This window comes from Scyliorhinus canicula, chromosome 1 (genome assembly GCF_902713615.1).
Source record: "Scyliorhinus canicula chromosome 1, sScyCan1.1, whole genome shotgun sequence".
Lineage (NCBI taxonomy): Eukaryota > Metazoa > Chordata > Chondrichthyes > Carcharhiniformes > Scyliorhinidae > Scyliorhinus > Scyliorhinus canicula.
In genome coordinates, this window is record NC_052146.1 from 138047556 (window position 1) to 138119644 (window position 72089).

Consider the following 72089-nt stretch of genomic DNA (forward strand, 5'->3'; position numbering starts at 1 on the left):
CTGACTTTGGGTTATAAGGGGAATGGGGTATGGGGAAAGGCAGAGCTTGGCAAAGGGTGCATGAGAGGAAATGGGTGAGGGCATGATGTGGCATGAATGAGCCATGGAGAGTATTTGGAGGGTGTGGGGGTTGGAGAGACTTTGCGTTGTTACTTTAACAGGGACAATGTCCCATGGCACCAAGGAGGGCCTTTTAAAAAGGCCGTCTCCACAACTGGCACCCCTGTAGCTAAGTCCACACTTCATCTAGCTTGCTCCCGGGCCCCAACAATGAAGATCCCATCATGGCTGACACTTTCTCCTGAGGCAGGTAGGGAGAGCCAGCAATATTCCCCACTCCCGCTCCCCACCTCAAGGTTAAAAATCCAGGCCGCATTGCCCAGTCTGGAACTGGGCCATACAAATTCGAAAAGGTCTAAGGGCAGAGGCCTAGATTCAGAGACTGTCAGGTGGTAAATTTATGCAATTTTTATCTGACAATATATGTTATTAATCACAACCACCAATATTGTAACGTCTTCTTTCTGTCTGATGCTGAACTAATGTGTTGAATTTAACTATTTAGAAGTCATAGGACATGGACCATGGTGGGTCATAGAGTCACAGAGTAATTCCAGGACACAATGAAGCCATTTGGCCCAGGAGCAGCATGGTTTGATTTGATTTGATTTGATTTTTTTTATTTATTATTGTCACATGTATTAGTATACAGTGAAAAGTATTGTTTCTTGCCCGCTGTACAGACAATGCACACCGTACATAGGGAAGGAGAGACTGCAGAATATAATGTTACAGTTATAGCAAGGTGCAGAGAAAAGATCAACTTAATACGAGGTAGGTCCATTCAAAAGTCTGACGGCAGCAGGGAAGAAGTTGTTCTTGAGTCGGTTGGTAAGTGACCTCAAACTTTTCTATCTTTTTCCTCACGGAAGAAGGTGAGAGTATGTCTGGGGTGTGTGGGGTCCTTAATTATGCTGGCTGTCTTTCTGAGGCAGCGGGAATTGGAGACAGAGTCAATGGATGGGAGGTTGGTTTGCATGATGGATTGGGCTACATTCATGACCTTTTGTAGTTTCCTGCAGTCTTCGGCAGAGCAGGCTCCATACCAAGCTGTGATACAACCAGAAAGAATGCTTTGTAGTGCTTCTGTGAAGGTTGGTGAGAGTCGTAGCTGATACGCCAAATTTCCTTAGTCTTCTGAGAAAATAGAGTCGTTGGTGTGCTTTCTTAACTATAGTGTCGGCATGGGGGGGGGGGGGGGGGGGGGAGAGACAGGTTGTTGGTGATCTGGACACCTGAAAACGTGAAGCTCTTGACCCTTTCCACTTTGTTCCCATTGATGTAGACAGGGGCATGCTCTCCACTATGCATCCTGAAGTCGATGACAACCCCCTTAATTTTGCTGACATAGTGTGGTGGTATGATTTGTATAGCTGTCTGCCATTGGTGCAGAACACCGGCTTACCATTGGTCCTGGTCGGTCATGTGCCTCTCGACCGATTGGTTGAGACCAGTCATGTGACGGCTCTCCGATTGGTCGAGAGGCTGAGTTAACCACATCTCCATACCGAGGTATAAATAGTCAGAACGCCCGGCGGTCATCCATTTATTGTAGTTGACCGCAGGGCTAGGTTCTAGCTTATTAAAGCCTAACTTTTGTACAGCAACTCGTCTCACGTGCAATTGATGGCTCATCAATTTAATAAGCTAGATTTTTGAAGATGGAGAACCGGATCAAGCCCGAATGCCTCCGCATCAGCCCGCAAACTCAGAACGCTGCAGAAATGTTTCAACATTGGCTGGCATGTCTCGAAGGATACCTGGCGTCTGCAAACAGCCCCCCCACCATGGCACAGAAGCTTCACATCCTCCACCTCCAGCGTGGGAACGGCAGCCTACACGATGATCAAGGAAGAGAAAGATTACGATGCCGAGTATTCGCCCGACATTTGCTGGCCACCAGACAACAGCTCCCCGGTGAGTCATTAGACCAATTTTACCAGGCCCTCGCTATCCTGGGGAGGAATTGCTCTTGCCTCCCAGTTTCAGCTACGGAGCACATGGAACTGCTGATCAGAGATGCTTACGTGGCTGGGATGCAGTCCCCCGCTATCCGCCAGTGAATGCTGGAGAAAGACAACCTCAGCTTAACTGAGGCACGGACTCTCTCCATCTCCCTGGAGGTTGCCGATTTAAACGCCCGCGCCTATGTCCCCAGCCGCGCTGCACCACCCTGGGCCTCCTGGCACGCTTTCCCACCGCCATCCACCACTCCCGACCTCCCTCAGGCCTGCGCCGCGGGACGCCCCGACAAGTCCACGGGGCCCCGCTGCTATTTTTGTGGGTTCACGAAACACCCTCGCCCGCGCTGCCCAGCCCGCTCCTCCCTCTGTAAGAGCTGCAGGAAGAAGTGCCACTTCTCCTCCGTCTGCCAGGCCAAAACGGTCGCTGCTGTTCCGCGCAGCGACCAGGGATCCCCCCCTCCGGGCCCTTGCTGGCCCCTCCAGTACGCCACGCCGATCTCTCCCCCCGCCCCCGGGGCCCTGCGCCCGGCCTGTGTGCCTCTCTCTCTCCTCTGGGCCCTTCCGGGCTCCTCCAGTAAGCCGCGCTGATCTCTCCCCCCCACCCCCACCCCACCCCCGGGCCCCTGCGTCCGGCCTGCGCACCTCCCTCTCTCCTCCGGGCCCTCCTGGGCCCCTCAAGTACGCCGTGCAACTCTCTCCCCCCTGCCCCCGGGCCCCTGCGCCCGGCCTGGCGCCTTTCTCTCTCCTCCGGGCCCTCCCGGGCCCCTCCAGGACGCCGCGCCGATCTCTTCCCCCCCCCCCCCCCCCCGCCCCCGAGCCCCTGCGCCTGACCTGCGCGCTTCTCTCTCTCCTCCGGGCCCTTCCGAGCCCCTCCAGCGCAACTCTCCACTCGCCACACCCGGGCCCCTGTGCCTGGCCTGCGCGCCTCTCTGCCCCCACTCCCAGCTGCTCCAGTCAGCTCGCAGGCACCGCGAACTCCGACCCCCTCAACCACGAGGGCCCCAAGGGCGCCGCCATCTTGGGGCGCCGAATCCACGTGCGGGTCCTGGGAGCCGCCATCTTGGGGCGCCGACCCCATGTGCGGATCCTGGGCGCCGCCATCTTGGGGCCCCGACTCCACGTGCGGGTCCTGGGCGCCGCCATCTTGGGATCCCGACTCCACGTGCGGATCCTGGGCACCACCTTCCAGGACTGGCACGCAAGGTTCTTCCAGCATCTACTCGGACGACGATGACGAATATGGATTTTCACTACGGCTCGCGGCCATTCAGCTCGACCAGTCACGTCCACGCACGCTCGCCAAAACGACAATGCTGATCTACTTCAACGGCCACGAGACGGGCTGCCTGCTGGACTCCGGGAGCACGGAAAGCTTTGTTCACCCTGCCACGGTAAGACGCTGCGCGCTCCCTGACCATCCTGTAAAACACAAAATCGGCTGATCAACCGGTTTATGCAACTGGACGCGTATCCTCTCCCCCGTATTTCCGCCATGGTAAACGATATCGCGAAATACAAAGTCTTCTCCACTGTGGACCTTAAGTCCCCTTACCACCAGCTCCCCCTCCGCATGAGTGACCGCAAATCCACCGTGTTTGAGGCAGTTAGGCGCCTCTACCACTTCCTTAGGGTTCCATTTGGTGTCACAAATGGGGTCTCGGTCTTCCAACGGGAGATGGACCGAATGGTCGACAAGTGCGGATTACGGGCTACCTTCCCGTATCTTGATAATGTCACCATCTGCGGCCACGATCAGCAGGACCATGACGCCAACCTCCAGAAATTCCTCCAAACCGCAAAACTCCTTAACCTAACTTACAATAAGGATTAATGCGTGTTTAGCACCGACCGTCTAGCCATCCTCGGCTACGTAGTGCATAAAGGAGTGATAGGCCCCGACCCCGAACGCATGTGCCCCCTGATGAAACTCCCTCTCCCCAATACCCTCAAGCGCTGCCTGGGTTTCTTCGCTTACTACGCCCAATGGGTTCCCAACTACGCTGACAAGGCCCATACCTTCATTCAAACCACGACCTTCCCGCCGTTGACAGAGGCCAGCCAGGCCTTTAGCCGCATCAAAGCGGACATCGCAAAGGCCATGATGCGCGCCATCAACGAGTCCCTCCCCTTCCAGGTCGAGAGCGACGCATCAGAAGTAGCTCTGGCGGCCACCCTGAACCAAGCGGGCAGACCCGTGGCCTTCTTCTCCAGAACCCTCCAGGCTTCTGAACTCCGCCACCCCTCTGTGGAAAAGGAAGCCCAGGCCATAGTCGAAGCGGTGCGACATTGGAGGCGCTATTTGACCGGCAGGAGATTTACCCTCCTCACAGACCAACGGTCAGTAGCCTTCATGTTTGATAATGCACAAAAGGGCAAGATTAAGAATGACAAGATCTTACGGTGGCGGATCGAGTTGTCCACGTACAACTATGAGATCTTGTATCGTCCTGGGAAGCTCAATGAGCCTCCTGATGCCCTGTCCCGCGGTACCTGCACCAGCGCGCAGATAGACCGCCTCCACTCCCCCCACGCGGACTTCTACCATCCAAGGGTGGACCGTCTCTACCATTTCATTAAGGCCTGCAACCTGCCTTTCTCCATCGCGGGAGTCAGGACAGTAACCCATGACTGCCACATCTGCGCAGAGTGCAAGCCGCACTTCTACCGCCCCGAGCGCGCACACCTGATCAAAGCATCCCGCCCCTTCGAACATCTCAGCATTGACTTCAAGGGGCCCCTTCCCTCTAACAACCGCAACGTTTACTTCCTGGCGGTAAACGACGAATTCTCCCGCTTCCCCTTCGCCATTCCCTGCCCCGACATGACCACATCGACCGTCATTAAGGCCTCCTCTCCATCTTCTCCCTGTTTGGCTACCCCGCGTACATACATAGCGATCGGGGGTCCTCCTTTATGAGCGACGAGCTGCGTCAATTCCTGCTCAACAGGGGCATTGCCTCTAGCAGGACGACCAGCTATAACCCCCGGGGTAACGGACAGGTCGAGCGGGAGAATGGTACCATCTGGAAGACCATACTACTGGCCCTCCGGTCCAGAGATCTCCCTATTTCCCGATGGCCAGAGGTTATCCCCGATGCCCTACATTCTATCCGCTCACTCCTCTGTACCGCAACAAATCAGACACCTCATGAACGTCTTCTTGTCTTCCCCAGGAAGTCGTCCTCCGGATCCCCTCTCCCGACGTGCCTGGCCGCCCCCGAACCCATCTTGCTGCGGAAGCATGTGCGGGTGCAGAAGTCTGACCCGTTGGTGGAACAAGTCCAGTTACTCCACGCTAACCCGCAGTATGCGTATGTGGAGTACCCCGACGGTCGGCAGGACACGGTCTCCCTCCGGGACTTGGCACCCGCCGGCGTGCGGCCTTCCCCCCCTTCACCACAGACCCCCCACTGTTTTTTCCTCCCCACCCAGGCCACCCCTTCCCCATCCATGGCGTCTCCACAGCCAGCTCGGGTGACGGAGACTGTTCAAGGACCATCGCTCCCGGACTCCAGGACGTCGGCGGAACCACCACCATCGGCTGAACCGACGTCACCTACTCCACTGCGGCGGTCTGCCAGAACGTCACGGGCCACAAAAAGACTGATCGAATCAATTTAAATTACAACAGCTCCATGGACTTTGTTGGGACTTTGTGTACTATTGCTAATTGTCTGGGCCAGTGGGAAGCCAAAAATGTAATAAAAGAAAAGAAGAGAAAATGTTTGTTCTCCCGGCTGCTACTCATACCACCAGTTCTCCCCCCCCCCCCCCCGGCTCTCGTTGATAGCCCCCCCCCCCCGCTTCTTTCTCCGCAAGGGGTGAATGTGGTGGTATGATTTGCATAGCTGTCTGTCATTGGTGCAGAACACCGACTTACCTTTGGCCCTGGTCGGTCATGTGCCTCTCGACTGATTGGTTGAGACCAGTCATGTGACGGCTCTCCGATTGGTCAAGAGGCTGAGTTAACCACGCCTCCATACCAAGGTATAAATAGTCAGAACGTCCGGCGGTCATCCATTTATTGTAGTCGACCGCAGGGCTAAGTTCTAGCTTATTAAAGCCTAACTTTTGTACAGCAACTCATCTCACGTGCAATTGATGGCTCATCACATAGAAGGAGAGATTATTGTCGTCGCACCAGTTCACCAGATTCTCTATCTCATTCCTGGACTCTGTCTCATCATTGTTTGAAATCCGACCCACTAGGGTGGTGTCATCAGCAAATTTAAAAATTGAGTTGGAGGGGAATTTGGCCACACAGTCATAGGTGTACAAGGAGTATAGTAGGGAGCTAAGGACACAGCCTTGTGGGGCATCAGTGTTGAGCATGATCGTGGAGGAGGTGTTGTTGCCTATGTTTACTGATTGTGGTCTGTGGGTTAGGACGTTCAGGACCCAGTCACAGAAGGATGAGCCGTGGCCCAGGCCATGGAGTTTTGGAGATGAGTTTCGTAGGAATGATGGTGTTGAAGGCTGAGCTGTAGTTGATAAATAGGAGTCTGACATAGGTGTCTTTGTTATCTAGGTGTTCCAGGGTAGAGTGCAGGGCCAGGGAGATGGCATCTGTTGTGGACCTGTTGCAGCGGTAGACGAACTGTAGTGGATCAAGGCAATCCGGGAGGCTGGAGTTGATTTGTGCCATGACTAACCTTTCGAAACACTTCATAATGATAGATGTGAGAGCCACTGGACGATAGTCAGTAAGGCCACTGCTTGGCTTTTCTTGGGTACAGGGATGATGGTCGTCTTCTTGAAGCAGATAGGGACCTCAGATTGCTGTAAAGAGAGGTTGAAGATGTCTGCGAATTCCCCCGCCAGCTGATCCACGCAAGACCTGAGTGCTCGTCCAGGTACCCCATCCGGGCCAGTGGCTTTCAGTGGGTTGACTTTCGAGAAGGCTGCTCTGACGTCTGCAATGGTGGTTTCAGATACAATTTAATCCGCGGCTTCTGGGGTGGAGGGTGCGCTCCCGCTGACCTCTTGCTCAAAGCGGGCATAGAGTGCGTTGAGCTCATCAGGGAGAGGTGTGTGGAGCCGGCGATTTTACATGCCTTCATCTTGTAGCCTGTTATGTCTTGCAATAGTTAGGCGAGGATACAGGGCTATGGGGATAGGGAATGGAAGTAGGTGTAGATAGGGTGCTCTTTCAGAGAGTCGGTGCAAACTCAATGGGCTGAATGATCTCCTTCTATAGGGTTATATGATTCTATGATTGAGTCCATGCTGGCTGTCTGTTGAACAATCCAGTTTGTGATCACTTCGGCTGCTTGCCTCTCATCAGCTGCTTTGTCTGTGCTCAAGTGATTCTACAGATGCAGCACGTGGTGCATCAGAGGGCGCAGTAGAGATTGGATTGTACAGTTGACACCGAAAATAGTAGTTACTTAATTTGACAACTTTCTTTTATTTTATGGTTTTGTTTTCTATTAGCTGTGTCCTTTTAAAAAGGGGTTGCTTCTATTTAATGGCACTGGGGTAACCCAGTGTCTTCTTATCATTTTAATTGAAAGAGGCATACCTACATTCGGCTGCTGTTACAATTAGATGCTAATTGAGTATACATAAGAAGCAAGATTGTTCAACACCAAGTGGTAGTTGGCAAGAGTTGGCAATAAAAAGTGATGTTTGCTAAGAAGTGAATGGAGCTCTATTGAAACAGTGGGGATACAAGTAAATAGAAAGTGCCAATTAAAAAGATCTAAGTAAGTGAGGTGCACTGTACTGGAGTCCTAGGTCATAAACAATTCAACACTCCAGTGGAAACTTCTTGAGTATATAATGGAGCTACAGCTTCCCAGACATGCTCAACTCTCAATTCCTTTCTGGTCATAAAAATAAATCTTCCAAGCCTGAATTGGTTGAAAGCTAATTCACATATTAACGGAAACCTCTCCTCACCTTTACTATCATTACTGAAGCTTTCATCTTTGTTGCTCTATCTCCGAGGAATATGACCAAGACCAGCTTACTCTCAGCATTTCATCCCACTTCATGTATCAAAAAAAGCTATTATCCATCTGATTTTGCAATTGCTCCCAATTGTGAACTAAAAGCTCTATTTTCACTCTATATTGAAAATTCTAGTTAATGAAGCTAGACTATTTAGTGACAAACACATTAATCATTGACCTGTTGCAGTTAAATCCTATGACAAAGGCTTAAATAGTAATGATAACACCAATGTTGCTTCTCTGAAGGTAACTCCACCTTGTTCCCCTAGTTTTCTAATGGCTCACCCAGTCCATTTCATAGTACTTTTCCAAAACCCACCACTACTTCTGCACGTTTGCTCAGAGCTCTGCTCAGTGCCTCTGTGTCGAACTAAATGATGGCCGCTAATAGTTAGATGGTAAGGCCAATTCTGCTTTGTTAGCTCCATTTTTTGACATGTTTCAAAACCTCATACCTCCAGCATCTATTGTTTTAGATCCATTTACCACAGGTCCTGATGACGAACTGAAAAACACTCTGTTCATACTGCAAGGCAGCTATTAGTAGGAGACAGAAAGCTCATTTGGAAACAAGCACATTAATCAGATACCTGCAGCAGTTTCATCCTACAGCACTGTGTCATTGTCAGACAGAAAGCTCATTTGGGAGCAGACACATTAATCTGACACCTGGAGCTGTTTCATCGTACTGCGTTGTTCTGGCGTGGTCATGATGAACAATCAGTTGGAATCATGATGAAAATGAGCAACTTGAACAAAAGTGCCAGTGCTGCATGTAGTTGTAGTAGTTGGTGTACAAGTGGTGTGAAACCAGAGGTCCAGGGAGTTAATTCTGACAGTCTTGAAGGACATAGAAGGAACAGAATCTCATTATCCTTGTACTCTGCTTCTCAATGCCCTCTGTTTCTATCAGTGGAACACCTTTGAGGATGTCACATTTGACTCTAAAGAATGCTCGACTCCATAACCCAATTCTTTATTAATCATCCTGTTGCTGTCAAGATTATACAGTTGATTAGGGAAATTATACCTCTTGATTTTTGTCCTTACTCAATGGTAGTGAATACAGATTTCCCAGATTGATTAAAGGATAAGCTAACGTAGTTGGATGTCAATCATCTCAGGCCCAGGGCATTGCTGCAGGTGTTCCTCAGGAAGTATCCTAGACCTAGCCCTCTTCAGCATCTTTTCGCCAACCTAAGATCAGATGTAGCAATGTTTGTTGATGATTGGACAATGCACAGTACCATGCAATAAGATCTGGACAACAACATTCAGGTGTGAGCTAATAAATGGGAAGTAATATTTGTGCCACACAAGTGCCAGGCTATGACTATCGCCAAGAAGAAAGCCTAACGATCTCCAGGTGACATTCAATGGCATTAACTCTGCAGTTCTCCCACCAACAATACCCTGGAGATGCCATTGATCAGAAACTGAACTGGACCAGTTACACAAATACAGTGAAACCTGCTAAAAGAGCAGGCCAGAGGCTGGGAATTCTGTGTCGAGTAACTCACTTATTGACTCCCAAATCCTGTCCGCCATCAAAAAGGCACATGTTAGCAGTGTGATAAAATACTCTCCACTTGTCTGGATGAGTCCAGCTCCAACAACACTCCAGTTGCTCAGCACCAACCAGGATAAAACAGCCTGCTAGATTTGCATCCCATTCACCTGCTTAAATGTTTACTCGCTCCATCACCAATGCACCATTGCTATAATGTGCACTGCAATGACTCAACAATTTCTGTTAACAGCTCCGCTGCTGTCAAATGCAAGGGTATCCAAAACCCAGAAGGGTAACTTGGACACCAGTTCCCAATGGTGTATATTTTCAATTTGGTATATTGTGAGCAAACCAAGGAGGAATAGTCCACTTGTTTTGTGATCAAATAAAGAATATTTATTAACTTAAAAGAAAAACACATGACAAGTACTACCATAATAAACTTAACTGCACTAATGGCTATACACACACAATGATGTTATTCCCTTGTTTCCAACTACCTATGTGTCCTGAAATCTGAGATATCCCTTTTCCCAAACAATATCCAATATTATAGAACTCTCCAAGCTAGATAGTTACCATGCACTGTTATAACCTTCACGAGGACCACGGGGATCACTGATTGATCTCTTCCATGGGCTTTGTAGAATACAATTTCTCATGGTAAGCAGGCGGAGGCCCACCCAGCTGGGGCTCATTAGGGGGACCTTTAAATGCAGCTCCCAACACGGACCAGCAGTTTCTGGGGCATCTGTAACAGAATTACTGGCTAGATTAAGCAAGCTAGCTGAATGTTGTGAGTTTGGTCAATCTCTGACCGAGATGCTACTCGACCGGTTAGTGTGTGGGATCATTAATGTCCCAGTACAAAACAATTGTTGGAAAAATCCATCCTAGACCTCAAAAGTGCGATAGAATTACCAGCGTCCTTGCAAAACGGTAAGAAAAGTGCCAAAGATCTCAAAGGGATGATGGACAGTAGCGTTCTCAGGCTGGGGGTGGGTAGACCCTCATACAAAAAAGCCAGCATTCCCAGCAAAGGCTCCCACGTGCCTCACCCACCACCAGCTCAACATTCAACCAGGATATTCTGGCAACTCAAAAGACAGCTGGATAACTCCAAAATATCAGGGAAGCCTCCACGGAGGACTACAAACATCAGTCGCAAGGCTGCTGTAAATATGGTCAAAGGACATGGCCCAGGCAAGGCTGCCAGAATCAGCAGCACACATGCCACCCCAGTCAGAAGCCTAAGCCACCTCAGTCTTGACAATCTATCAGCCCATAGAGGACAAAACAAGACAGCTAAACTGTCATCACCCCCAACGTTGCGCTGATAAAGATAACAATCTTGGTCAATGGCCATTCCCTAGAAATGGAGGTGGATACAGGAACTTCCATCTCCGTCATCGGGGAACAAACCTTCCAGGATCTCTGGATGGGCATCTTACCCCTAAACCTGCAAGACACTAGCACCAGGTTGGTCACATATAACTTTGAAGATTATGGGGACCAGTATGACCATGGTTACCTGTGGGTAGCAGACGACAGGACTCCCACTCATAGTTGTATGAGAACCAGGACCCAGTCTCTTTGACAGAGACTGGTTCCAGAGGATCTGTCTGGATTGGCTACACATTTTTAAACTAGGAACCTGTGGATTGTATGAGGTCATTGGCACATACCACGAGGTATTCCAAGAAGACCTTGGTAGAAAAAAGGGAGCAAAGGCAAAGACAACCTACCCAAATATTTCAGGACACGGCCAGTCCCATATGTTTTACTTACAAAATAGAAACCAAACTCGAGAGGTTAGAGAGCCTTGGGATAACATAATCAATGCAGTTTGCAGAGTTGGCTGCACACTTAGTGTCTGGCCTCAAGCCCAACAAGGCGGTTCACCTTCATGGGGGACTATAAACTAATGGTTAATAAAGCCTCATGTTTAGATCAGTACACCATGCCATGCACAGAAGATCTATATGCCAAACTTGCGAGGGGTCAAACATTCACAAAAGTAGATATGAGCTATACCTACCTCCAGTTAGAATTAGACGAGCCATCCAGGAAGTATGTGATGATTAACATCTATAAGGATTTATACGAATATACAAGTCTGCCCCCTGGAGTCTCGTTGGCGTATACCATTTTTCAGTGGGTGATGGAGAACATTTTCCAAGGGCCACCTAAGTTGGCAGTATACCGAGACAAAGTACTAATCACAGGAGCCATGGAAAAAAAGCATCTGGCCAACCTGGAGCACGTTTTGAGTTGATTTTCCAATGCAGGTGTCCATCTCACATGATAAAAATGTGTTCCAGGCAGGCATTTTAATCCATAAAAAAAGGCCTACACCTCATGAAGGATAAAGTTAAAGCAATCAAAAAGGCACTGACCCCACAAAATAAAACAGAATTAAAATCTTTCTTAGACATCGTAAACTACTGTGGGAAATGTATCCTAAACTTGGCCATTGTATTGTCATCCCTGCACACACCCATGTTTGGGAAAACCATCTTCAGTTTAAACGAAGGCTCTTATCAATTCCCCTTTTTATTTTATTTTATCCCAATATTGTTTTTTTAATCTTAATTTTCCCCAATAATGTTAAAAACCTGGGTTTTACTTGCTTGTGCAGAATCTTTGGAGAAAGAACATTTCGGGACCAAACTGAAACACCTCTATTCAGATAAGAGTTGCAAGACCTACGACACAGTAATCACCACTTTTGCAGTCATATTGTCTGTATGCATGTTAACTCCGGTTTTAATAACATTGCTATATAAAATATAAAATATGACAATTTCTTACATTCACCATGCCTCTGCCTCCAAAAATATGAAAAGGTGGCTTCATTTTCCAACACTTTTTCAACTTTAAAAACTACTCGCTACGAGACACTACTGTTACATTATATGTTACATGTATCATCATATTCATGTATGCAAACTTGAACATTATAGTCCATTTCAGTCTTTCCCAAATTTAACCCTTCAATTCTTCTCACATCTTAAAGTCGAGATAAAGCATCTCCAAATATGTTTTCATTTCCTGCTGCATGTATAATTTTCAAGTTAAACGGTTGTAGAAATAAACTCTATCTAAACAGTCTTGCATTACAATTGTTAAAATTCCTCAAAAATGTCATTGATTTAGGGACTGTATAAACAATTGTCACCAATCAATTGTGAGCAACATAAATGTCAAAATGCTGCAACGCCAATACCAAACTCAACGTGTCCTTTTCGATGGTTGAATACTTCTTTTGATGAGCATTTAGTTTTCTGGAAAAATAACAACAGGTCTCTCTATACCTTTGTGATTTTCTAATAATACAGCACCAACAACGACATCATTTGGATCAATGACCACCTCAGTTGCTTGTCATAATTCAGTGTCGCCAAAATTGGTGCTGCGGTCAACACAATTTTCAGATTATCAAATGCCTCCGATCATTCTGACGTCCACTAAAATTTCCTGTTCTTTTTTAAAAGTTCAGTCAGGAGAGCAACCACACTGCTAGAATTTGGCACGAGTTTTCTGTAGAAACCACTTAAGCCTTGAAATCTCACAACATCTCTTCTCGTTAATGGTATTGGAAACTCACCAATAGCTTTCGTTTTCACATTCCGTGGGGCCATCTGACTATGTCCAACAATATTGGCTAAGAATGTGACTTGGGCTTTCGCAAACTCACCTTTAATCAATGTTACCACCAAATCAGCCTCTTGTAGTTTATTGAACATTTCCTTCAAATGTTCCAAATGCTCCATCCACTTTTGACTGAACATCACCAGATCCTCTGTGTACACTGAACAATTCTTTAGTCCAGAAATTATTTTATTGCTTAGTCTTTGGAATGTTGCTGGTGCATCCTTCATTCAAAGTGGCATAACTTTAAACTGGTACAGACCATTTGGTGTTACAAAGGCCTAAACTTCTTTTGCCCTTTCCGATAAAGGCACTTGCCAGCATCCTTTTCAATTTTGTCAATTTTGGAAATGAAATTTGCTTGTCCCACCTTTTCAATACAGTCTTCCAAATGAGGAATAGGATATTAATCTGACTTTGTTACTGCATTGACTTTCAAATAGTCTACACAATCGTATTCCATCTGGTTTTGTTACCATCACAGTAAGTGAGCTCCAATCACTGCAACTTACTTAAATGACATCATTCTAAAGCATGCTTTCAATATCCTTTTGAACCTGTGCCAATTTTAGTGGTTTCAGTCAATATGGATGCTGCTTAATTCGAACAGAACTTCCTACATCTACATCATGTATACTCACCTTTGTATTTCCTAATTTGTTCCCACATATAGCTCTATGTGATTGTAATAACTCTTTCAGGCCAATGTGGTCTACCTCATATGCCGCAGGAAAGGATGACCTGAAGCGTGGTACATTGGCGAGACCATGCAGACGCTGCGACAATGGATGAACGGACATCGCGCAACAATCGCCAGGCAGGAATGGTCCCTTCCAGTCGGGGAACACTTTAGCAGTCAAGGGCATTCAGCCTCTGATCTTCGGGTACGCATTCTCCAAAGCGGTCTTCAAGACACGTGACAACACAGAATCGCCGAGCAGAAACACATGAGTACGGCCTCAACCGGGACCTTGGATTCATGTCTTTTCTTATATTTCTAAGCTTATGTCTATAGACTTTTGGCACTAGTTCATGTGCACTTAAATTTGCTTTCCTTCCCTCCTCATAATCCCGAGATACCTCCTCTGACAATGATGCAATCACTAGTTCAACCTCCTAATTTTGATTGAACCAACAATACCTCTGTGATTTTTGGCCAAGTTAATTGTTTTGCAACTTTCTCAAATGAGATTAAAACATGTTTCCACGTCTTTCTCCTCCAACCTTGACAATGCTTGAACATATTTAAACAAGCCCCTACTAGGATTTGGACTAAGAAAGTTTATTCCTCCCTCTGGACCTTCCTCAACTTCTGCCTTTAAGCTAACTTTTTAAATTGATATGATCTATGCTTTTCCAGCTTCCTCTCCTTCAGGGTCCATTTTCTGAAGTTCAAATTATCTCTCTTTACTATTTTCTTTTACTATTTTTACTATTTACTATAAGAAAAGATCCAGGTTAGGTGTATATAGAATTTGAAAGAATCTAACAAAATCATTTTTATTAGTGGATACGAGCATTTAAATTATTAAACTCTTCGAGAAATTATTTTTTTTGACAAATTTAAATATTAATTTCCTGCAGTAGTGAGAACTCATGCAAAAGAGCAAAGGTTTAAACTGCTAGATAGGCAGAAGGAATGGCAGATGATTTTGAATTAGTTCATAAATCAAGGTTTTGCCATTGCCTCTCTCCGTCTCTTTTTCTTCATCTCCTTCGCTCTCTGCCCTCTCTTTTTCCTTTGCTTCTGCCACTGCATTTCACTTCTTGTCTTTTGCTTATAATTTCAGCTGTTCCATTTGTTTAACATGGTAATTGTTTAATTTTCAACTGGATCTTAGCTAACACCTCTATTCATATTATAGTTCCAGGACCTACTGACTCTTCAGACGGAGCTGGATTCTACCATTAACTACAAGATCTGTACCCAAAGCATAAATTGTCTTTTTACTTGGCTCCCTTGACTTGTTTAGGCACGATACCCTCTTAAATGATCAATATCCCAAGGGTCCTTCAAACCTAAACAATGATACATTAGCTAGATATCTGTTAACAAGTAAATCATTCCCAAGGTGTATTCGTAGAAAACTTCACCTGCAAATTAATGATGACCTAACGTTTATGACACCTTAATCACCGCACTAACAGTCATACCATCTGTATGCACCTTAACCCAGATTTTAATAACATTACTGCAAAAAATATAAAATATGACAATTTCTTACATTCATCAGAGAGGTTAGAGACGAGGAAGGGATTTTAAAATTGAGGCATTGTGGACTGGGAGCCAATGTAGCTCGGTAAGTACATTGGGTGTTGGATGAATGAGCAATAGTGCAATTTAAGGCAAGAGCAGTACAATTTTGGGCAAGCAGAAGTTTCTGTTGGTTGGAAGGTGGGATCCTGACCAGGTGACAATTGGAATAGTCAAGTCTTATGGTAACAAACATGGATGATGTTTTGGCAGCAGATGAACTGAGGTAGGGGTGTATTTGGGCTTAGTTACAGGGGCGGAAATGGACAGTCTTGGTGATAGAACAGGGTCAACGAAATTGAAAGTTATGACCAGAAACAAAACCTTGACGTTGTGGATGATCTGCTCAGCTTCAGACAGTTGCAAGGGATTGAAGTGGTGGTCAGGAAAAAGAGATTGTAGTGAAGGCTAAATAAAAGACAAGCACTTAACTCTTTCTAATCTTTAAAAAGGGAATATATTTACTCACCAAATATTGAATACTGAACAGCAATGTGACAAATTAGAGCGAGTGGGTGTGTTCAGTGAGATAGTGGAGAGATAAAGCTAAGTGTCATCAGTGTACACGTGGAGCCTGATGTTGTGTTCTTGGTTGGTATCATCAAGTAGCATTATATTGGTGAGAAATAGTAGATACTTTAAAAAAATTAATTTGCATGATGTGACCATTGCTGGCTATGCCTGCATTTATTGCTCGTTGCACTTGAGAAGGTGGTTTTGAACTGCCTTCTTGATCTGCTGCAGACCCTGAGGTGTATGTACTGTTATGGGCCAGGGTTCAGAGAACCCGAAAGTGTATTATGGAGTTCCCCTGACCCACAACATTTAATAGATTGTGGTTATGGGGAACACACGGGCCTACCTTACATGTGTTGTGAACAGAGAGTTAAAGTACTTTTAAATTAAAACAATGTTTATTTATGAAACCAGTCAACACTTTATAAACCACATTAAACATCTTAACAACTATTAACACCAATCCTCCCCACAGATACAATATTCTATAAGTAAACCTTAATCTTTCCTTATTAACATCCATAAGACAAAAGACCCTTTTTCACATAGAGATCAGGTTTAAATTCACTACTGAGAGCAGTCAGCACTTTGAAATCACCCAATTGATTTGGAGACAGTCTAATTTGCAGAGAACGATCCCTATGCAGCTCATTGCTTTGCCTGCAGCTATCCAGCTCTCAAAACAAAACTAACCACACCCTGTAGCAAACAGCCTAAAATGAAAGTCAAGCAGATAGACAGCCCAGCTCCACCCACTGTCTGACATCACTGCAGCTCCTTAATAAACACTCATTTCTTAAAGGTACATCCAGTGCAGCTATTTTATAAACCCCCATTTCTTAAGAGGTACTCTCACATGACAGTAGGCATACCCACAGCGTAGTTAGGGAGGAAGTTCAAGAATTTTGGTCCACTAACCATGAAGGAATGGCGATATATTTCCCAAGTTAGGATAGTGAGTGACTTTAAGGGGATGCTTGAGGTGGTGGTGTTCCCAGGTATCTGCTGCCCTTGTCCTAGATATCGTGGTCGTGGTTTGGAAGGTGCTGCCTCAGGACACTTGGTGAGACTTTCTGCAGTGCATCTTGTAGATGGTTCCCACTTGCTGCTATTGTGTGTTAGTGGTGGAAGGTTTGAATATTTGTGGAAGGGGATCAATCAAGTGAGCAGCTCTGTCCTGGATGGTGTCACACTTCTTGAGTGTTGTTGGAGCTGCACTCATCCAGGTGATTGGAAAGTATTCCATTCCACTCCTGGCTTGTGCTCTGTAGATGGTGAACAGGCTTTGGGGAGTCGGGAGATGAGTTGTCAGAGATAGATCCTGGGGGCTATTCCAGAAGAACAATGTGGAAGTGTAAAGTAAATCTGTTTCAACTGATTCTTCAGCTGCCATTCAACAGAAAGGAAATAGATAAAGGCAGCTTCACCCAGATGGCTGAGAACAGTGGCATTGGAGGAGGATTGGATGGTCATCGGTGTTGAAGGCAGCTGGGAGGATGCAAAAATTTATCATTGTTACAGTCACATAAAGTGTCATTGTGATTTTTTTTAAAGACAAATGTACCTGTACCTATCATCACCATTGCTCCCTACCACTTGTCACCCAAAGTCTGAATGTTTACCAAATCTTGCAGTTTAAAATGTGTATTTAATTATCAAATGAGTTATGAATGGCGGTGATTACTGTTGAGTTGTCCATATAAAAGTCCCCCTCCTGACATTATTGTGGAGGGAGGACCATTGATGGAGGAACTGAAGATGGTTGGTTGAGGATACCACCCTATGTAACTCCAAATATGACAATTTGGATTATGATTGGGCTCTAGCAACAAAAAACAATGTTCTTTGTGTCTGCTTTAGCCACTGACCCCTTTTACAACTGGTCCCAGGTGAAGTACCCCAAATTTGTTAGCCTTCAGGTGAAGAAGGATGAACTGGCTTCACTTCTTTGTTCAACCCCATCGGTTGGTAGCAACAAGATTAATGTAAAAAAAATCCCTCCCTTTAGAACATAGAACATAGAACAGTACAGCACAGAACAGGCCCTTTGGCCCTCGATGTTGTGCCAAGCAATGATCACCCTACTCAAACCCATGCATCCACCCTATACCCGTAACCCAACAACGCCCCCCCCCCCCCTAACCTTACTTTTTAGGATACTACGGGCAATTTAGCATGGCCAATCCACCTAACCCGCACAGCTTTGGACTGTGGGAGGAAACCGGAGCACCTGGAGGAAACCCACGCACACACGGGGAGGACGTGCAGACTCCGCACAGAAAGTGACCCAGCCGGGAACCGAACCTGGGACCCTGGAGCTGTAAAGCATTGATGCTAACCACCATGCTACCGTGCTGCGGATACTATTTCTCAGTCACAATATTTAACCAGGATTTCTAGAATTAAATGAAGTGTGAGTTTATTAACTACTAACTGCAAGAAAATGATTAAATCTCTGTATATACATTCTTACAGATTAGAAATGAGAACGGAGTCCAAAGTATGTAAAGAATTATAAGAAACGATCCTTGACTTATCCATGAGGTGTAGAAGATGAAACATTGCAGCTTTTGTGATTCATAATTCAAGTAGTACTGACTTCAGCAGGTGAACAGTCGGTTATGAGAATCCAATGTTCTGCAGTTTGGCTGAGAAGCTGCCCTGTTTCTCTTTTCAGCTGTGGCTTGGCGTATTTGGCTTGCTTCGACCATCAGGGAGAGAAAGTACCTGTAAACCTTTGCAGGGGTCTGTCTTTTCTCCTGTGTCACACTGACACACCCAACACAGTGAACCCTGACCAAGCTTTTACAGCTAACTTTTAACATCATCTTTGTGTATTCCGGGAATTTGTTGTGATCCTTCTCACAGGATATCATTCCTGTTAAGAGGTTACTCTTTTCTTATTATTTCCTATTGTCTCCATAGGAGATTCCAATTCATGTCATGCTTTTGAAGTCTCTTTGTCTGAAAACATGTCAGTATTCCATTGTCTACTCTTAGTATCACTCACCAGCAATTCAGCCAGTGATAAATTTGCATCCTCAGCCATCTTTGGCTGGAATGTCCATTAAAAAAAATCCACAGGTCTTAATTAAAGTTCAATATTTCCGAACATAATTTAATGTTATTCCGCCGTCATGCCACCCCATTGATCTATGATTTACTAAGAGTTTTTGGTGACATGGTAAGTGAAATGTTACCTTACTGCACCGTCCTTGACTTTTACATGGACTCATTGTTGAGGATTGGAATGTTCCTCCTCTGCCTGTTTGTCACCCTACCCAGAATCAGTCCTGACTAACTTTGGTATGACTACAGAACTGTGTTCTGCTTTGAGGGTTCACTTGGTTCTATCTGTAGCCTGCTCATTTGTGGTGTTTAACATGGAGTTTGCTATTTAACATGATTAACAATCAGTTGGTACCTCATTCTATGGTGTGCTGGAATCAACAGGGGATCAAGTTTGTACTTTTCAAATGTCACTTTTCATATTTCTCCCAGCCTCTCTTGAAGATATTTAACTGTTTAACAGGTACCACCAACTTCCCCCTCCCCCACCCCCAGTTCTTTGATAAAATGGACAAACCACATTAAGGCCATTAGAAATAGCTATCAGCAAGGCAGCACGGTGGTGTATTGGTTAACACTGCTGCCTCACGGCGCCGAGGACCTGGGTTCAATTCCAGCCCCGGGTCACTGACCGTGTGGAGTTTGCATTAAGGTTTTTTTTCAATTCCTTTAAACACTTCTGTTTATCAGCTCGAATGATCTGGGGAAAAAAGAGGCTGTTTAACTAAGAGACACGAATCATCAAATTAGGACATGAGAGTCCTAATTTCCAATTGGTGTGGGAAGGCAGTGCCATTGTCATGATTGGACATGTTTGGTGATCAGTAATGGAGGCTGGAGATTAAACCTCCAGGAATCCATCTAACCGGAGTTAGCAACTCCAGCAATCATCGAGGTTGCGGATTGAACCTAAGATCTTCGTCTATAGCTCAGTATGGCCCAAGATTAGGTTGTATCGTGAATCCATCTACTGCCACTAACCTAGAAAATATGATTGTTCGTTTTTGTATGTTTAATAATATGGGCCAGGATTCTCCCCTACCCGGCGGGGCGGGGGTCCCGGCGTAGCGGAGTGCGCCAACCACTCCAGCGTCGGGCCTCCCCAAAGGTGCGGAATTCTCTGCACCTTTAGGGGCTAGGCCCGCGCCGGAGTGGTTGGCGCCACGCTGACTGGCGCCAAAACCGGTGCCAACGGCCTAAGATGCCCGCTGCCCAGCGTCGGGGCTGGCCAAAAGGCCTTCGCCGGTTCGCGCATGCGCCGGTGCGTCAACGGCCGCTGACGTCACCACCGGCGCATGCGTGGTAGGGGGGTTCTCTTCTGCCTCCGCCATGGTGGAGGCCATGGCGGTGGTGGAAGAAAAAGAGTGCCCCCACGGCACTGGCCCGCCCGCCGATCGGTGGGCCCTGATCGCGGGCCAGGCCACCGTGCGGGCAACCCGCGGGGTCCAATTACCCGCACCCCCCCCAGGACCCCAGGGGCCCACTCGCACCGCCAATCCAGCCACCACCAGAGGTGGTTGAAACCACGTCGGCAGGATTGGCCTCTCAGCGGCGGGTCTTCGGCCCATCGCGGGCTGGAGAATTGCTGCAGTGGGCACGGCAATCGGCGGGGGTGGCCCGCCGACCAGCGCGGTGCGATTCCCGCCCCCACCAATTCCCGGGTGGCGGAGAATTCCGACCACGGCGGGGGCGGGATTTACGCCGGCCCCGGGCAATTTTCCGACCCTGCGGGGGGTCGGACAATTTCGCCCATGGTTTCTATGACTGACTGACTCGGAAGTAAATGGCCCCACAAATTTAAAACTTGCCAGTTTGGAGTCCTGGAGCAACTCTGGAGAGAAGTGAGGGCCATTTCACATGGTGCAATAACGGATATTAAATTGGATAATATCAATAAAATATTTACCACGTTGATGCTATCACCAAGAAAGCACAACAGCGCCTATACTTCCTGAGGAAACGAAGGAATTTTGGCATGTCCACATTAACTCTTACCAACTTCTACAGAGGCTCCATAGAAAGCATCCTATCTGGCTCCATCACAGCCTGGTATGGCAACTGCTTGGCCCAAGACCCCAAGGCAGCAGGGTAGCATGGTGGTTAGCATAAATGCTTCACAGCTCCAGGGTCCCAGGTTCGATTCCCGGCTGGGTCACTGTCTGTGTGGAGTCTGCACGTCCTCCCCCTGTGTGCGTGGGTTTCCTCCGGGTGCTCCGGTTTCCTCCCACAGTCCAAAGATGTGCGGGTTAGGTGGATTGGCCATGCTAAATTGCCCGTAGTGTCCTAATAAATGTAAGGTTAAGGGGGGGGTTGTTGGGTTAGGGGTATAGGGTGGATATGTGGGTTTGAGTAGGGTGATCATGGCTCGGCACAACATGAAGGGCCTGTTCTGTGCTGTACTGTTCTATGTTCTATGTTCTAAACCCCAAGAGAGTCATGAATACAGCCCAGTCCATCACACAAACCTGCCTCCCATCCATTGACTCCATCTACACCTCCCGCTGCCTGGGGAAAGCGGGCAGCATAATCAAAGACCGCTCCCACCCGGCTTGCTCACTCCTCCAACTTCTTCCATCGGGCAGGAGATACAAAAGTCTGAGAACACGCACGGACAGTCTCAAAAACAGCTTCATTTCCACTGTTGCCAGACTCCTAAGCGACCCTCTTATAGACTGACCTCATTAACACTACACCTTTGTATGCTTCACCCGATGCCGGTGTTATGTAGACATTGTTTACCTTGTGTTGCCCTATTATGTATTTTCTTTTATTTCCTTTTCTTTTCATGTACTTAATGATTTGTTGAGCTGCTCGCAGAAAAATGCTTTTCACTGTACCTCGGTACATGTGACAATAAACTATCGTACCTCGGTACACGTGACAATAAAATCCAATCCTATAAAACTAGGTTTTAAAATCAATAAAGCTCATTACTGGGTGTATTTTGTCAGCCTTTGCTCAGGTGGTAGCATTCTTGTGTCTGAACCAAAAGGTTGTGGGTTCAAGCCCTACCCCAGAAACTTGAACATATAATCCTGGCTGACACTGATGCGTGTTGCACTGTTGGAGGTCCGATCTTTTGGATGTGACATTGGACGTAGGCCACATCTGTCATCTCAGGTGGATACAAAATACCAATGGCATTTTATCCCTCAATGAACACCAGCAAAAAGATAATATCTGATTCCTATTTTCAGAACCTTGCTGTACAAATTACCTCCTGTGCTTCCGTACATTACAAATGTGACTACACTTCAAAAGAACTTAATTGTGTGCAAAGTATTTTGGGGTGTCCTGCAGAGTTTGTTAATTGAGAGTTTTAAGTCCTCAAGCGTAAGGTATAGAATGGAGAACAATGAGAGGTTTAGTTAAAGTGCTTAGGGGGTGAAGATATTCACAATCAATGTCTGGAATAACATACTGATGTGAATATTAGACTAAAAGACATCGCAAGTATGACTGGCTACTATAATCGGAGAGTTTCGGGACTAGAGGAGTGTTGTCTCACATAAATTGCTGACTACAGGCACAGGCGTAGCTATAGCAACTAGCTTTCAGCCACATATACAAATTTTAGTGGAACAAGCCTTGCACGTACTTACACTATACAGACAAATGTACTTCACATGTATATACCAGGGGCTGGTTTAGCTCACCAGGCTAAATCGCTGGCTTTTAAAACAGACCAAGCAGGCCAGCAGCACGGTTTGATTCCCGTACCAGCATCCCCAGACAGGCGCCGGAATGTGGCAACTAGGGGCTTTTCACAGTAACTTCATTGAAGCCTACTCGTGACAATAAGTGATTTTCATTTTCATATTTACTTAACAATCATCTATTGACATTCAATATCCAAAGCATAGCACTCACCGCAATGACAAAAACACCTGCAAACTCCACCTTTCAATTTCACATTTCATCAAGTAACAATAAAGCTTGTATTTATATGACACCTTTGATGGGATATATAAACCCAAGGCCCTTCACGAGTGCTAACACGAAAATATTGACACTACGTCACATTTGGCGATATTAGGGCGGATGACTTAAAAACTTGGTTGAAGCGGTATGTTTGAAGAAGTATCTTAAAGGATGGAAAGACAGGGAGACAGGGCCAAAGCAGGTGAAGGTACTGATGGCACAGGTGGAGCAATTACATCTGAGGATGTGCAAAAGCCCAGAATTGGAGGATCACAGATATCTCAGAGTGTTACTGAGCTGGAGGAAGCAACAGGGATAGGAAGGGGTTAGCCATGGAGGTATTTGAGAACCAGGATAAGAATTTTAATATCAACATTGCTCAATCTCCACTTGGAAGTGCAAGCTTTAATCAGGGACAATCAGCATGGCTTTGTCAGAGGGAGGTCATGGCTAATAAATTTGATTGAATTATTTGAGGAGGTGACCAGGTGTGTAGATGAGGATAGTGCAATTGATGTAGTTCATATGGATTTCGCAAAGCCTTTGACAAGGTTCCACATGGGAGACTGATAAAGAAGGTAAAAGCATATTGGATCCACGGTAATGTGACAAGTTGGATCCAAAATTGGCTTAGTGATAGGAGACAGAGGGTAGTGGTAGAAGGCTGTTTGTGTTTGTGCGACTGGAAGCTGGTGTCCAGTGGCATGCCACAGGGAGCAATGCTGGATCCTTTATTGCTTGTGATACATACAAATAATATAGATGAATGTGTGTGTGTGTGTGTGGAGCGGGGGGTGGGGGGGGGGGGGGGGGGGGGGCTGCTGATAAGTAAGTTTGCAGATGACACATAAATTTGTTGATAGTGAAAAAGGATATAGATGGATTGGTTAGATGGGCACATCAGTGGCAAATGGAATTTAACCCTGAAAAGTGTGAGGTAATGCACTTTGGAAGGACTAACATGTAAAGGGATTTCTCATTGACTGGCAGGACACTGGAAAGCTCAGAGGAACAGAGAGATCTTGGCGTGCTTGTCCACAGGTCCCTGAAGCCAACAGTACAGGTTAATAGGGTAGTTAAGAAGGCATACGGGACACTTAATTAGACTTGGCATAGATTATAAGAGCAGAGAGGTTATGTTGAAGCAGTACAGGATTTTGGTTAAGCTACAGCTGGAGTACTGTGTTCAGTTCTGGTCACAGCACTAGAAGAAGGATGTGATTGCACTAGAGAGGGTGTTGTTGCTAATTGTGCTTTTACTTAATTGCTCTGTTTTATAACCTTTGCTCTAGAGTCGCCAGGTATCTTTCTGATACCACCACGAGGTTCAAAGCCAAGTGCTGGTCAATAACTCAATACACCAGTTAGTAAGTTTCAAACCAAAACACATTTATTATACATACAGTCAATCACTACTCATGCATAAAACTCTACTTACTAGACTATCACTACAACTAAAGGCCTGTACTTAGCTTTCAAATGGCCCACCAGGTCAGAGGAACAATGGCCTTTGTCCGGTTCTGAGTCTGCAGGTTTAAAGCTGGTATGGACTAGTAGCTACGTGCGCCTATCTCATAGCGTGCGTTGACTGGAGACTTACGTGGTTGGTGCAGCTGCTAGGCAGGTCTCTCCTTGTTGAGAGTCACGGTCAAGAGTTCTTTCGAGCTGCTAAGAGACCCTGCCAAGAAGATCGAACTGAACTTGGGGACTCTATTTTATAGTCCCCAGGGGTTTCGCGCCCTTTTGGGCGGTCCCCAGACCTGGTCCCAATCAATTGGACCAAGTCCCAATCGTTTGGATCGATTTCTCCAATACTGGAGCTGTTCCCTGATCGCTGGGCGGTTCCTATGTGTCCGTTGACCTTCCTTTGTCTTGGCTCCTGCTGGCGCCGAGGAGTCTGGTTTGGTCTTGATTATTCTTAATGTTTCCAATTGTTTCTGGGGATCGCTCATTAATATGCAGATAGTTGCTGGTTTCGGTTCTGTCTGGGTCTTTGCAAGTCTTAATACAGAGGAAACCTTGTACCTGCTTGTTTCCCTGATTCTGACCATTTCTCCCTGCATTCTTAGCGGGCTTCTATTTTGGAATCGGGAAGTGGCCAACCCAGGTGGCTGCAGTGTAGAGGAGATTCACTGAGATGTTGCCTGGGATGGAGCATTTTAACTATTCAGAGAGGCTGGATAAGCCCGGGCTGTTTTCTTTGGAGCAGAGAGAGCTGAGAGAGGACCTGATTGATCAATGTAAGATTATGATTGCATGGACAGAATGGATAGAAAACAGCTGTTCCCCTTAATTGAAGGGTCAATAACAAGGGGGCATAATTTTAAGGTGAAAAGCAGGAGGTTTGGAGGTGACTTGAGGAAAATATTTTTCATTCAGAAGGTGGTGGGAATCTGGATTGCACTGCCGGGGAGAGTGGCTGAGGCAGGAAACTTCACAATCTTTAAAAAGTACTTGGATGAGCATTTGAAATGTCATAAAATTCAAGGCTATGGGACAAGTGCTGAGAAGTGAGATTCGTGTAGATTAGAGTTGTTTTTTTGTTGATGTAGGCTTGATGGGCTGAATGGCCTCTTCTGTACTGTATGCCTGTATAAACCAGGAACCAATGTAGGGCAGTGAGCATGGAGATTAGGGGCGGAATTCTCTAATCGGTTCATGCCGCTGCAGCTGCCGATCCCGGCGCGAACTGGGATCCACGCGTGCGCAGTGGCGATGGTGCCAATGTGCGCAGGCACAGTGGCCTCCTTCAACGCGCCGGCCCCAATGCAACATGGTGCAGGGTTACAGGGGCCAGCACATAGGAAAGGAGGCCCCCAGCCAGAGAGGTCGGCCCACCAAGTGGTGGGCCACGATCGCGAGCCAGGCCTCATCGGAGACACCCCCCCCCCCCCCCCCCCCCCCCGGTGTCAGAACCCCCCTCCCTCCCCAACCCTTCAACGCCTAGTTCCCGCCGGCTGAGAGCAGGTGTGGACGACGCCGGCGGGACTCGCCGTTTTTACGACGGCCACTCGGCTAATCCCGGGCCGAGTATCGGTGGGCCGGCCGCGTAGAGCAGCCGCGACCGGCGCCGCACCAACCACGCCGGCGTCAATGATGCCGATTCTCTGCTCTGCGCTCTATGACGCTCTGTCTGCGTTTGAGCAGCATGGCGCGATTCGCGCCATTTGGCCTGGCCCCGGGCTGAGAGAATCCTGCCTGAGGAGTGAACAGAAGTTGTTGCAAGATGGGGTGTAGTTAGCAGAATTTGGGATGAGCTCAAGAATATGGAAACTGGACAGGAGTGCATTGGAATATCCCCTTTCAAAGTAACAAAGGCATTAATGAAAACTTCACAGGTGAACTGAGACAGGGCGGTTTTGGGTAATGTTATGTAGGTGGAAACCAAAAAAATGCTCAACGAACACATGCATCTGCTGATTGAATATGGGGCAGCAGGGTAGCATGGTGGTTAGCATAAATGCTTCACAGCTCCAGGGTCCTAGGTTCGATTCCCGGCTGGGTCACTGTCTGTGTGGAGTCTGCACGTCCTCCCTCTGTGTGCGTGGGTTTCCTCTGGGTGCTCCGGTTTCCTCCCACAGCCCAAAGATGTGCGGGTTAGGTGGGTTGGCCATGCTAAATTGCCCGTAGTGTCCTAATAAAAGTAAGGTTAAGGGGGGGGTTGTTGGGTTACGGGTATAGGGTGGATACGTGGGTTTGAGTAGGGTGATCATGGCTCGGCACAACATTGAGGGCCGAAGGGCCTGTTCTGTACTGTACTGTTCTATGTTCTATGTTCTATGACTATTGAAATCACATGCCCAAAAACAATGTTGATTACTGATTTTTTTTTTTAAATTTAGAATACCCAATTGTTATTTTTCCAATTAAGGGCCAATTTAGCATGTCCAATCCACCTACCTTGCATATCTTTGGGTTGTGGGGGTGAAACCCACACAGACACGGGGAGAATGTGCAAACCACACGGACAGTGACCCAGGGCCAGGAATCAAGCCCGGATCCTCAGTACCGCAGTCCCAGTGCTAACCACTGCGCCACCATGCTGCCCTTTGATTACTGATTTTATACTTACTAATAAGAAATACCATTAACCACATCTGGCTTCCCAATTTGACATACATGGATAAAAATCTGAAATTTAAAGGTGAATGATGACCATGAAACCATTGTCGATTGTCATAAAAACCCATTTGGTTCATTAATGTTCTTTACGGAAGGAAGCCTGCCACCCTTACCCAGTCTTGAATACATGTGACCCCCAGACCCGCAGCAATGTAGTTGAGTTTTAATTGCCCTCTGAATTGGTTTCGGAAACCACTCAGCTCAAGTGCAATTAGGGATGGGCAATAAATGCTGGCCCAGACAGCGATGCCCACATTTCATGAATGAATTTTTAAAATGAATTAGACAATATTGCACGAGCAAGATTGTCTTTAATTTATCTCTACTGCTTTCTCAACCAACCTCCCATCCTCCACTGACCTTCATCCAGGCTTCTGCTGTCTTACTATTATCCTCTCACCAAGTCCCAATCAGCCATGAATATGTCCTCACTGACCTTCATTACTTCCCAATCCAAAGACCTTAAAGTTAAAATATTCAACCAGGATTAAATCCTTTCATGGCATTATCCCACTCTACTTACATAATGTCCTCTCGCTCTACAATCAATCCCACCAGACTCTGCATTTTGTTGCCTTTGGCCTCCTACGTATACCTTTCACATACCCTTTCAGCTTCACCTGGCCCATGCTCTCATAGAATTTGTCTCTAAACTCCAGAGCACCTTCTCTTCCTCTAAGATGTTCTGTAAAACCCAAAAAACCACCTATTTGACCAAACATTTGGTCAATCCTCCAAACTTCTTTGACCCTGTGTTTGTTTTGTTATTGTTTATTCATTCAGGCGTGTGAGCATCACTGGCAAGGTTGTTGCCTCTCCCTAAATGCCCTTGGTGGTGAGCTACAACCATTGCAGTCCATCTGGTGTAGGTATGACCCACATTGCTGTAGGAAGGGAATTCCAGCAAATAGTTCCAAGTTGTGGGTGTCGCTGGCTGGGCCAGCATTTGTTGCTCTTCCCTAATGGCCCTTGAACTGAGTTCCTTGCTAAGCTATCTCATCTGGAGGACATTTAAGAGTCAACCACTTTATTGTGATCTGGAGTCATATAGCAAGGACGGCAGATTTTCTTTCCTAAAGGGGCATTTGTGAACTAGGTGGGTTTTTACAGCAATCATCAATCATTTTACTGTCATTCCAGAATTTCATTGAATTCAAATTTGACCATCTAAGTGGTGGGATTTGAACCTGGGTCCCCAGAGGATTACCCTGGGACTCTGGATTACTAGTCCAGTAACAATAACACTGCACCATCACTTCCCCATATGGGAGCGCCTTCAATTTCACGTCCCAGCCAGGATGGTGTGTGACTTGGAGGGGAAGGTGTTCCCACGTGCCTTGTATCTCCAGTTAGTAGAGACTCACTGGTTTGATAGATACTTTTAAAATATATACCATAAACCCTTTTTGGGACATCTGTGCACCATTAAAGATGTTTTATTAATAGTAGTTGTTGCTGCTGAATGTTGTTGTGCTAAAGTAATTTAGAATGACTTCTATATTTGTGAGCAGTGGGGGTTTCCTAGCTGCGCCCCACTCTATATCATTGTGACAGGACAAAAAACCTATGCATCATAATCTGAAATCTGCGAAAATAATTGCTTAGTTCGCTTCTTGTTTTCATTGGCGAGTAAATATTTTTTAAGGAATTCTAAATTGCACACCGATTAATCTTGTTTTCAGATCAATGTCTTTAGCAATTAATTATTGGCTAATTATCAGAATAATCATTAGAACTTTAATTGCTATGTGTCAGGAAATTCTAAGGCACCATGGGAGGAAGTAGTGGCTGAGCGGTGATCAATTGAGCTCGCAGCCCTTGTTATTGATCACCTTTAACCTGTGCCTAAACTAATGGCAAAACCACCATTTAAACAATCTAATCTGTCCCTCGGCACAGAGCACATCAATCGCAGGAGAATCACATAAATCATTGCGGGTAACATTACATTTCCCAGTAGGCCAATAGCTGATTGGACTGCTGTCCAGAGTTCCCCTGCCACCACTGTCTGCAAAGGTCACACAGGAGAGCAAAATCTTAACTCATAGCTGACATGCACCCTGTGGCGTGTCACACACTGAGGGGTCAGAGACAATGTCCTCATTCATGAGATCCGTGTCTGCAGGAACTTCACTTTAACAGCAAAATTTCTTTTTTGCTTCCCAATGAAAATAATCTTTCCAAATTACAATTTAAACTGATAGCAAGTCACACGACAAGAACAGAGGATCTAAGTGGCAAATGTTTATACACGTTTATACACATGCCATTGTAAATCATTACTCCGACACTGGGGAAATATTGCCAGAATGACTTTTTGATTGTTTAATGTTTTTAAAGATTTGATACAATTTGAGAAACCCACAGACAAATCCAATGTGTCACTTACTCCTGCTTTAGTTATGTGTGAATAAAGCTCGTGCTTCTTAAGTAATTTAATGGAGATGAGCTCGTCAGCAGTTTGTTTTTGCCACCTTTAGTAACTCATCAGGAACGTGATCAAGAGCTGAAAAGCAAAACCTCGTTCGTTACCACCTTGTTTTCCAGAACTACTGAGACAATTAAACCAGGACGCCACAGTGTGATATCACGCTGCCTTTTCATTTCATGTGATCTGGCATTGAATCCTGCCCAGTCTGATGGAATTAAAGTTTCCTCTGTCTGCAGCTGGAAGGTTCCTGCATGGAAACAAGATTGGACAGTCTCTATCCCAATTCCTGGGCAAAACACAACACCGAACTGTCCCCAATTTCACCCTAATTTGCAGTTTCCTTTGAGGTTTGGTGGCGGAGGTGGCACAAGACTGGTTGGGCAGGCGTAGAATTACCACAACTGCGAGGTAACGGGTGCTTTCCTCAAACTTAGATTACATGCTATTCTTCACGCAGGGGCAAAGAGAGATTCACACAGTAACGTTGCAAAGCCAGTGAGGCAGCAGTTAACCAGATGGCCAGCAGAGAAAGGGCTAACATCCAGCGAGATTCCAAACAGCCCGCAAAGTCACTCCTTTACTCTACATCTGATCATTACCCAGCACGAAGACTGTCAGTGTGACAAACACAACACTCATTGGGAAGTAAAACAAAACCTTAAAAATTATGTTAATCTAGTGCCAGCCCGCATAATGGTGCTTTGGCAAACCTTAGACGGGATGGGTTATACAATCTGCTCACAGGCCAGAAAATAATGTTTTACCACCTGTATTTCAACCCCATCCATTGTAAACTGGCCCCCAAGCCGTCCCCTTGTTATTTTGTCCCATTCTGCAACTCAGCGGGCATAATTATTTCAACCCACAAGGCTCAAGGCGGAATGGTGTATATAGAGACCAGGAAGAGGTCCACTGTTCTGAGAGTTCCTCTTCCATAACTGGGGGAGAGGGCGGGAAGGTGGGGGAAGAGGGTAGGTAATTCATAAAATGAGGCTTCCAGCACACGGATGCACAGAATCAAACAGCACAAAGGAAGGCCTTTCAGCCCATTGTGTCTGGAAAATTAAGTCAATGTACTTAAATTCTTACTTTTTAGACACTTTGAAATGATGTAATTGAACCATAAACTATTGTGATGCTTTATTATTGATGCGGGCAATCAAGTCTTCGACAGCTATGTACAGCAAACAGATAAGTCAATTTGCTATTTGTGCTGTTTGAACCTGAGCAAATCTCCTGCGATGTGCCAGCTTATTCCACATAAAATATCAGGAAAAACACAAAGACAGCATATGGGCTTGTCACCGCCTACAAGTCAAGACTCAAGTCCCCATCTCCATAATGAGGACACTAACATATTCAGCCAGCCAGCCAGTGCTTGTATTTGCATAGATAAAATGATTTGTCCTGCCATTCTTTTCTCCAGTGGCTCTGGCATCTCACTTTGCACAAAGAGCACTCAGTCTGCTGAAGGCCCTCTGTGGTTGATTGCTTTATAGAGATGTCCTTTAGCCATTCTGTGAATTGTTGCTCTATACTGGGCTTTTCTTGAAACACATTTCAGCTGAAGGCCCTACGTGTTGGGCTGTATGAATCAGTGACATTCAAACGATCAGGAGACAGTGTGATTAGAAAACAATGCTCTCCCTGTCAAAAGCTTGGCATCATTTCAGCTGACATTTACTGAAATGCACCAAAGTCAGTCTTTATATGTGCACTTGGTAATTTCAGGTTAGCACCATTTAGTGAAAAGATTTACACCCCCCCCCCCCTCCCACCCCTCACACTACCTGCCATGTGCACCCACCATTACTAACTACTCCAGTTGTGGAGACCTCCATTAGCCAACTAGTTTTCACATCCAGCCTATCTTTTAAAAGCTATCACTTTTCTTTACATTGGCAGCATAACAGTGACTACACTTGAAAAGTTACCCTCGATTGTAAAATGCTGTGGAACTTCCTCAGAACATGATGAGGCTAGAGGTGTGATTCAGTAGTAGCTCTTTCACCTCTGAGCCAAAAGGTTGTAGTTAAGTTCCATTCTAGCGATTTGAACATCAAATCTAGGCAGATGTTCCAGTGCCAGCTTTTGGTGAGGCAACTTTCAACTCAATATGAAAGATCCTACAGAACCATTCACAGAAGATTAAAAGAATTCTCTCCAGATCCTGGGCAATATTTTTTCCTCAACCACCATCAGAAATTCAGTTATCTGGTCATTACCATGTTGCTTTTTCTGGGAGCTTGCTATTCACAATGTTTTAGAAAGAGGTGGCTTGTTTATAAGAAAACAATTTCCTGACCTTTATTGTGATGCCCTACAATTAGCCTCAGTGCCATTGCATTGGGAAATATACAAATAAAATCCGGGGTTTCTGGATTTCCATGCTGCATTTTCTGTTGGTAGGTGTGTACATGAGTGTCGGAGGAAGAACAGGACGGAGCTCAAGTTCATGGCCGTTACATGTTGAATTGTATGCTGACATTCTCACATGGTGAATGGACGCGTGGCCAATGGCTGACTGTGCATTTCCAGGAAGACTCAATGTTTCCTGGAGAGGGGGTGCTGAAAATTTGAGAGAAAAACAATTTCTTATCAATATAGGAAATGAACAGTGGATTGGCCATGCTAAATTGCCCGTAGTGTCCTAAAAAGTAAGGTTAAGGGGGAGGTTGTTGGGTTACGGGTATAGGGTGGATACGGGGGTTTGAATAGGGTGATCATGGCTCGGCACAACATCGAGGGCCGAAGGGCCTGTTCTGTGCTGTACTGTTCTATGTTCTATGAACACTCTTGGAGGACCCTGGATGCCAGGCCATGTAACTTTCTCATTGCAGTGAGTGAGACATATTTTTTATTGCTCGCATATTTTCGCGAGCGAAACAATATGACGGTGGATTTTCTGTATCTTTACGTACAGCAACGCGTTAGGCAAATTATAATTTCGCACTGGAAAATTACAAGCAGTGGGCCCGCAGTTTTCTGAAGCTGTCGCCTCACAGCATGAGTGGAGAGTGAGGATGCTTGCCCTACGGTATCTCTGTACATCTTATCTGGGATTCTCAAGCTGACATTATACCAGCAGTATGTGCTGACTCTCCTTTGCTGGACAGCACCGCAATGCAGCTTCCCGGCGTGGAGTGACATCTGCCAGTTCTCAGAGGTGCCCTTGCAGAAGCCAGCTCTGAGCGAGACAGAACAGATCACCTGTCCATCTCAAACAACAACACAGCTCCTGCCATTTCAACTATTGAGCTGTATTGACAGCTAGGTCAAGGAATAGTTCATTGTTGCACATATTGTATTGTCCTGATCAGATAACCGAGAGACAGTGGCTAGTAACAAAGAATAAAAAAGGCAGGGTGGAAAGACAAAGCAGGAACATCAGTTTAAATTTAATTACTGTGGTTTAGCAGAAAGAATTACACTAGTGGCAGTGCATAACCAGTGTTCATTTAACAATAAAATATTTAAAATGTGTAAATTGCTGTCATGGACGTGATTAAAATAATTAGCTTATGAGTGAAAGAAAAACTGCGACAGCTAATATAGTATTCCTGATATGACAAGAGGATAGGGATAATAATTACAAGACACATTTATATTATTTTCACTCTAAAAATAAGTTATTCTAATTAAACTACAAAAAAATAAGTATGATTATGGGTCTTGAGGACATTACAAAGAAAATAAGCCCAAATGCAAAATCTCCACAATAAAGCAAGGGACATAATTCCAGAACAATGAAATATGCCCATGGAGGAGTCTGCAAACATCTTAGATTGGCAGCTCATTTGAGTATCATGGTTAAATATTTCCTGATCACCTCTCTCACCAACCTGACACCCTTTACCCACCCATAGCCATATAATCTCCTGGGAGAGAACGAAAAGCAGAGGAAAAACAACTGTTCCATGTCCCCAGAAGGAAATGTTTTGAGTACAGCTGTACCTCAGAATGGTGTGGACATGGAACTGGGAAATAATAGCATCTGGAAGCTGTCCTCATAAAGCAAACAGGGAGCAGGTGCAGCCGCAATATTGGTTGCGGTGGGGGGGGGGGGGGGGGGGGGAGAGTGGTAACAGTTAACATGCTTGGTTCAATGGGAGATGTCCTTCATCAGAAACAAAGAAGTCCAGAAATCAAAGTAGAAAAAGCATTACAACTAGATGTGGTGTTAAAAGTCATTTTACTGTTTTTGACCATAGTGTGCTCATATTTGCAATTTTTCATCAAATATCCAAGACTGACTGATGCACCAAATGTCTTGGTTAAAATGCTTTTCCCCACTTTGTTCTTGGGTATTTATCGGCCATTCCCAGCTGAGCTTAAAACGTTGATGCCGAATCTCCTTGAACTCCTGCAGTTTGTGAGGTTATGATGTGCCTTCCCATCATGTGCAGCCATGATGGAGGATACATGTCCAAGTCTACACATTTTGCGACTTGAAGAGGAACCTAGATGCTCTCTGTCCTTACCCCTGGTAGAGGTTATGTCCATCTTGCATTTGGGGTCTAGATCGGTGTCTTGTTATGCTCCTGGCGCAGCATAAGCGGCTTCCTTGATGTGCACTCTGACAAAAGAAGGTTCAGACGTGGAGACAACTTCAACACGTTTATTGAACTATTTACAATTCTCCTACTCGGGTTCGCCACTACTGTTAATCCTTCTATAGCTACTCAGACTGACAAGCCAGTCTGCTACAATCCACGTGGTGGGTGTGATATTGAATCAACCCTGTGTCTGTACTCACTGAGTGTCTCCACTGGAAAGAGGAAGATCATGTGTGCTATGTCCTTTATATATGGGTTGGTGTGATGCCCCCCTGTGGTAGGGTCACCTCTGTGTGTATCGTGAATGCCCATTGGTCGTGTCCTATCTTACTGACCTATTGGTTGAGTGTCTGTGTGTCATGTCTCTGGTGCTCCCTCTAGTGTATAGCTAGTCTACGTGTACTTACATTAACCCCTTGTGTATCTACAGTGATGCATATCACCACAATCGGGTTTCTTTAGGGTTAATCTGTTACGCTACGAAAGCTACCATAGATGGCTATTCGTAAAAACATTCTTGTTTATTTACAGATCAAGGTACATCTCAGTATTCTACACAAGGTTGTACTTTTTCTTCCCACCAGATCTCAGTTACTTTATCGGATACATTGCAATATAATTACATCAGCAGTATCAGGAAATCCTGATGTTAACCATTTACTCCACAGAGGTCATGTTAATTACCATTTTTATGTATCAACTTTCATAGCAGACTTTAGTAAGAGACTTGACTGAAAACCCTCAAAACAGAGCCCAATCTTGTCTTCACCCAACACTCATGCAAAAGCTTTCCAGCAGGGGAACTGGATAGCACAGGAAACTCAATGATGAAGATTGAGATTACTTGTAGTTAACAACGTTCCACTTGCAGACTTGTGAATAGTTGTAATATTTGCCCTCATCTGAGAGTGGAGCTGAAGCAAATCAATGGATTTAAGGTATAGATCAACATGATTTAATTGAATGATGGCAGAGGCTCACAGAATAGAATGGCCTATCCTGGTTTCTATGCTCCTAAATTAATCGTGGCTTCTTCTGCCATGATTGGGAGGTCAGGTGGTGCAGTTGGTAATGTCGCAGGCTATAAACTTCTGGTTTGAATCCCACTCCAATATTGGTGGCCATGGAAGGTGTGTTCATAACGTGACCAAACAGGTTAGCAGCCTGTAAATCATTCCAACTTACCCATGGCAGGCGATAAAAGCAGGAGAAGTTCCTGGTCAGCCAAGTTTGATGTGGAGTACTGCCCCTTCAGGCTATAGCTTCAGACTAGCAACTTGTTCTTGGCTAAGAAAGCTACTGAAAACAGATGTAATCATGTGCTTTGTCTGCCTCATACAACTCCAGAAACTGGAAATCTTCTAAGTCCAATGATTGCAGCATTCCTGACAGAGAATGATTGTATTAGGGGCCAATTTAGTTGGCTGGGCAGCTGGTTTGTGATGCAGAGCAAGAACAATAGCGTAGGATCAATTCCCGGCTGAGGTTATTCAACCACCTCTCAAACTTGCCCCTCGCCTCTGGTGTGGTAACCCTCAGGATAAACCACCACCAGTCAGCTCCCCCTATCAAAAGGGAAAGCAGCCTATGGGCATCTGGTACTATGGTGACTTTACTTTAATTGTAGTACCTCTAACATCATTGAGATCAGCCAACACAGCAAGACAAAAAATAGGGCCTGTTAACTTGATAGTTCATAATGCCTTGATTAGTGTACACCATTCACTGTATTTACTCATCGAGCCACTGTGAGAGCATAAGTAAATCAAGATTAAAATAATTTATTCCATAGTATTCATCCTTATTTCATACTTATCTCTCCCCAACCCTGATCAAAAGTATTGGTTGAACCGTATCTTATAAATTTTCCTTTGGTATCCTGTTCAAAAATTAAATAGTCAGCAATATCTGTGATGGCAAAAATCCATAATTGAGAATGTCCTTTGCCTCCTGCACAAGTGCATTTTACAACACATTACTTATTGTACTAAGATTCACAATAATTTATTAGAATAATTATTCTTTAAAATATATTAAGTCAGGCTATCTAAATTATGCACAGCTAAATATGTGCCGGTTATCACATCAATATATTTCAATAATCACAGTCATTACTGTTGTTTAAATAATTCAATCATACTGTAATACATTTGCCAATGATGATAATGCTTACTTTACATGAATGTGCTGGAGAAATTAAATTAGCTCTAACCCAAATAAGGGGCACAGCAGTGTTTATATTCTATTAAAACCGATCTACTTGTGCCCTCCGAACAGTTAAGTGATTATCTAACGCTGTTGTATTTGTTACAAACACTGTAGATTTAAATCAATTTAAAAAAAATAAATTTAGAGTACCTAATTCATTTTTTCCAATGAATGGGCAATTTAGCATGTCCAATCCACCTACCCTGCACATCTTTTGGTTGTGGGGGTGAAACCCACCCAAACACGGGGAGAATGTGAAAACTCCACACGGACAGTGACCCAGAGTCGGATCGAACCTGGGACCCCAGTGCCGTGAGACAGCAGGGCTAACCCACCGTGCTGCCCTGATTTAAATCAATTTAATATAAGAATTATGTAACACTCTGGCGGAATTGTCCTGATCAATGGTGCAGTGTCATTTTCAGCAAGAAAATCGGTGGAGTCCCCGTTGGTCCTGGTGATGCAAACCGCACCACAGAATTTCATGCACTTTGAAAAATGACTTTTCTCCACATGAAAAATGCCGCACCTGAGCTGGGAAGTGTCTGATTCACCCGCCTGGGAGTAATCTGAGAAATTAAAGGAAGGGGGCATTTAAACAGCTCCACAGTACTCGACCTCATTCAAGCTAGAGGATGGCAGAGCAAACCTACACTTTGATTCTCGGAGGGAGCCCTCAGCTGGATGCTGTGGAGGGGAGGCAGACTACAATATACCCTTGGCCCTCCAACAAGGTGACAAATGCGACCTGGGAGACAGTCGCTGCACTGGTCAGTGCCAGCAGCCAGATCAAGAGTATGGGTGTGCAATGTTGGAAAAAAATGAATGACCTACTCTGATCAGCCAGGGTAAGTTCTCTCTATCTCCTCTCTGCACTCCACCCTTCCATCACCTCCTGGAATGCCACCGTGATCCCACATGACTTCACCTTGCAGGACCCCAGCACCAGACCTCCCACCAGCATCCTCAAACATGCCCAGCACTCCTCATCGGAACCCCTCCCTGCTTAAACACAGTGCCCACACATGCCAGGTGTCATCAACACCTGACCCACCAGGCGTCCAGCTCACATTATCCCCATTTGTGTTCCTGCAGGAGATGTTTACTCACAACCAACATGAGTGAGAGAAGATGGGTGGTGGGATGCCCAAACTGAAAATTTTGACTCTCTACAAGGAGAGAGGCATGGAGTTCGCATGGGAGGAGCAGGAATGGGTCTGTGCTGAGAGACAGGTGTATCTGTGCGAGAAAAGTGAGGAGCCACTGAACATTTCTCCAGATGAGCAATCTTAAGTGAGTTGTGTATAATCCAAACACTTGACCAAGATCCTGGCCTGTCTACCAGTAATGTCCCACCCTTCACCCTCAACACAACCTCGGAGGAGATCTCGGAGGAGGTCACAGCAGAGGTGTCACAGGTATCTCCCACACCATCCACCATGGCAGAGACACACACCTTTGTCGACAAACTTAGACAAGCTTCTGGGTCACTGTCTGGTGAACACCATACTGCTTCTTATGTACATCAGATGGAGAGATGAACGTCCCTAGGATCGGGCAATCAGATCTGCTGGATCCCAGAACTCAGCTGGGCCACAGCCAGGCACTATGTAAATTCATCCCTCAGCTGCTGGAGATGCAAAAGCAGAGCTGGGAATACCAGGAGGGGTTGTCAACAGCATTCTTGTGACTACAAGGCCAAATGGAGAAGTCCCAAAGTCTTCTGTTGCAAGAGATGTTGTCGGCAATGCGTGGCACCCAGGGCAACACTGCAAGGGTGGGGTCCGCAGTGGAAAGCCTGGGGCAAGATGTCATATCCATGATTGGAGAACTGCAAAGCATGGCTCAGCCCCTGAGGACCATGGCTGAGGAGCTCAACTCTATGATGCAGACAATGGCAGGCCTCCAGGACTACCAACTCCAGATGATGTTGAGGCTTCTGGAGTTCAGTCCAGCTTCTCCCTCATCCCATAGAGTAACCCAGGGGCCACAAGCACCTGGAGGAAGGAGAATCTGCTGGAGCACCACTGGGGCCTTCCATCCAGGAGACTCTGGGAGAGCCCAGCAAGTCTGAATTCCCCTTCCTCAGACCGGCGTAACTCAGGCACACCAGGCAGGATAGAGTGGCACGACAACACTAGTGCCACCCGAATGTTGTCCGGGGTCCTCCAGAGGATGTCCATCAAGTGTATCTCAGGCAATAGGGTGTGGAAGACAGCATGCCGCCTCCACCTCTGATGTGCATCCTGGGAATATACCAAGATGTAGTGGGAGGGCACGCAAGGCTAAGGAGTTGTAGGGACATATAATGGGGACAGGTGAATTTAGGCACACATAGTTGGTGGTCAGTATCACTTTTGCACTTACTTCCACCTGCTGAGGATCATCACACACCAATCTGTGTTTGGTTTCTCCGATATATAGGAGACCACATTGGGAGCAGTGAATGGAATAGACCAAATTGGAAGAGATGCAAGTGAAACGCTGCTTAACCTGGAATGAGTGTTTTGGGCCGAGGATGTTAAGCATGGAAGAGGTAAAGGGGCAGCTTTTACACCTTCTGCAATTGCATGGGAAGGTGTCATGGGTGATGGGAGAGATACTGGGTATGGTGGAGGAGTGGACTAGATTGTCTCGGAGGGAACGGTCACTGCAGAATGCTGACAGAGGGAGTGAAGAAAAGATGTGTTTGGTGGTGGCATCACGCTGGAGTTGGCGAAAATGGCGGAGGATTATGCTTTGCATACGGAGGCTGGTGGGATGAAATGTGAGAACGAGGGGGACTCTATCCTTGTTCTGGGAGGGAGTGGAGGAGGCGAGGGTAGTGGCGCGGGAGATGGACCGCACACTGTTGCGGGCCCTGTACACAACTGTAGGTGGGAAATCACGGTCGAGGAAGAAGGAACGCATTTTCGAAGCACCATTTTGGAAAGTGGCATCGTCGGAACAAATGCGATGGAGGCGAATGAGTTGAGAGAAAGGGATGGCGTTTCATTTGCATCTCTTCCAATTTGGTCTACTGCATTCGCTGCTCTCAATGTGGTCTCCTCTATATCGGAGAGACCAAACGCAGAATGGGTGATCGCTTTGCTGAGCATCTTCGGTCTGTGCGCATTCAGGATCCTGACCTTCCTGTTGCTTGCTATTTTAACAAAAGACTGTGCTCCCATACCCACATGTCTGTTCTTGGCCTGCTGCAATGTTCCAGTGAAGCGCAACGCAAACTGGAGGAACAACATTTTATCTTCCGGTTAGGCACGCTACAGCCTTCCGGCCTGAACATCGAATTCAACAACTTCAGATGATCAGCCCCACCTCGAACCATTTGTTTTCATTTCATTTAACTGTCTTTTACCATTTCTTTCTTTCTTAAAATACATTTAATTTCCCCCCCCCCCCGTCACCAATCTTATTCACCTTTCCTGCGCCTTTCTCCTCTTTGCTCCCCGTCTTCCCCTCCCCCCACACCTACAGTTCATCCTCTGATGTTAGTTTCCCTGCTGTTTGACCTTTCACATCTTTTGTCCTCTATGGAGACTGCCATTAGCACTCTTTCCCCTTGGTTTCTGTGGCCACGAGCACCCAGTTCCCCTGGGTTTCTGTGGCTATGATTCATCTTTCATTCTCACGCCACAGTATAAATATTTCCCACTTTCTCTGTCTTTTAGCTTTGACAAAGGGTCGTCTGGACTCGACACGTTAGCTCTTGGGCGGGATTCTCCGCTCCCCATGCCGGGTAGGAGAATCGCGGGAGGGCCCCCCGACAAACTTCACACCCCCCTGGCGCCCCCCGCGATTCTCACCCCCACCCCCCCCCCCCCCCCCCCCCCCCCCCCACCCCCGCTCGGAAGAATCGGCGCTCGCCGTTTTTCACGGCGAACGGCGATTCTCCGACCCGGATGGGCCGAGCGGCCTGCCGTTCGCAGCCATTTCACGACGGCGGCAAACACACCTGGTCGCTGCCGTCGTGAAACGGCAGTGAGAAGCCCGTTTGGGGCTTCTGGGTGGCCTACAGGGGCAAGAGCACCACGACTGTGCTCGGGAGGGGACAGGCCCGCGATCGGTGCCCACCGATCGTCGGGCCGACGTCCAAATCGGACACACTATTTCCCCTCCGCCGCCCCGGAAGATCAAGCCGCCATGTCTTGCGGGGCGGCGGAGGGGAAAGACAGCCACCGCGCATGCGCGGGTTCGTGCCGTCAGCGTCATGACGTCAGCCGCGCATGCGCGGGTTGGAGCCGGCCAACCTGCACATGCGCGGCTGACATCATTAGGCGCGCCGGCCGCGTTATTCTTGGCGCGACGCCCCCGCAGCCGAGATTTACGGAGCGCCGCTCCTAGCCCCACTGGGAGGGGAGAATAGGGGGCGAGGAGCGGCCTCCGAGGCCGTCGTGAAACTCGGCCGAGTTCACGACGGCATTCCCGATTTATCCCGGGAGCGGAGAATTCCGCCCCTTTTCTCTCTCTACAGATGCTGCCAGACCTGCTGGGATTTTCCAATGTTTTCCCTTTTGTTTCAGATTCCAGCATCCGCAGTAATTTGCTTTTATTAAGGTAAATGAGCTGGTTGCGCACATTGAAATTGGCCGGTACGATGCTGTGGACAGCACAGAGACGTGGCTACAAGGGGATCAGGGCTGGGTTCTAAATATACAAGGATATATGTCCAATCAAAAGGACAGGAAGATGGGCATGGTGGTGGGGTTGCGTTGTTAGTCAGGAATGAAGTTAAATAGATAGCAAGGAACGATATAGAATCAGAAGGCACAGAATCTCTGTGGGTAGAGTTGAGGAGCCTAGCAGGGAAGACATTGGAACAGCAATGGCAGGGGTTTTGGAGGGTTATTCGGGAGGCACAGCAGAAATTCATCCCAAGGAGGAAGAAACATGCTAAGGGGAGGACAAGGCATCCATGGTTGATGTGGAAAGTCAAGGACAGCATAAAAGCAAAAGAAAAAGCATACAAAGTGGCAAGGATTAGTGGGAAGCCAGAGGATTGGGGATCCTTTAAAAGCGAGCAGAACACAACTAAAAAGCAATAAGGGGCGAGAAGATGAAGTATGAGTGCAAGCTAGCTAGTAATATTAAAGAAGATAGGAAGAGTTTCTTTCAATATATAAATGGTAAGAGAGAGGCAAAAATAGACATTGGACCACTGGAAAACATGGCTGGAGAAGTAATAATAGGAAACAAAGAAATGGCAGACGAACTGAATAGTTACTTTGCATCAGTCTTCACGGTGAAAGGCACCAGTGGGATGCCAGAGCTCCAGGAAAATCAGGGGGTAGAGGTGATCGCGGTGACCATTACTAAGGAGAAGGTTCTGAGAAATTGAAAGGTCCGAAGGTGGATAAGTCACCTGGACCGGATGGACTATACCTCAGGGTTCCAAAAGAGATAGCTCTGAGGAGATTGTGGAGACATTGGTGGTGATCTTTCAGGAATCACTGGAGGCAGGGAGGGTCTCAGAGGACTGGAAAGTGGCTAATGTAACACAACTGTTCAAGAAGGGAGGGAGGCAGAAGACAGGAAATTATAGGCCGGTTAGCCTGACTTTGGTCATTGGTAAGATAATAGAGTCCGTTATTAAAGATGAGATCGCGGAGTACTTGGAAGTGCATGATAAAATAGGACTGAGTCAGAACAGCTTTGTCAAATGGAGGTCATATCTGACAAATCTGTTTGAGTTCTTTGAGGAGGTAATAAGGAAGTTAGACAAAGGAGAACCAGTCAACGTGATTTATTTAGATTTCCAGAAGATTTCCAAGGTGCTGCATAGGAGATTGTTAAATAAGTTAAGCGCCCGTGGTGCTAAGGGTAAGATCCTGGCATGGATAGAGGATTGGCAGACTGGCAGAAGGCAGAGAGTGGGGATAAAGGGATCTTTTTCAGGATGGCAGCCGGTGACTAGTGGTATGCCTCAGGGGTCTGTGCTGGGACCACAACTTTTCACAATATATATTAATGATCTGGAAGAAGGAACTGAAGGCACTGTTGCTAAGTTTGTAGATGATACAAAGATCTGTAGAGGGACAGGTAATATTGAGGAAGCAAGGGAGTTGCAGAAGGATTTGGACAGGCTAGGAGAGTGGGCAAAGAAGTTGCAAATGAAATACAATGTGGAAAAGTGTGAGGTTATGCACTTTGGAAGGAGGAATTTAGGTATAGACTATTTTCTAAATGGGGAAATGCTTCGGAAATCAGAAGCACAAAGGGACTTGGGTGTCCTTGTTCATGATTCTCTTAAGGTTAACGTGCAGGTTCAGTCATAAGTTAAGAAGACAAATGTAATGTTAGCATTCATGTCAAGAGGGCTAGAATACAAGACTAGGGATGTACTTCTGAGGCTGTATAAGGCTCTGGTCAGACCCCATTTGGAGTATTGTGAGAAATTTTGGGCCCTGTATCTAAGGAAGGATGTGCTGGCCTTAAAAAGGATCCAGAGGAGGTTCACAAGAATGATCCCTGGAATGAACAGCTTGTCGTATGAGGAACTGTTGAGGACTTGTTGGAGTTTAGAAGGATGAAGGGGGATCTTATTGAAACTTACAAGAGGTGAGGCCTGAATAGAGTGGATGTGGAGAGGATGTTTCCCCTTGCAAGAAAAACTAGAATCAGAGGACACCATCTCAGACTAAAGGGATGATCCTTTAAAACAGAGATGAGGAGGAATTTCTTCAGAATCTGTGGTACTCTTTGCCGCAGAAGGCTGTTGAGGCCAAATCACTGACTGTCTTTAAGACAGAGATAGATAGGTTCTTGATTAATAAGGAGATCAGAGGTTATGGGGAGAAGGCAGGAGAATGGGGATGAGAAAAATATCAGTGGAGCAGACTCAATGGGCTGAGTGGCCTAATTCTGCTCCTATGTCCATGGTCTTATGAACTCTGGACTCCTGTTTCGTTCTCTCCTCCCTTATTCTCTCGGAGTTCTGCAGAAGGTACATAGGCTCGCACAACCCTAATGAGCAGGGTCAATTGAATGGTGAAGTCCGCCTTGGGGGCTAATGGATCCTCACTGGTTGGCTTTGGGGCCCAGCACATTAGCAAGCACAGTGCCTCTAGATCCCAAGAACCTAAGCATTGAGCCTTGAACCCTGAGTGTTCATCCCATTCCTTGAGTTTGAATCTGTGGGCAGCTGGCATTATTAAGGGTTAATTCTTAATGGCCAATTAGTTTGACGAATGTGAATCTCTGGAATATTAGAGAGCACAATTGCTTTCTACTTCAGGGACAGGCAAAGCTAGTTGGCACCCATCTTACTCAGGCTGCATGATTCAGAGATCTTGGGCTGGATTCTCCCCGTTCCCCAGCCGCGTGTTTCTCGGCAGTGCACTGTTCGATGGCGGCGTGATTCTGTCTTCCAGCCACTTGTCAATGAGATTTCCCATTGAAGCCATCCCACGATTAGGAAAACCACGGGGGGAGGTGCTTTGCCGGCAGGAACATGACAGTCCTTATGGCTGTCACGCCTCAACACTCCTGGTCAGCCATTGCAGAGCTTTTGCCAGTGTTCACTGCACTGTTTTGCCTCCTCTTTCTGATTCTCATCCACCTAGCCCATTAGACCCACTTCCTTGATTCTCATCAAACCCCACCCACCCCTTGTGGCCCACAGCTGCAGCCACCCAATAACCCCATGCCACATTCAACAGACTACCACAGTTTAAGAACTTTCAAACAGCAGAGGCAGTGGACCTCAGGACCACCCACACTAGCTGTGACCCCCATCCCTGGAACCACTGACCCATCCCCTGACACTCCAGGGCACCAGCAGCCTCACCCCCCCCCCCCCCCCCCCCATTGCACTGAACAGTAGTGCCTGGCCCCTTGGAATTCTTGGTGCTAGTTGGAAACAGTGATGCTCATCTCCTTCCTCCCTCTAGGAGGTCATGGAGCCTGGTTCCCATTTTTAAAAAGCATTAGTAATTTGCACCAACATTGTCTCATGCCTGCCGGGATTCAATGAGAGCTGAAGAGGCAATGTAAACCACACAAAGTGTAATGAACTCCAATTGGCTTTATTGGTTGGCCAATTGGAGTATGAGCTCCCTCAATGATAGCTCATTGAGGGGGCCCATATAATCACCTGTGTAGGCTTTGCGAGCCAGTCTTAAGTTGACTGGACTGCTAGCAGCACTGTTTGTAGCTGCTCCTGTAATATCGTTATTGTAAATAAATATTGGTGTGGTGACGGAACTCCTGCCTGCCGTGGATTACTACAGTGGCGACGAGGTAAACTAAGACTTTTGCGGAGACCAGCTGCCGCACTCGGAGGGTAAGCCTTGCCATTTTAAAAATGCCGTTTTTTGGAAGGTTAGAGGCATTCGACCCGGCTATTGAGGACTGGTCCCAGTATGTGGAGGGAATGTGTTACTTCTTCCGGGCAAATGATATACTGACGGACGAAAGGAGACGGCTTATCCTGCTCTCGGCGTGCGGACCCTCCGCTTTTGCCATTATACGTAGTCTGACCTATCCCGATGCGCCGGACAGGAAAACTTTACAAGAAGTAACGGAATTGGTGAAAGAGCACTACGACCCAAAACCACCCCTCATTTTGCGTAGGTACAGATTCTACACAGCGAAACGGGAAGACAGGGAGTCAGTCACAAATTTCTTGACCCGCCTGAGAAGGCTGGCGGAAAAATGTGAGTTCGGCCTGAAGCTAAATGAAATGCTTTGGGACCGGTTAGTGTGTGGTATGAACGACCTCACAATACAGAAACGCCTGTTGGCGGAAACGGAGCTAGACTGCAGGCAGGCGTTACAGCTCGCACTGTCCCTAGAAAAGGCAGCAAGTGGGGCGCAGGAACTACAGGGCACGCCAATGGAGGTACCAGATAGCTGCACTCAGGAAAAACCTGAGGAATAGAGGGAAAAAGGAAAACCCCAGAACTGCCCCCAAGTCTGCCAGGACTAAGTGGAGACAGAGGGAAGTACCGGCTGAGGCTCCCCCAACAGAGAAGGACCATTTCTGGCACCAGACAGAGTGGGGTAACAACGACAGAAACCCTAGAAGGAGGTGGCAAAAGAGGAATAGCAGGTGGGGACGCAGGGAAGTACACAACCTAGACGCCCCATCCTCCTCCGAAGGGGAAAAATTATATAATATTGCAACGAAGAAAGGATTACCCCACGGGTGAACGGGCGGCCGACAATAATGGAAATAGACACGGGTGCGGCCGTATCAGTAATGGGAGTGGCAGCATTTAGGAAAATCAAAGATGGACTCCAGCCACTAACCCCAACAAAAACATTGACAAAACTTAAAACCTACACGGGGGAACCCCTGGAAGTTCTAGGCACGACTCATGTACCCGTGGAATATGAGAAACAATTGCTCAGATTACCGTTGACTATAGTAGAGGGCTCCGGACCGAGCTTAATTGTATGGAACTGGCTGAAAGACCTAAAATTAGATTGGATGAAAATTTTCCAGAGTGGAAGCGGGCAGTTGAGTGGAGTACTCCAAAAATACCCGGAAGTCTTCCAGGAAGGTTTGGGGGAAATCATAGGCGCCAAAGCAACTTTGCACATGGACCCAGAAGCCCTTCCGAACTTTTGTAAGGCCAGGCCGGTACCTTTTGCATTAAGGAAGAAAGGAAGAAAGTAGATGACGAAATAGAAAGGTTACGGCGCAACGGCATTATCAGGCCAGTGCAGTTCTCGGAATGGGCAGCGCCGGTGGTACCAATTTTGAAGCCAGACGGCTCGATACGTCTCTGTGGAGATTTCAAACAGACAGTAAACAAATACGCACTGCTGGACAAATACCCAATCCCGAAAATAGACGACCTATATGCCAAATTGGCAGGTGGGCTTTTGTTCACGAAACTGGACATGAGCCACGCCTACCTGCAGTTAAAACTGGACAAGGGCTCCCAGAAGTTTGCTACGTTCAACACCCTGAAGGGCCTTTTTCGTTATACTAGGCTACCTTTTGGAGTGTCATCAACCTGCGCTATATTCCAGCGTACGATGGAAAATATTCTGCAGGGACTACCGCAGGTGCCGATTTATTTGGACGTGTCTTAATCACAGGTAGGACAAACAGGGAACACTTATGGAACCTGGAGGAAGTGCTCAGGCGTTTCGTAAAGGCAGGCGTACGGTTAAAAAGGGAAAAATGTGTTTTTCTGGCCCCACAAGTGATGTACCTGGGCTATAAAGTAGACTAGTCCGGCTTACACCCATTAGAAGACCGAGTAAGGGCAAGGAGTTACGATCATTTCTAGGGTTGGTAACCTATTATGGAAAATTTATTGAAAATAGGGCGTCCATCCTAGAACCCCTCCACCAACTACTAAAAAAGGGGCAAGAATGGAAATGGTCCACCCGCCAAAACCGAGCATTTAGGGACATTAAGGAACAGCTGTCATCCGAAAATGTCCTAGAGCATTATGACCCAAGGAAGGAGTTGGTGGTCACTTGTGATGCATCCCCCTATGGGGTAGGAGCCGTCTTAGCCCATAGAGGAAGGAATGGGGAAGACCGGCCAATAGCCTATGCTTCGAGCACCTTGGTGATGGCTGAGAGGAAGTACGCCCAAATCGAGAAGGAAGGACTAGCGGTGATATTCGCAGTAAAAGAATTTCACCAGTACCTGTACGGACGGAAATTCACCACAGTGACGGACCATAAGCCGTTATTAGGGTTATTAAAAGAAGACAAGTCAATACCCCCGATTGCATTAGTTATAATCCAACGCTGGGCGTTGCTACTGGTGGCATATAGATACGTTCTGGAGCACAGACCGGGAACGCGTGTAGCACATGCAGATGCTTTGAGCAGACTTCCCCTCCCGGACACTCCGCCGCAAATACCAAAAGTAGAGGAGACAGTAATGACTCTAAATTTTTTGGACACCCCACCAGTAGACGCACAACATATTCGGTTGTGGACGCAAAAAGACCCAGTTTTAGCCAAGATGAAGCATTTACTGCTAACAGGGGAACTGGAAAGACCAGTGGAGCCCCAGATGCACCCATACTGGAGCAGAAGGGACCAAATAACCATAGAAGACGGTATCCTATTGTGGGGAGCCCGGGTAATCGTCCCAGCTCAGGGCCGTCAGGCAATCTTAACCGAGTTACATCACGGACACCCAGGGGTGTCTAAAATGAAGATGCTAGCTCGAAGCTACGTTTGGTGGCCAGATTTGGACACAGACATAGCAGACTTGGTACGTCTGTGCCAGGAGTGCCAACAGGGGCAAAGAGTGCCACCAACGGCACCATTGCACCCGTGGGAATGGCCAGGCAGACCTTGGACTCGCCTGCATATTGACCACGCCGGCCCTTTCATGGGCTCAATGTTTTTGGTGATAGTGGATGCCCACTCCAAATGGTTGGATGTCCACCGGGTAAACACGGTAAGCACAGCATCGACAATTGAAAAGCTCAGGGCCTCATTTGCAACACATGGCCTTCCGGAGGTATTGGTGTGGGACAACGGAACGGCATTCACAAGTGGGGAATTTGGAAAATTCCTGAAGGAAAAAGGAGTCCATCACATCAAAACGGCCCCTTACCACCCAGCGACCAACGGCCTGGCAGAGAGAGCGCTCCAGACACTTAAAGCTGGACTCAAGAAGCATCCGGCAGCGTCAATGGACACAAAGCTCTCCTGCTGGCTGTTTGATTACAGGATAACACCGCATTCCACAACGGGCATACCGCCAGCTGAACTCTTAATGGGAAGGTGGCTGCGAACGAGGCTGAGTTTCCTTTTTCCAAATGTAATGGGGAAAGTGGAGAAACAACAGAAGGCCCAACGCAGGGGGCATGAGAATAGTCGGCAGCAGAGACATTTCCAGGTGGGGGCACCGGTTTGGGTCAAGAATTATGGGAATGGACCAACGTGGGTCAAAGGCACGGAGAGTCCCAAACAGGGCCCATATCCTATGAGGTTTCAATAGGAGGTAAGGTGCTGAAGAAACACCTAGACCAAATAATGGCAGCGGAACCACACCTGGAGGCAGGCGAAGCAGGACCGCCTCAAGCTGGGATAGCCCAGACGGAAAGGATACCCACACCCCAGCCCTGAGTAATTTCTCCAGACCCCGTCATCCAGTCGTCAGAGTCAGAGATGGACACGCTCGACGAGGCAGCCGCGACACCTCTCCCCAAGGAGGAGGAAGAACAACTTCCAAGGAGGTCGTCAAGGAAAAGACGGGCACCTATAAGGTATACCCCGCCCATTTCGGAGAACGACCCGGCGGACGACACAGAGGTGATAGACCCAGACATGAGGAGCAGGAAGAAGCTCAGAGGAATGCCAGCTGGCAGGAATTCCTCGGACCTTGGGGGGGAGGGGTGTAATGAACTCCAATTGGCTTTATTGGTTGGCCAATTGGAGTATGAGCTCCCTCAATGATAGCTCATTGAGGGGGCGCATATAATCACCTTTGTAGGCTTTGTGAGCCAGTCTTAAGTTGACTGGACTGCTAGCAGCACTGTTTGTAGCTGCTCCTGTAATATTGTAAATAAATATTGGTGTGGCGATGGAACTCCTGCCTCCCGTGGATTACTACACAAAGTATATTATAAGACATTCAAATTTTTGCAAATCAGGTTTGCCTTCCTGGGCAGCTACCAGATCCATTAAATCCTGGTGGTACAATACTTAAACTAGCAATAATAATCAAACATCTTTGTAACTAACTTCACTGATTGCAATTCCCATTCCAATGAGAAATAAAAAAAATCTTCTGGTGAATTAATAATGAACAGTCAGTTTAAACTGTGAGATAATCAGCTGCTCTATTTCTGTTGATCAAATTAGAAATCTATGCTACCATTTCCCACTTTGTAATAATGTTATGAAAGCAAGGTCAATAGCAGATATAGTCAATGTTCAAACCAAACAGTCTAATTGGACCCAAACTGCTGATTACGGCCAGCTGTGTAAAAATGATTTTTTTTACAGGTGGACTCTCAAAAATCATTTTCATAGCAAAACATTCGAATAAAGCATTTATGTGGAAATGTCACAACAGCGTGATTTCACAGCACCAGCAATTGCTGGTCCTGGACAGGCTTTGAAGATGTCCATTTGAATTGGGCCCCCAAACAAGACGCAAATTAAGTACCAGTTGGGTATAAGTGCACCTCTTAATAATCCAATCTATCATACCGAACTATAATTTAATCACCTCACAGTTCGAAGAATTTAAGCAAGTTATTGCATTTACCCGAAAGGCAATTAATTACTCTTTGAGTGCACTTTTGTGTTCTTACTGGTTTGTGTTTTTAGCCTGTTTCTTTGAAGGGGCCAAACATTTGCCTTGTTGATTTCATGCTATTGCTTCTTAAAAATTAAAGATTAAAGGAAACCCATGCAGACATGGGGAGAATGTGCAGACTCCGCAAAGACAGTGACCCGGCTGGGTCACCGTCTGTGTGGGGTCTGCACATTCTCACCGTAACTGCGTGGGTTTCCTCCGGGTGCTCCAGTTTCCTCCCACAAGTCCCGAAAGCCGTGCGTGTTAGATGAATTGACCATTCTGAATTCTTCCTCTGTGTACCCGAACAGGCGCCGGAATGTGGCGACTACGGGATTTTCACAGTAATTTCATTACAGTGTGAATACAAGCCTATTTGTGACACTAATAAAGATTATATTATATTAAATCATTAAAATTAAAAAGAGCTATTCAGGTCATTTATCTTATTCAGTTACTTCAGTTCATTGGCATTACTCACTCATACCATCTTCTTCCTTTTCTGACACCAAGATTGTGTCCTATTCTGGCACTCCCTCTTTAGAACTGAGGCGCTCATTCAAACCGGAGAAGTATGACTTCATGTGCTACCAGACACATGAGCCCAGCTGAACAGCAGTTACTTCTCCAGTTTGAATGAGCGCCTCAGTCATAAATGCGCCTCAGCTCATTCATAAAAGCTGGCCCATGGTTGTCCCAATGGGGACTGTGATTGTAGATAGTTACTGTAGTGGACAGATTATTGTTCAAAGTAAAATAAATCTTTTACTCCCTACTATTGGCTTCCTTGGTCATTAAACTGGCGACAAGGACAAAGGAGAATCCGGACTCGCTTGTGAAAACGCCCAGCCACTCTGCACGACCGTCGAGCAGGAAGGTGAGGATACAAAGGTTGAAAATGCCACTACCGAAAAGCTAGAGGCCTTTAAACTGGGCCTGGAAGATTGGAGCCAATACGGAAAACGTATGAGGTACTTCTTTCAGGCCAAGGTATCTTGGGGATAGACTGCCAAAAAGTGATCCTCCAGACTGCCTGCAGGGCACTGAGTTATGATTTATGAAGAGTCTTACTTACGCACCTGCACCAGACCCTAATTCGTTTGATGTGTTGTGTAGCCATATGGGATTGTCATTTACAACAAGAAACATGGACGTTCGCAAAGCCTAAAGGGAAATATGGACAATGTAAGATTCAGGCAGGCACAGAGCCTGCACGTATGAGCAGAGAATCCAGACAGCATCGAAACCCCCAGCCGATTAGCATTTTAATGCCCCATCTCCGTAAGACAAAGGACTTTCCGAATGGTAATCGATACAATCCCAGACATTTTGGCGCCACTCTCTTTACTCAGGAAGCATAAACAGCAAAGTCAATGACCATTTACGACACGCCCAGCCATCAAGGCAACCACCCCTTTATTGGCTCGGGTAGAAGGCAGTGATCGAGAACTGCCCAATTAATTGGGTCCAAACCTAAGGACCGCCCAAAAGAGCGCGAAACCTCCCCAGGATAAAGAGAGACACTGCCATGTGTTCGATCTCTTTTGGACCTGGTGCTCCGGCAACGTCCATCTCCAACTGCAGCACCATGGCCAGAAGCAAGTCCAAGTTCAACGCTCGCTACCAGACACATGAGCCCAGCTGAACAGCAGTTACTTCTCCAGACCCAGCAAATCCAGATTCAAACAAAGGCCACTGTTCCTCTGACCTAAGCCGGGTGCCTGAAGTTAAGTACAGGGTGTCATAGTTGTTCGGTGTTGTTTAACTCGGAGTGTTCATGTTGCATGTATAAGTAATCTTGTGTGTAAATAAAGTATTATTGAACTTGAACTAACTAACTGGTTGTTGGGTCTTTGATCGATAGCCGGTTGAACCTTGTGGTGGTATCATTTGATACCTGGCGACTCTGAAAGCAATATAATATCAATATCTAGATAAAAGAAGTCAACCTTATTGACTGCCATATTTATAGCGAGTAAAAAGAGCAACAGTTGGTTGCACTAGTGGCTGAACATTGTGATCCGAAACCTTCCATTATTATGCAATGTTATAGATTCAACACAGCGGTGCGGTCTCTGGGTGAGTCGGTAATCAATATTTTGACCTGCCTTAGGTGATTGGCGGTGCACTGCGAGTTTGGGTTGTTGCTCGGTGTGCTTTTACTTAATTGCTCCATTTTAATAACCTTTGCTCTAGAGTCGCCAGGTAGCTTTCTGATACCACCACGAGGTTCAAAGCCAAGTGCTGATCAATAACTCAATACACCAGTTAGTAAGTTTCAAATCAAAACATTTATTATACACACAGTCAATCACTACTCATGCATAAAACTCTACTTACTAGACTATCACTACAACTAAAGGCCTATACTTAGCTTTCAAATGGCCCACCGGGTCAGAGGAACAATGGCTTTGTCCGGTTCTGAGTCTGCAGGCTTCAAGCTGGTATGGAATAGTAGCTAGGAGCGCCTATCTCGTAGCGTGCGTTGACTGGAGACTTACTTGGTTGGTGCAGCTGCTAGGCAGGTCTCTCCTCGTTGAGAGTCACGGTCAAGAGTTCTTTGAGAGCTGCCAAGAGAGCCTGCCAAGAGAGCGAACTGAACTTGTTTACTCTATTTTATAGTCCCCAGGGGTTTTGCGCCCTTTTGGGCGGACCCCGGACCTGGTCCCAATCAATTGGACAAAGTCCCAATCGCTTGAATCAATTTCTCCAATACTGGAGCTGTTCCCTGATCGCTGGGCGATTCCTATGTGTCCATTGGCCTTCCTTTGTCCTGGCTCCCGCTGGCGCCGGGGAGTCTGGTTTGGTCCCGATCGCTTCAATGTATCTAATTGTTCCTGGGGATTGCTCATTAATATGTAGATGGCTATTGGTTTCGGTTCTGTCTGGGTTCTGCAAGTCTTAATACACAGAAAACCTTGCACCTGCTTGTTTTCCTGTGCCTGGCCAATTTTCCCTGTATTCTTTGCGGGCATCCATTTTGGAATCGGGAAGTGGCCACCCCAGGTGGCTACAGGGTTAACCATCTCAGAGATGTTGATGGATAGGCTTGTTTGTGGAATAATTAACACAGCCACACAAAGGAAGCTGTTGGCAAAGCCCACCTTAGTCTTGAAATGGGCCATTAAGTTGTCACTATCCAATGAAAATGCAGAGAAAGGAGCACAGGAGCTTCAGGCGTTCATGGACAATGGGGTCCATAGTTTGACCCGCCCTCCATGTCAGACTCCCAGAGCATCACGGGGCAATGGAGGACTGGCCAGATCACCTCCCAAGAGGCAACCCAAAGCGTAATTCCACAGTAGCGACCAGTACTCAGGAGCTACTGAAGATCTGTGGGTTACCTCACCCAAGGGCGAAGTGGAGGGCCCACCACATTGCCAGATGTGTGGACGGAAAGCATGTGGTGGTCAGAGCCGCCAGAACCGTTGAAGAGAATGCCACCCAGGGAGGCCACCAAGCTCACCATGAGCCAGGGCCTTGCACATGGACCCTCCCGAAGATTGGATTCAAGGTATAGAGAAAAGTATTGTTCTGTGGACAGTCCAGGCAGATCGTTCCATACATGAAAAAACATAGGACATAGAAGACTAGATGATGCTGTTGATCTGTGGCACGGCCCCAAAGGTGGTGCCGATTGATGTGTTGGGTAAGCTGGGTCTGCGAGGACTGCGTTTACTGCAGTAGTGAGAGAGACAGGCTTCCAACACTTGGAGACATGCAACTCGATTTTATTGAACTCTTAACTATCATGCATACTTTAACTGTGGGTTAACACTATGCTGACTTGACTGGAGACCTGAGGCTAACCTGACCAGACTATCTTGCTACCACATGGTGTATGTTCTAGTTGTTGCTCACGGGCTCTGACTGTCTCAGAGGCTGGATCCCAAGAGAACGGGAAAACTAGTGCCCTCTGGCTTTATAGTGGTCGTGTCCTGTCTGGTGATTGGCTGCTGTGTTCTGTGTGTTCATTGGTCATCCTGTGCGTCAATCACTGCCTGTCATTGCACCATCATATACCTGTGTGTATATTATGACACCGATCAGGGTCACATTGTAAATGAACAGGTATCCTTTAGTAATGGAAATGGACATGGGAGCTGCTGCTATTGTGGACCAACACACCTTTCACCAGCTTTGTGCAGGGATCTTACCACTAAATTGAGAGACACCAAGGCAAGGCTGGCAATCTATATCGGAGAACTGCTGTGCATTGTGGGGACCACCATGACTCCAGTGGCACACAATCAGCAAACGGTCAGGCTTCCCTCGGTCGTAATACAGGATCTGGGGCCCAATCTGCTGCGCCGTGACTAGTTACAAGTCCTCCGTTTTTATTGCCAACAAATATTCTGAATGGACACGGGAAACCTATATGACATCCTGAGCAAATACCCTGAAGTGTTCCAGGAGGGTCTGGGCAGGATAAAGGGGACCAAGGCTCGTATTTATGTGGACCCATAGGCTCTACTCAGATATTTTCGGGCAAGACCTGTTCCATATGCCTTACTGGCTAAAGTTGATACAGAACTGCAGCGCCTAAAGAATCTGGGAATCATACATCCAGTACAGCTTGAGTGGGCCGCACCCATGGTACCGCTCTGTGGGGATTACAAGCTCACAGTAAACAGGGCTTTGCGCTTGGACCATTACCCGAAGCCCAGGGTGGAAGATTTATATACAATACTGGCTAGAGGGTGTTCCTTTACACAGTTCGATATGAGCCATGTCTATTTACAGGTAGAACGAGACCCCGCACCCAGGAAATACACAACTACAATCACCGATAGAGGGGAGACCGATTTAGGGTCTCATTAGATCTGGCAATCTTCCAACAAGTGAAGGAGGGTATTCTTCAAGGCCTGCCGAAGGTAACTGCATACCTAGGTGATGGGCTCATCACAGGTGTCACCAATAAGGAGTACATGACAAACTGGAGGAACTGCTCAGATGGTTCTCCCTAGTGGGCAGCTGGCTGAAGAGTAGCAAGTGTGTGTTCAGAGTGAAGGCAGTAACGTACTTGGGGTACAGGGTAGACAGTGATAGCGTACACCCTGTGGAGTAGAAATTTCAGGTCATAAAAGGGGTGCCAACCCTGAGGAACGGCACTGAACTCCGATCATTTTTGGGCCTGGTGAATTGTTATGGAAAATTCATCTCAAACTTGGTCACCCTCCACATACTGCTAAAGAAGAACCTGAAGTGAGTTTGGGGTGCCCTACAAGAAGGAGCATTCGTCGGGATGAAGAAGTGTTTGTCATCCTTGCAGTTATTCACTCATTATGAACCAACTGGACCGCTATTCCTGATGTGCGATGCCTCCCCTTATGACATCAGGGCAGTGTTAGCCCACAGATTGGGCAATGGCAAGGACCGCCCTGTTGCTTTTGCTTTGAGGACTCTGGCAGACGTTGAACAAAGTTATGCCCAAATAGAGAAGGAAGGCTTCTCTAGAAGGAGGAGATACTTGGAGTCAAGAAATTCCAGCAGTATATCTATGGTTGCACTTCTCCATTGTGACCAATTACAAGCCACTGCTGGGTATCTTTAAAGAGGTCAAGGGGATTCACCCATTGCCACAGCCCGGATTCAATACTGGGCACTTCTGCTCGCTGTATATGAGTACTCGTTCCAACACCGTCCTGGTACACAGATAACCCACAGTGTCACTCTCAGTTGTCTCCATTGCCCGTGAGTCCCCCGTCCCCACCAGGGACGGATGAAGTAGTAGCAACCTTAAATTTTATGGATATTCTGCCGGTGACGGCTGTTCAGATTCGAACATGGATTCAACGAGAACTAAATTTGCAAAGCTCTGCCATGTGCTATTAAATGGCGGATTGCAGAGGACACCTCCCCCCCCCCCCCCCCCCCCCCCAACCCTTACGGCCCCCTATGCCCAGAAACTCCAACGAGTGTGAACTATGTTATCATACTGTGGGGCGTGCATGTGATCATCCTACTGCAGGGTCAGGAGTCCATCCTGAAAGACAAAGATCACCCGGGCACCTCGAAGAAGAAGATGGTGGCTTCGAGCTATGTCTGGTGGCTTGTCATCAATGGGGATATTGAACCAGTCGTATGCAGTTGTCCAGTGTGGCAGGAGCACCAAATACTCCCGTCGGCAGCCCTCCTTCATCCCTGAGAATTACCAGGGCATCCCTGGATGAGACTGCACGCAGACTTCACAGGGCATTTCATGGGGACCGTGTTTCTCATTATTGTGGGCACCCACTCGAAATGGCTTGAAATTTATAAAATGACCTCAACAATGTTAAGGGCCACCATCGAGAAGCTGAGATGCTCGTTAGTACACATGGGGGTCCCTGAAGTCCTGGGGATGGTCAATAGAACGCCGTTCATGAGCGAGGAGTTTGCCACATTTGCTAAACGGAATGGCATCCGACACATCAGAATCACCCTGTACCATCCTTCATCTAATGACCAGGTGGAAAGGGCAGTTCAGACATTCAAAAGAGGCATAAAGAAGCAGACCACAGGCTCCATGGACACATGACCGGCACGGTCCCTTTATAATGATAGGATGGCCCTGCATGTGGCGACATGGCCAGCAGCAGCAGAACAGCTGATGGGCTGCAGGCTCAGGACCCGGTTAAGACTGACTTTCCCGAACCTGGGTGGGAAAGTGGAAGTGCAGCAAGAAGCACAGAAATGGCACAATGACCATCGAATGTCAGGACAGAAATTCCACTCAGGGGACATGGTCTACACCTGCAACTTTGGAGACGGAGAACTCTGGCTCTCTGGAGTCATAATTCAGAGAATGGGGCTGGTCTCCTGTGAAGTCATGGTCCAAGAGAAAATCCAATGAAAACATGTGGATCACCTCTGGAAGAGGGAGCCCGTGCTACACGACATCCAACTGATGGCGCAGTGCCTCCACCGTGCCAAGAATCACCCTTCAGCCAGGGAATCCAACCAGCCAAGACCTATCGACTGGACCAGCAGGAGGAAGGTGACTCCAGGTCGGATATGGACACAGAAGCATCTGCTCAGACTGACGATGTCTGGGACTGAAGTTTCAGCAATAGCCCTCTGGAGGTCAACCAGAAAAAGGCAGTCAACCAACCGGTATACACCACCCTACCCAAACCCACCACAAGCAGAAGCTCAGCCTCAGGCAAAGTAGTGCAGAAGATCTCCACTAATGATGGCAGAGAGGGAACCTTTTGTCTTTAGCGGGTGGGGGCGGTGAGTGGTACTAGTACCCCCACGAGGCCCACGAGGAAGCCATTCCCGATCTTCCCGTGGAGCTCATGGAGTATGAGCTTCCCAGGTAGGGGGTGAAGGCCCACCCAGCTGGGGCTCATTAGAAATTAGCATAAAATCCGGCCCGAGCAGAGACCGGAAATGTTGGTTGTCCCAATAGGGATGGTGATTGTAGAGAATTACTGCCATGGGCAGATTGTTAAAAGTAATGTAAATCTTTTGCTTCCTACTGCTGGCTTCCTTGATCAATAAAATAGGTTAACTATTAACCAAAAGGACAAAGTGTGAAATGATCACTCCTTAAGATCTCTTTAGTACCAGGCTTCATATCAGCCTCTCCTCTTTTGGTTTTGCTCTTAACATCCTCTTTGTTGAAATCTCCTCATGTTCTCTTTTTATCTTTTTTCCCCCAAGTGTTTTCCCCATGACCTCTTTCATTATCTCTCATAATTAAAATCTGGCAGTATACTTTTACCTCAACCTTCAATGTTTATCTATTACTTTCAGAAACAAAATGACCATAACATAAAGTTTTCAGAGCATAACAGGTTGTTCCGTAATATTGTGACTGGTCATGCCACTAAAAGCTCACTGAATGCATCTGTCCTAACTGTTTCTGCTGTGTTTAGTAGGTTACTAGTGGGTGAACACCTCACATGCATTTCAGTGCCAGTTAATTGGTAACATACTGTTACATTTCAGATGTGGGAGGAAACCTTTAGATTTCCGTATTGAGCTGCACATTTGCAGAGGGTAGAAGTTGTTACTTGGCCTACTCCTAACCATGAGCATTGGTTACTCACTGATATTCTCAGTGTAAAATCTGGACCGTTAAGTACATGAAACATTGGATTTTGTGTGCAAACAACGTTTCTGTCACATTTTGGGTGACGAGTTGGAGGCACTCCAGGGAAATTCTAGGGAAGGACTTCTTGAAATTCTAACAGAGTAATTTAAGGTTAAAGATATATTTTTTAATGTTTTAGAAATGTTTCAGTTAGAGCCTGAGGAAAGCAGCTGTGTGTCACTAGTAGGATGCTACTCTATTACTAGTAGAATAGAAGTTCAAGATGGTACGGTATATACTGTATAGATCAGTAGATGAGAGTGCCTTTAAATCAAAACAAAGCCACTAAGTGGTGTGGTGACAGCCATATATCTTGCAGTGTTGCCAATATGAACTGCTTATTCGGTGACGTTGATGGGATTTGATGGATGCTAATTTGTTTGGAACATCCAGCCTGGCATTCAACCTCATCCTCTTTGGGAACTTGGTGCTTTTGCCTTGACTTTGTCTCACCTGATTCTTATTCCTTTTATGTCTCTCTCTCTCTCCCCCCTCTTTTGCTCAATGCTTAGTTCAGCCACTTTTTGAATGTAAGTTGTGGAGTTGTAAGAAGTTGTAAGAAGGTTCTAGAACAAAGGCAAAATACTGCAAATTCTGGCAAGCTGAAATACAAATGTGAGAAGTGCTCAGCAGGTTTGGCATCATCTTCGGGAGAGAAACAGGGTTAATGTTTCATCTGATTCTTCTCTCAGAACTGGAAATGGTTTGAGATTCATATAACCCGTGCGGATCCTACGGAGTGGGAATGATTAACTACCCCATGGATCTTGCAGAATGTGAGCTCCCCCAATAAGTGGCCCGGGGACCTTTAACAATATCTGGCTATGTATAAATAGAGTTGGCCAGTAAGGAGCAAACAGAGAAGACGCAATAGGGAGTTACTGGAGCTGAAAATAATAGTAATTGTAAAATAAAGTAAGCTTCTGTTTCAACATACGTCGGTGTGGACTCTTTGAGGCCTTATAAAAGAGATGAAAACAGATTTTAAGCGAATACAGAGACAGGAAAATGGGAGGGAAAGAGAAAGGAAAAAAGGGGAAGGTCTGTGATAGGGTGGGACAGGAGAGATTAAATGATGAAGGGGATGGTGGTGTAAGGGCAATGAATTGGTAATGGAAAGAAACAAGGATTTGTATGAGAGCTAAATCGTCACTTAGCTGCTGTCCAGGAATAAACAAAACACAAAAAAAGACATAAAAACAAAAAAGGGGGGCGGGAAGCCGAGGTCATGCCTAAAATTGTTGTCTAATTGAAAGATTGATTTCTGTTCCTCGAGCTTGGAATTATAGAATGCCTGCACTGCAGAAGGAGGCCATTCGGCCCATCACATCTGCACTGACCCTCTGAAAGAGCATTCTATCCAGGCCAATTCACCCGCCATAACCCCCTAACCCTTCAACGCCAAATTAACCTTTGGACACTAAGGGCAATTTATCATGTCCAATCCACCTAACCCACACATCTTTGGACTGTGGGAGGAACCGGAACACCCAGAGTAAACCCGTACAGACACAGGGAAAATGATTCCGGGATCATTCTTGAGAACTTCCTCTGGACCCGAGAAAGGCCAGCACGTCCTTCCTTAGATACGGGGCTCAAAACTGCTCACAATATTCCAAATGGGGTCTGAACAGAGCCTTATACAGCTTCAGCAGTAAACCCCTACTCTTGTATTCTAAAAGCACTTAAAACAAGCCAGTTAATCTTTGTTCCTTCATATCAAGGGGCGTAACTTCTTTCTCAACAAAGATTATGGAACCAGCATGCAACGTACAAACAATTAATTAAATTTGTGATAAATCTGAATCAGGAATCTGAAAATGGTAATAAACATATTTAGTCTGGTAGTTTGAAGGGGATGCCATGACTGTTCATTGTGTTTGGGAGGAGGGAAATGCTGCTTGTTTTAGGAAGGGTACCAAGTATAGTTTGCATGATTTGATGCCTTCACTTTGAAGAATCTCAGTGAACTGCTTAGTTGGGGCAGAATCCACAGAATTCCTACAATGCAGGAGGAGGCCATTCGGCCATTGAGTCTGTATCAACCCCTTGAAAGAGCACCCTAGCCAGGCACCAGCCCAATCCCCACCATCACGTAACACAACCCAGCCTTTTGGACACAAAGGGACAATTTAGCATGGCCAATCCACATCACCTGCATAAGTTTAGATTGTGGGAGGGAACTGGAGCACCTGGAGGAAACCCACACAGACACAGGGAGAATGTGCAAATCCACACAGGCAGTCACCCAAGGCTGGAATTGAACCCGTGAGGCAACAGTGCTAAACACTGACCACCGTGCCACTTCATTTACTTACATTGAGCTTCATTGGAACACTGAAGTACAAAGAGGACAGATAGTAGTTGCGGACTGAATGGAGGTGTTCCAAAGCATTCACTCAATCTGCATTTGGTCTTGCCAATGTAGAGGAGACTGCATCATGAGCAGGCAGTACAGTATACTCAATTAAAAGAAGGACAAGTAAATGAAAGGAGTGTTTGGGTCGTGGACCATGAGGAGAGGGTTAGTGACATGGCAGGTACTGCATCTCCTGCGTTGACACGGGATAGTGCCATGGGAAGGGGAAATTATGTTGGAGAGTACAAAGGAATGGACCAAGATGTAGCAGAGGAAACAGCCCATTCGAAATGCTGAAGTGGGGAGCAGGGATGGCGCTCACCACGCCAGTGGGGAGCAGGGATGGCGCTCACCACGCCAGTGGGGAGCAGGGATAGCGCTCACCATGCTAGTGGGGAGCAGGGATGGCGCTCACCATGCCAGTGGGGAGCAGGGATGGTGCTCACCATGCCAGTGGGGAGCAGGGATGGCGCTCACCACGCCAGTGGGGAGCAGGGATGGCGCTCACCACGCCAGTGGGGAGCAGGGATGGTGCTCACCATGCTAGTGGGGAGCAGGGATGGTGCTCACCATGCCAGTGGGGAGCAGGGATGGCGCTCACCATGCCAGTGGGGAGCAGGGATGGCGCTCACCATGCCAGTGGGGAGCAGGGATGGCGCTCACCATGCCAGTGGGGAGCAGGGATGGCGCTCACCATGCCAGTGGGGAGCAGGGATGGCGCTCACCATGCTGGAGGTGGCAGAATTAGCAGAAGGCTCCCTGTTGAACATGAAGACTGGTGGAGTGGACGATGATGATCACAGTTGTCAACAGGTTCATATACACATTAGGAATGGACCTGAGAGAACAGAATTCAGAAGGAGATAGGTTAAAGTGGGTGAGAGGAGCAGAGAAATTGAAATGGAGGATGTGATTCTGGCAGTTCTATAGGAAAAGGAGGAAAGGTCAGAGAGGAGCCCACTTACATTCAGAATTCTGCAGGTGGGAGAAAGCGTTCACTGTGTGGGAGGAAACGTCTTGGGCAAATAAGTGTGTGCAGAGGGAAAGATAACAGAAGAAGAGAAGAAGAGAAGAAGAGATCAGTGTTATGCTGAATTCAACATTAGTTGATGTGGAGGGTTTAGGGGATGAAGCCTTTACTGTGGAGCCATTCAGGGTCAGAGATTCTTGTGATGTTGCAGACTGACTGGAGTCTTTGTGTTGAATTTAAGGGGAAAGCAGATGAGGGCAAAGGGAATGGAGGGTTACTACAATATATTTAGGTGAGGAAAGATGGGAGGACGGGAGATGGTGGCATAGTAATAATGTCACTGAGCTGTTAATGCAAAGACCAGGGGCTGGATTCTCCGCCGTTGGGATGCTCCATTTTGCCGCCAGCCTGGGGTTTCCCGATGGTGTGGGGCTGCCCCACAATGTCAGACTCCTATTTATTGACTAAGCTCCACCATCAACACCATAATCACAGCCAAGCTCATATCAAAACTCCAAAACCTAGGACTTGGCTCCTCCCTCTGCAACTGGATCCTCAACTTCCTGACCCATAGACCACAATCAGTAAGGATTAACAACAACACCTCCTCCATAACAGTCCTCAATACCAGGGCCCTGCAAGGGACTAGGTATTAGTCCCCTGCTTACTCCCTATACACACATGACAGTGTGGCAAAATTTCACTCCAACTCCATCCAGAAGATTGCTGATGACACGACTGTAGTGAAACGGATCTCGAACAATAATGAGCCTGAGTACAGGAGGGAGGTAGAGAACCAAGAGGCGTGGTGTAATGACAACAATCTCTCCCTCAGTGTCAGCAAAGCTAAGGAGCTGGTCATTGACTTTAGGAAGCAAAGTATTGTACACACCCCTGTCAGCATCAATGGCGCCGAGGTGGAGTTGGCTGACAGCTTCAAATTTATCGGTGTGCATATCACCAACAATCTGTCCTGGTTCACCCACGTCAATATTACAAGCAAGAAAGCACAACAGTGCTTATACTTCCTCAGGAAATTAAGGAAATTCAGCATGTCCACATTGACTCTTACCAATTTTTACAGATGCACCACAGAAAGCATCCTATCTGGCTGCATCATAGCCTTCGTATGGTAACCGTTCGGCCCAAGACCATAAGAACCTAGAGTCGTGAACACAGCCCAGTTCATCACACAAAACCACCTCCCGGTGCCTGGGGAAAGCAGGCAGCCTAATAAAAGACCCTTCCCACCTGGGTTACCCTCTTGTCCAACCTCTTCCATCGGGCAGGATATACAAAAGTCTGAGAGCACGCACTAACAGATTCAAAAACAGCTTCTTCCCCGCTGTTACCAGACTCCTGAATGACCGTCTTATGGACTGAATTGATCTCTTCACATATCTTCTCTACAACACTCTGTATACTTCACCCAATGTCTATGTCTATGTATTTACATTGTGTATTTATCGTATGTCCTATGTCTTTTTCATGAATAGAACAATCTGGACTGTTCGCAGAACAATACTTTTCACTGTACCTCGGCACACGTGACAATAAACCCAAATCCAATCCAATCCTTGCCAGCGACTTCCACATCCCATGAAAGAATAAAATAAGTTATTAATTCCAGGTAAACATATTGGGCGCGATTCTCCCAAAACGGGAGAAATCGTAAGGCTGGCGTCAAACCCGCCCGGGTTTGACGCCAGCCCCCCACTTCCCGACCGGGAACCGATTCTGGTCCCCGGTCAGGGCTAGCAGCCCGACGCCATAAGCTCCGGCATCACGGGCTTAACGAATTTCGTTAAGCTCGCTTGCCGGAGTTAGCGCCGGCTGACGCGTCATATGACGTCAGCCGCGCATGCGCGGATTGGAAGACTCCAACCCACGCATGCGCGGGCCGGGTTGCCCCTCAGCCGCCCCGCGAATGGATACTGCGGGGCGGCGGAAGGAGAAATAGTGCGCGGGCATCGGGCCCGCTGCCCGCGATCGGTGCCCACCGATCGCAGGCCCATGGCACCCTTGGCACGGCCGTGGTACTGCCGTGCCAATCGGTGCCATGGTTATAAAATGCGAGTGTTTAGGGCCGTTTTTACGAACGGCCAGACCAGGTGTGTTTGCCGTTCGTAAAAACAGCCGTAAAGGGCTGGGAACTCGGCCCATCTATCAGCTGTGAATCGCTGCCGACCGTAAAAAAACGGCGGCAGCGATTCATGTCGGGAGTTAGGCGTGGGGGGGGGGGAAATAGCGGGAGGGCGTCGGAACAGCGTGGCCGTAAAATTTTACGAGCCACGCTATTCTCCGCAACGTCGGGAGTGCGGAGAATCTCGCCCATTGTTGATGATGTCCCACATTGAGGTTCACACTGTCTTGAAAAAATAGGACCAGTACAACCTTGGCATCTTGTGCCCTACAGGATTTGTAACATTTGACCGTCAGGTTTCATAAAGAGACCATTGACTGTGAGGATTTTGAAAGACTTTCATGAGATCAGTGATTCACTTTCTGCCTTCATGAAGCTGATTTGCAAGACATGCTGAGAATGAATAAACAGACTTTTGGTTCTGCTCCATTTGTGTTTGAATAAGGGGTAGTTCAGTTTCATTAGATGGGCCTAGCAGGTAATTCAGTCACCTGTCTGAAATCGTCGCTTACTCGTTTATCCTTTTTACAATATTATTGTAAAGCAATTTATGGTGAGTGAGTAGACACAACAGACATTGTAAAAATGACTGTCATGCTTTTTGTATAAAATTCAATGACATTAATAACAGGAATATAAAACAGTAAGGAACGGGGCCCCCACGATTTGGCTCCAGCAGTAACCAAGGCTGCTTTCCGAAGGTTGGCAAAAAGAATTTCAAATCTACTGCTGGCAAAACTGAAATAATTTTAATCTTGTAGTGCTTTCCCACTTTATCCGCAGGTCAATCTCTGTGAGAAATTTGGAGTGTGAGATATCAGTGAAGGATTGAATTCAGATCTGCCAATAAACACAGTAAGTAATCAATCACATTGCAGTTATCATTCAGAAGCTTGCTTTGCATCATCTTCAAATTGTAAGAGAGTGTGTTGGATCAAAGATGGCCTAGTGATGTGCACTGAGGGAAGCATGCCTTTTCACTCCTGTTCGCTGGTGGCAACTGGACCGTATAGCTGACCTTGGCATCTCCTGGCAAGGGAAAGGAACTTCTGTTCCTGACTGCTGCCCAATGATTCTTGTTTAGAAGCGTGCACATGTAGATGTCAGGCGGAGTGGGATTAGCAGTGATACCCCACATGATAGCTTACCAGCTGTCTATGATTTACCTCGATTAAGAGAGTGAAGATTGAGCACGACGGCTGATTTGTGATGTTCACAGTGGATGGAATTATTATGGAGCAGGATTGTACACTGCACAAATAGAATTTGGCTCATTCGAGTACTTAAAACGGCAGGCACTGGACCTGATCGGTGGGCCCGGGGAGAGGGCGATCATCGAGGCAGAGGTCGGCATCAGGCAGAAAAGTGAGACCCCACTGAGTTGCGGTTCCCCATGGCACGTGTGTCACCACCCCCCACACCACCACCACCCCTCCACTGACCCCACACCCACACTCCCCTGACCATGGCCTCCACCATGGCCCCCACCATGAACATCACTCCCATAGACCTCTCATACTGTCTCCACCACCACTACCACAACCCTCCCCACACTGCCACCAGCATCCCCCCCACACACACCCCTGCACACAGCCCCCACCACCACCCGCACAACCCCTCCACCGCCACACTGCCCTCACCACCACCAGCCGTCACCTCAACACATGGCCCAATTATGTGTCATGTCTTGTGTGTCTTGCAGGATCTCTTGGTGATGAGGCGGGCCCCTTTTGGAGCTCCCCCCGATCCCTGCCACAACTCCAATCCCAGAAGGAGAGCAGCAAGGATGAAGACACGGACAATGACAGGATCCCTAGACCCGCAGTCCGGGGTGCCCCAGAGCACCAGTCCAGGGTGATACTGACTTCCATCACAGCTGTCTCCAACACCCCTACCATCCCAGGGACACTGACCTTGGTTGGGCATGTTAGTGAAGGGACTCCAAGGACACTATCTGGTGTGCACCACACACATGCAGCGGTACAGCCTGTGGAGGTAGGAGACCTCAAGGGGAGGATGATCAGAGGGCAGCCAGACCCCAGGGACTAACTGCCATCCGGACTGGTTTCTGGCTTCTGGAAAAGGCATCAATAATGGAGATACTGTCGCAGAGCCAGGGGCTGCATGAGGGGGTATTGGCAGCCATCCAGCACCTGCAGGTGCAGCTGGAGGAGTCCAACCGCCTGCAAAAGCAGGAGGTAGTGCTGCCCGTGCGTGCCACCCTGGTCAAAACTGCACCAGTGATGTCCGTGGTACAGGCCTTGGGGGCGAAGGTATTGGCCATGGGTCAGGATCTCCAAGGTCTGGGGAACTCTGCGCCTGCTGGTCGAGGCCCAGGACAGGGCTGTGCCCTCACAGGCAGCCATGTGCCAGAGTCACCTGGACATTGTAACCGAGTGTGGCATCAGCAGCCTTGCTCTGGCGCTGGCCGACAGGCACAGACCCAGAGGGAGGTGGCACAGTCACTGGCTAATGTGGCAGAGACCCAGAAGGTGATGGTGCAATCGCAGCATAAAGTGGCGCAGTCCCAGAGAAAGGAGATCCACTCCTGGTTCTCCATGGTGAGCATTATGACCCTAGTTGTGGTGGGCGTGGGCCTCCAGGACTGGTAGTGCCAGGTGGCGGGGGATAGCTCCACTAGCACCCCCTTACGAAGGAGTAGCCCAGGGCCATCGGGCACATCAAGGAGGAGGGGATGGGGCCCAAGCCGGTGACTCCTGCAGGGGAGGTGACAGAACAGCACAGCGCCTTGGACTCCCCCCCCCTGCCCCCCCCCCCCCCCCCCTGTCTCTGGCGAATTTGGTGGGCAGTGGGCAGAACAGTGTGGCACCACACCACCTGGAATTACGAGCAGCAGCCAGGTCCATCCTGGTCCGGTTGCCCCAGAAAAACGCCACCAACAGGGACCCAGGTCACAGAATGGGAATCACAGAAGGCTGCCTCCACCCCTGCTGTACCCCCTGGGGATCCACCTAAGAGTAGCATTCGGGCCCGTAAGACCAGAAAGGTAGACACCAGTTCAGTTGGCACAGGTGCAGGTTACAGTGTAGCGATAGGGGCGAGGGCGCAAAGCCTTATATATTTGTTCACCTGTGCACAATGTTACGACTTGCTTCAGTGCTCTGTCGGAAGGGTATGAGGGATGGGCTGCTCTGGGCTGGCCACACTGGCGGGCTGGGCGGGGGGGGGGGGGGGGGGGGGGGGGGGGGGGGGTGGGGGGGGGGGGGGGTGCGTGGTGATGGACGGACGTTGAGGGCGGACTTGGCCCAGGGGTAGCCAACGCTCACCACTCCAGTGTTTTCCCCCCAATCCCCCCCCCCCACCCCCACCTCCATCACCCCAGGGATTCGACCGTGTGATGGAATGGCCAGCTAGCATGCAGGGATCACCCAAGTGGACAGGGGAAGGTGCTTCTGTGGGCAGGAGTCAGATGTTGTCAAACGATGCAGAGCACCAGGGCTCATCTCAGAGCGGGTTGTCATCACCCTCCATCGCATGGTCCAGACTTGCTGTTACTGCCAACCCAGGACCTGCACCCCGCAGTGAGGCAGGAAGGAATCACGGAGGGGGTTGCGAGGGGGGGCTTGTTGAGCAAGGCGTGTGTTCATGGGAAGTGATTGGCTGTCCAGTCTCCCTAGTTAGTGGACCTGGAGTCTATTAGAGCAACTCATGCTTGTCAGCCCTGGTGCACATTTTGTGCGGTCTCCCATGCTTGCCCGGGCCCCATCCCACCCTTCCTCGCCCTACCCCGCATCTTCCTTTGATTTGATTTGATTTATTATTTTCACATGTATTTGTATACAGTGAAAAGTATTGTTTCTTGCATGCTGTACAGACAATGCATACTGTACATAGGGAAGGAAGGAGAGACTGCAGAATATAATGTTACAGTTATAGCTAGGTGAAGAGAAAAGATCAACTTAATACAAGGTAGGTCCATTCAAAAGTCTGATGGCAGCAGGGAAGAAGCTGTTCTTGAGTCGGTTGGTACGTGACCTCAAACTTTGGTATCTTTTTCCTGACGGAAGAAGGTGGAAGAGAGTATGTCCGGGGTGCTTGGGGTCCTTAATTATGTTGGCTGCCTTTCTGAGGCAGCGGGAATTGTAGACAGAGTCAATGGATGGGAGGCTGGTTTGCGTGATGGACTGGGCTACATTCACGACCTTTTGTAGTTTCCTGCGGTCTTGGGCAGAGCAGGCTCCATACCAAGCTGTGATACAACCAGAAAGAATGCTTTCTATGGTGCATCTGCAAATGTTGGTGAGAGTGGTAGCTGACATACCAAATTTCCTGAGTCTTCTGAGAAAGTAGTCGTTGGTGGGCTTTCTTAACTATAGTGTCACCATGAGGGGGACCAGGACGGGATGTTGGTGATCGGTACACCTAAAAACTTGAAGCTCTCAACCCTTTCCACTTTGTTCCCGTTGATGTAGACAGGGTCATGTTCTCCACTATGCTTCCTGAAGTCGATGACAATCTCCTTAATTTTGTTGACATTGAAGGAGAGATTATTGTCATTGCACCAGTTCACCAGATTCTCTATCTAATTCCTGTATTCTGTCCCATCATTGTTTGAAATCCGACCCACTACGGCGGTGTCATCAGCAAATTTGAAAATTGAGTTGATGGAGTATTTAGCCACACAATCATAGGTGTATAAGGAGTATAGTAGGGGGCTGAGGACACAGCATTGTGGGGCACCAGTGTTGAGGATGATCGTGGAGGAGGTTTTGTTGCCTATCCTTCTGATTGTGGTCTGTGGGTTAGGAAGTTGAGGATCCAGTCGCAGAGGGAGGAGCCGAGGTCCAGGCCATGGAGTTTCATAGGAATAACAGTGTTGAAGGCTGAGCTGTAGTCGATAAATAGGAGTCTGACATAGGTGTCTTTGTTATCTAGGTGTTCCAGGGTAGGGTGCAGGGCCATGGAGATGGCCATCTGCTGTGGACCTGTTGCAGGGGTAGGTGAACTGTAGTGGAACAAGGCAATCCGGGAGGCTGGAGCTAATTCATGCCATAACTAACTTTTCAATGCAATTCATAATGACGGATGTCGGAGCCACTGGACAACAGTCATCAAGGACGCTGCTTGGCTTTTCTTTGGTACAGTGATGATGGTTGTCTTTGTCGAACGAGGCCTGGCATTCACCTTCCGCCTCCAGCAATTTGTCCCTCTGCTGCGCGATCTTGTGAAGGACGCAGCAGGCCATCACGATGTGGGAGACCTTCCTAGCGCTATACTGGAGGGCCCCTCCAGAGCAGTCCAGGCAGCTGAACCACATCTTCAGGAAGGCGAAGCATAAAATGATCACGCCCCGGTTGCAGCATGGGCGTCATTGTAGCGGGTCTCCACGTGGTCCGTGGTCTCCAAATAGCTGTCATTAGTCACGACCGCAGTGGATAGCCCCTGTTGCCAAGGAGCCAATCCCTCAGTCACAGGGCACCTCGAAGATGTCAGGAATTATTGAGTGTGTCTGGATGAAGACGTCGTGCATATTGCCTGAGAAAAACCGCCTTCCATGGGCCAGTGCTTGTAGGGCGACATGCACCCGTCGATCACCTCCTGGACCTGGGGCATCTCGGCGATGATGCCGACCACCACTGCCCAGGCATCCTGGTGGGCTCAGTCCACATAGAGTTTGATATATTGTGGTTACCGGCGGTATAGGGCCTCCATGACAGCACGGATGCACCTGTGCACTGACGTCTGTGAGATCCCAGACAGGTCCCCACTCGGCACCTGGAAGGACCCCCTTGCGTAAATGTTCAAAGCGACCGTCAGCTTGATAGCCACCAGGAGCGGGTGTGCACTCCCATAAACCCGCGGTGCCAGGTGCGACATGATCTGGCAGATATGGCGCACTGTCCCCCTGCTCAGACGGATGTCTTTGTTAGCATGCCCAGTCTAGCGGGTTCTCGAATGACAGGCGCTGCCAGTACACATGAGGCCTCATGCAGCATCTCCCTTACACCTTCTGCTCGGCCTATAGGGAGGCCTGCTCTCCATCTTCATCGGCTGCCTCCTGTTCATCCGGGTCAGGCTCCACTGCCGTGGGTTCTCCCTGAAGCAATTCCAACAAATGTTGGTCATTCTGGGTGAGTGTGCTGAACACTCAAATTGGCTCTGTTTCTTTACTTAGCTCTGGAGTCGCCAGGTATCGTTAAGACACCACCACAAGTTCAAGGTGAAGTTCAAAGCAATAAAACCATACACCAATTAGTAAGTCCAAACAACTGAGTTTATTATAATACAATTATAATAACTATCCATGCACACGCTAAAAGGATTAAATTATTCCTACCGCTAAATAAACTAATACTTATCTCGAAGGAACTGCCGGGTCAGGGAACAAGGCCTCTTGCTCTGCTCTGGTCTTCAGACTTCAGGTTGGTATAAGTTAAAAGGGGTCAGGAGTGCCTATCTCTGGTAGCGATCGTTGTGAGGCACTTACTTGCTGGCGGCTGCTGTCCGAACCCTCTCCTCTCTCTCGTTCAAGATCTTCTTGGCAAAAGCTGGTCGAGGTGCTGGTCCAAGGAGGAGTGTTGGTCAAAGAGAGAGAAGGGCTGGACGAGAAGGCTGAACCATGTGTGGGACCTGTCTTTTATAGGTCCCAGGGATCCGCACCCCTTTGGGCGGACTCCCTTACCTGCTTAGAATCGATTGGGTCTCTTCTCAATCGATATGTTTGAATCCCCCCAATACTGAGGCTGTTCCTTAGCTACTGGGCGGGCCTTCAGGCTCTTTGTTTTCGAACCTTGCTGGTGCCCGAGTGTCTGGTATCCCTTACAGTGTTGCAGTTGCTTCCCCAATTGTGTCCATTGTCTCTGGAATCGTTCCATTAACATGCTAATTATCCCGGTGATTGCCTCATTAGTATGCAGAATGTTCGTTTCGGTGCTGTCTGCTTTCTTAGCAGACAGAATCCACACCTGCTAGGTGCAGCCTGCTGGGGCTGCAAACATTGTCCATTTTATCCTGTATGCTTTGCGTTCCTCCATTTTGTATTCAGGGAAATGGCCAACTTTGGTGGCTACAGTACTGCCTCCCAGGGCCCAGGGCTGTGGCGACTAGGATGAAAGCCAGCATTCCTGGTTGAATTCCGAAGCCCATTGTCTGCAGGCCGACATGTTACCATGGTGCTTACCACAGTGCCCAACCAGGTTCACCGGGCTACATGGTGGCCCCAGTCTGCACTGCAGACCCTGCCCCCGCATGTCTTCCTCTCTCATCCTCCATCCCTGCGCCCACCCCCAGCCGTACCTCCTGGCAGTCTGCCAACGGCAGCCCTAGCCCCGACGGTGCCCGGCTCCAGTCCGACGCCCTCCTGCAGGGGCTACTGTGGGCTTTGCCCTTGGGTGGGCTACCTTTTGCTCTGCCGGTGGGTGGCAGCCGGTTTGGGGGGAGGGGTTTGTTTGCGGGTGGGAGGGGAGGGCAAAGGCGCAGTGGGGGAGCTGAGGGATGGGGGGGGGGGCACCCATAGGGCCGGTGTCACTCTGCATTATCGGGACCATGTTTGGTAGTCAGTGTGGTGCATAACAAAATGGCTGCCTTGCAGGCTATGGCAATGGCGGTCCATTCTTGAACACCCCGGTCCCATGGGGGGTCACCCTCACCCTGTGGCCCATCCACTGGTCTCCTTGTCACCCCCCGTTGCCCCACTTGGGCCTCACAGAACCCCCCACAATCCCTTCCCCCCCCCCCCCCCCCACTACCCTGACAGCCCTGCCAGCAGAAGGACCTGCATCCTCTGCTTGTCCTACCTCCTCTCTCTCTCCCTCATCGGTCACGGCGCCTGTTTCCTAACTTTTAAAACCTTCAATAATTCCTCCTGGTGGAGGCAGAGCATCGCGAAAGCCCCAGAGAATACCGGGTCAGGCTGGTAATGATATGCAAACGCTGTTTATTATACGTGCGGAGTAGAATGCATTGATGCTGCTGTCGAGACACTAAAGCATGTCATTCTGGCAGGCACCTGCCGCCCGCCACGATTTTGGCATCACGACCGATTCTCCGCCCAATCGCCTTTTGCAATTTTGGTGTTGGCCTGTGGAGAATCCCGCCATGTAACTTTATAGTAACATATTCACACTTCTGAGAATCTTCTGATCATGCTTACTCTCTTCAATTCAAGATCACATGAGTTTGTGTCACTTCCTGCCAATGACATCACTAACCATCCCAGTTAACCATCAATGGGATTGAGGGCGGAATTCATAAGTAGTCTCACTCCACTTGAGACTAAGTGTGGTGGCGGGCGTCTCCGGCGGTGCCTGTCCCACAGGCCAGAATGGCGGGGTCCTGTGCCAGATTCTGCACTTGGAACCTCATTGATTATGCAGAGACGGGTTCCCCTCAACTCTCCTGATGGGCCAGCAGTTGGTTCATCTGCCCGCTGACAGCCGGCAGGTTCAAAGGACCCAGTGCCATATTTAAATACCAGCACACTCCTGTCATTCGCTCCAGCCCACCTGTCTTCACCAGGCTGTTTAGGATGGCAGCAACCCAGAGGAAAAAGGCTAGCAGCCTCAAGAAGAAAACAATACCGGCTTTCATTGCAAGGCCCTTACGTGGGGAGTCCGAGACCACCAGCATGCCCTGTACCCTAGGGATGGTTCAAAGAGGCACACCAACCTCACCTTTGTAAATCGGTTGTCCAGGAGGTCAGCAAGGCTGCCACCCGCTCATGAAGTGCCATCCATTGCAGGAAGTGGATGAATGATCTCAAGTCTTCTCTCGGCTCCCTCCACTATTGACTCTCAACATGACATTATATCCTCAAATGGATACTCTCTTCACGGATCTCTCACATTCAGCCGTGGGGTATACATATCAACACCCGTTCCATGACTTTGGGGAGGCGGTGGTGTAGTGGTATTGTCACTTGACTAATTAACCAGAGTACTGCTCTGGGGATATGGGTTTGAATCTTGCTATGACAGATGGTGAAATTTCAAATCAATAAAAATCTGAAATTAAAAGTCTAAAGGTGACCATGAAACCATTGTTGATTGTCGTTAAAAACCCATCTGGTTCACTAATGTCCTTTAGGGAAGGAAATCTGCCTTCCTTACCTGGTCTGGCCTGCATATGTCTCCAGAT